This window comes from Pseudochaenichthys georgianus, chromosome 16 (assembly GCF_902827115.2).
Source record: "Pseudochaenichthys georgianus chromosome 16, fPseGeo1.2, whole genome shotgun sequence".
Lineage (NCBI taxonomy): Eukaryota > Metazoa > Chordata > Actinopteri > Perciformes > Channichthyidae > Pseudochaenichthys > Pseudochaenichthys georgianus.
The window spans coordinates 12,161,962-12,233,055 of NC_047518.2; the positions used below are offsets into that span (position 1 = coordinate 12,161,962).

The following is a 71,094-nucleotide window of genomic DNA, read 5'->3' on the forward strand; positions in this document are numbered from 1 at the left end:
TGCTGAGGAACAGGTTCAAGTTGAGATGATCCAGCAGCAGGTGGACGGACACATTCCTCTTCCTGCTGGCCTCCAGAAGATCACAGAGCAGCTCGACGTCACTGAAGGTGTCCATCACTATGGCCAGGGCCTGCTCACACACATTTCATTTAAGATTTCAATCACTATAACAAAAACCTGTGCAGACAGACACTGTGTCACAGCACTCAGGGCTACACATTTTATAATCCCTCACATGTACAGGCATGCATGATATGGCATGTTCTTATAATGTGCAGGCACACGAGGAAACACACTAAGTGCTCTCCTCATCTCCCACAGAAACACACCCACCATGGCAGCCTTCCTGATGAACCCTCGGACCAGGTCCTTCATGCTGCCTGCTGGGCTGCCAGACTGGAAGAAGAGCTCAGCGATTGGCTCGTCCAGCACAGAACCAGTCCGCCTCACACCTGGAAGAGACATGGACACGAGAGTTTACAAAAACATTTAACTTGGTGTTGTGATTTCACATTTTTATCTTAAAATGTACATGGGATGAAAGACACATTTTTGTAACCTTACATGTAAATTAAAACTCTAACATGTCAAAAGTCAATCTCAGACAAAATAAATCACGTGATGCTTTGATTTTATACGTGAAACCAAATTTAACATTCAAATAATTATGTTATCTTAAAATGCAGGTGATAAAGGACCTGTTTGAAGCTTTGCAAGTCAATCACATTTGAACTACTTTATGATTGCTGACTTTTGTATATGAAAATAAACATGCCCTATGTGAAGTGACACATTCAGGTCGTTTTGTTTTCACAAATAAAGAATATTACCATGTTATTAGAGATTACACTGTAAATGTAGAAACAGCAGAAAGATTGTATTAAATTCCTTATTTCAGAGTAGTTTCTTTTGTGCACGAACTAGTGTTTTATTTGTTGTCTCTTCACTTTTGCTGTAACAATGTACATTTCCCCTATGTGGGATGAATAAAGGTATTCAGATGTTATGTTATAAGTCTTGTCCCACCTTTGGGGCTCAGGTCCAAACCGACCACAGTAGAATCCTCAGAGGAACATGTTGTGGTAGACTGGGAGCCAGCAGACAGGGTCTCCACCTCGTCTCCATCATCACAGGCACCAGGATCAGCTACAAAAAGAAACAAACCAGGAATCATTATCTTTTTTTAAATCCAATTAATGAATCTATTGGTTACCGATGTGTTCAAACCTCAGGCAGCAAAGAGCAAGCTAAAAACAAACACTAACCATCTCTGCCATTCTCCAGGATGTAACTCTTCTCCAGCTCGGAGAGAAAGTCCACTTCTTCCTCTGCACTCAGCATCTCTCGGTACCCCTCCAGACCCCGGCTGAGCAGGCAGTCCACCGCCAGCCGGGCGCTCTCGTTGTGGCTCAGGTCCAACGCAGGTCTGCTGGCCAAGTCACTGCAAGAGGAAGGGATGCGGAGGTCCTGAACCCGCCGCCTCACCTTCCCCAGGGGCTTCGACCTCCTGTACCACAGCACTGACACGCTGCTGGCATCCATGGATAATGTTGTTCAGTTTGTTAAGAGGTAAAATATTCTCATCAGACAATTATTTGATCAAAAGCGGGCGGTGCATGATCCTCAAGAGCCTGGGTGATCTGCATTTCTCTGACATTACATAAATGAAAGAACTACTGGTTGAACCATAGAAGTAAGGAGAACATCCTAGACCCGCCCCTGCTGAGGCAATATGGTTACACGTGAGGAAAGGTGAGAGCAACAGTTATGCAATAAGGTGTTAAAAAAGGCAGATAATTCACAAGAAAACATGTAATACAAATCTATCCATATATGTTTATTTGTGAAATATGACATTTCTGCTTTTTCCTACAATGTGTGAATTTCTGGTTAAACATGAACATAAATGAAGAACTTTGTTTAACTGTTTTTGCTTCAAGGGCCTGAGAGTGATTAGAGCAGGTGAGGGCTGATACATGATGGGTGCAGGGAGAGAAAGGGCTGAGTGACAGGAATGGGGATGGCTGTCGTTACGGCTCATGTCAAACAGCACCTGATGTTTATGGGAGTAAAAGAAAAGACAGAGAGTTCCAGACACACCCAGGGAGGAGAGAAACACTCGGGCTCTCAGCTGTTTGACAGTGAGAACACTCTGCTGGTCGGAGCACAGTCCAGCCTGATCGGCAGCTGCTTTGTGAAGAGACAGATTGATTTTGATTGTCAAAAGCACATGAACCATGAACACAAAACAACTCAACAAACATCCCTCATTTATAGTGATGTCTAAAGTAGGAACTGGATTAGCATTTTGCATGTTGTCTCTTTAATACACTATCTGTTAGAGGTGTAAATGTTTGGGTATTTCACTAATGGATTAAAAAATAATACAGATTCAGTACTTAGAGGTGCTTTTTTTGTTAGGATCTTCTCCAATCAGTTTTGCGATTGATAAATGCGATGTGGCAGTTCTCTCTTGATATGAGCGGGATGCAGCACTGGTGTATTTCATGTACAAGGCCATTCTAGGCTAGTTACTCAAGTACGTAGAGGAATCTCTGAATTCCCTTCTTTGCATGACCTGCAGGATGGACTCAAAAGCCACAACACATTACAACCTGTCATGTCTGTTGTCTGTTTGAATGACGCACTTACAAATCTTTATTGATGCGTGACCATTTGTTTTAACGTCATATCATTTTATTGTACGCAAGTACGTAATTTGCAGGAAGAAGACGAATTACTTTGTTGGCTTCTTGGCAAGATTGCTGTTGTAAAATGTTGGTTATATTTGGTTAAATAAATAAAGTTATATCAGCTGATGGTATTTGTGTAAACACACAGGGCAAACCTAAGTAAAAATACTGGTCCTTGCTACTGCATAAATCTCTTTTTAATAATAACCTTTTAGTATTTGTCAATTCTGTGACTTCAAGACCAAGTTCAACTTATGTAAAAATAACCTGTTATTTGGAAACATAATGCTAGCTGCTTTTAGAAACTAGCCATTTCCAAAATGCATTTTACACAGACTAACGTGAAAACTGGTATTTTTTTGTGAATTTTTAATAAGTAACGCAATACCGTCCATATAGTAGCATTAAAGGTGGGGTAGGTACGTTTCAGAAACCGGCTCGAGTGCACTAAAATTTGAAAGTACACAGCCGAAAAGAATCCGCCCCTTCCTTCAGACTTCCTTAGAGCACCTCCTCCAACACACATGAACGCGCACATGACGTCAGCAGACTGGTGAAAGTGGCCGCCTGTTGCTGGCGAGTCATTACGGCCCGTCTACACTACAGCGTCGACAGCGTCGAAAGCTCCAATCTGCCCATTCACTTTCAATGGGGTGACGTCACGTAGCCGCGCTTTTTCGCCGAACTGAATTGTGGGTAGCAGAGCGAGGCGTCTCAGGTGACAGAAGTTGAACAATGTTCAACTTCTGTCGCCTGAGACGCCGGAGTAGCCAGCGCCAGCCAATCAAATCCCGTTTCCCAAAATCTGACAGCTCAAGCCGTAGCCAATCAAACCGCGTCTAAGCTGGGAGAGATATCCCGCCGTTCATTTCTATATTTCAAAAAAAGTCAGAGGAGAAACTAACTATCGCCGTAACGAATCACCCGGTTTTGTATGACCAGACCCTCTTCACCTACCGGGATACAAACCGGAGGAACCAGGCATGGAGGGAGGTGGCAGAGACAGTGGGGGAAACTGGTAGGTTTTCGCCTGTTTGGGGAGTTTATATATATATTGCTCCCATAAAATCCCCGGGGGTTTTTGCTTTGTATGTCGGGGGCGGGAGATTCATGTGATTGGTTGTTGGTCGTGTTGCTTGAATAAAATCCCCAAGCTCCAGACACGCCCAGCTCCAAGCTATTTTTGGAGCTGTAGTGTGGACGCTCCGTGAGACGCCTCGCTCTGCTACCCACAATTCAGTTCGGCGAAAAAGCGCGGCTACGTGACGTCACCCCATTGAAAGTGAATGGGCAGACTGGAGCAGATTGGAGCTTTCGACGCTGTCGACGCTGTAGTGTAGACGGGCCGTAAGTCGGACAGCTCGGACTCGGAGTCGGCTTGATTGGCTGGGTTTGCAATGGCGGAAATTCCATTTTACCCACTGTAGACAAAGGTGATCTCCATTGCTTTATATAGGTTTGTTAATTCAGTCATGATGATGAACCACACCAGTGACTGGGTTCCATAATTAGAAATGCTCCTCCCTCTTAATGTTTACAAAACTGATAGGTGGACGGGCTACAAATGATCAGTCCCTTCAGATCCACACACATGAAGCTTAATGAGCATGAATTGAACAAACCTGCTGCTGTGTTAATTCTTTAGCTGCCACTTTAAGCTTTATGTGTACAACATGGATGTAATTTGATTTAATCTTGCCATTTTAAATGATGTATTCAATAAATAAGGTTAAACCAAATCATTACATTACAATAGATTTTATTTTAATGATTTGGTTTAACTTAAAGAGAAACTTTATTGTTATTGCACATATTACAGGTACTGAGATAACGAAATGCAGTTTAGCTTCTAACCAGGTGCAACAAGCAGTGAAGTGGAAAGTAATGTACACAATCTACAGAATAACATATAATGAATTGAATGATGAATAAACAGTGGGGTATGAATACACTAGATATCAGCCTGTGAGCGGTATGAATAGTGTGTATGAATACACTAGATATCAGCCTGTGAGCAGTATGAACAGTGTGTATGAATATGCTAAGATATATAAAGTATGAAAACGGTAAGCAGTATAGTATAAAATATATAGATATTAATTTCATGATGATAAACATTGTGGAACAACGATGAAAAATGGGAATGGATGTGGCGACGTAAAACGGACACAAAACAACAAACTTTTGCCAGCCAATTGGAGAGTTTCATCAGCAGCACGTGGTAAAAACCACCAATGAGCGCTCAGCCCGAGATACCAGCGAGCCGTTTCCCATCAAGCATTTCGCTTCCGCAGCTCGTGGAGAGCAACTGCGCCAACTCGCCTCGCCTCGCTCTCAAGGCTGCGGGCGTCTTTGTCCCGCGAGATTTCAAAGTCTCATGTGGGCGAGCCTCCAGAGCAAGTCGGACAAAATGACTAACCATCATGCAACGCACTAGCAAGACGTTGATCGCAACTGCGCAGGTCTTGCTGGTCTCAAACAAGCCTACTGAAGTACTGTGACTGTGTAGTACTGCTGCAATGCACGCCCAAATGAGGGCACGAGATACATTTGTGCGTGCACGAGATGGAAGGCTGACATACAAGGCCGTTGCTTGGCGGCAAAGTACATAGACATTTTGACAGCAGAGATTTAGTTTTGCAGGTATTCAACATATTTTACCAGTCATAGTCCGGTAATTATTTACACTAAGAAGAGTCCTACACAACAGACATGGCGTCAAAAAGGAGTAATGTGTGGAAATATTTCGACCAGGTTAGTGAGTGCGGTGTAGAGGTCAAACTATGCCAAATTAAACTTATATACATACTATACCTTGCTATACCCGCAACCTCCGTTCCAGCTGAGAGGGTCTTCTCTACAGCTGGCTGATTGTGATTCGCCTCCGCACATGAAAGCTGTAGGCCTATAGCTGTCAAACTGTGATCACCAGTGCAATACATTTGACAAATTAGACTTGGTTTCTACACTTATTTGAACATGTATTTATTTATTCCCAAAAGTTATTGAAAAAAAAAAATGTAGAATTTTTTTTATAAGATAATTTCGGTTAACCGTTTTTTTTGTGGGTCGAATATACATATGCTTTCAAATTCCCATCCCATCCTTTATTCCCCAACCCCTACTTTCTTTAAATTATTTAAAAGCAAAATGAAAGAGAAGGTGGAATTAGGTTTAAAAAAAACATTTTATCCAAACCAGATCATAAATAATAAAATTACAGAAAATGCATTGAAATAAAAATGCTAAATGGGGCACCAGCAAGAATACTTAAATAATCTACAACTATGAATATAAAGTGTACAAATGAACATTACATTGGAATGATACAATAACACATTTGGAGGTAAAATAGTTACAAAGATGTTCCACTGCTCTGTAAACAAACTAACAGATGTCTATCGTATACAAAGTATTGTGTGTTGCATCACTTTGTGACACAGGGTAGTGTTCAGCGGCTACAGACAGTGAGGATGATACAGCTTCTGGCTTTTGTTTGTCCAGAGCCACAGATAGAACGGAGTTGAAAAGGAATGGTACTGTAGCTGCTAGTGGGGATTTTACCAGAGAACTCAGCAGATGATGGAGCCAGGGAACCAGTCAGAGGACTGAATGCACACAGAACGAGAACAAGTGGTTTTTAGAGGATGCTTTAGGAACACTATGACAGTCAGCAGCCAGGATGCTCCTCAGTCTGTTTCTGTAGTCTGAGATAGGAATATGTTTCTGTGATGAAGACAGAGATGAGTCTGTCACTGGGAGACACAGGACAGAGTGTGTCACTGGGAGACAGAGTGTGTCACTGCGAGACAGAGTCTGTCACTGGGAGACGGAGGACAGAGTGAGGACAGACGGGGAGGAGCCGCCCTCTCTGGCTCTGGCAGCCAGCTTCTGTCTCAACTCTCTGATCTCCTTCATCAGATTTCTCTCGCTGCTGTCCAGCTGGGCCCGACCTCTGTCCAAGGAAACTGTCAGGAGTCAAAGAAAGACAAACACATAGAAACATTATTCATACTCAAACTGAAGAGAAGGCTGGCCATATTATTTAGAGCTTCAATGGATGAAACAGTTAAATGATTGAATGATGACCAAAAAGGTATGTATGAGAGTAATTGCCCATTCGACCCACCGCTCTTGAGAGCAATTTAACATCATCTCTGGCTCTTTTACTAAGCGAACAACTAATGGATTGCTTGTGAAAAATAACAGCTAATTTATTGATCAAATATTTAGCATCTTCTTTATAAAAATATTTGTAATGCCCCTTCTACGAAAAAGTAGGTTTAGTGCTTCATAAGGTCTTAACCTTTTGTTACCCAATTGCAAGAACCATTGTTCAGCAAGATGAGAAACAAGAAAGTACACACACACACAATTTTCTTACAAAGAAAAACTAAAATAATATTAAAACATTTGGGGGGATTTATGGCCAAACAAAGTCAGTCAAAATTGGTGAAGTGAAAAAAAGAGAGCGTCTTTTAAAACAAAAGATAATTAAAAACTGAAAAGTGGTGTGTGCACCCCCTTTGCTATTTAGCCCAAACAAGTCACACAATCATTTAAATAAAGTTCACCTGTGTTAAATAAAGTGCCTCATTATCTCTGTATATATACACCTGTTGTAGAAGGCCTCAGTCCTCCATACCTCAGCAAGTGGCCTTTCTAAGCGAGAAAACGACACCATGAAGACGAAGGAGCTGTCCAAACGGGTCAGGGACAAAGTATGACAAAGGGTTGGGTTATACAAAAATCTCACAGACTTTGTACATCCCACGAAGATCCATTAGATCCATTATTTTAAAATGGAAAACATATGCCACGACAACAAACCTGCCAAGAGAGGGCCGCCCACCAAAACTCTCACACCGTGCAAGGAGAGCATCGATCAGAGAGGCAACAAAGAGGCCGAGGATAACCCTGAAGGAGCTGGTAAGCTCCACAGCAGAGAGAGGACAATCTGTACATAGGACCACAGTAAGCCGTACACTCCACAGAGCTGGGCTTTATGGAAGAGTCGTCAGAAAGAAGCCATTGCTTAAGGCAAAAAATAAGAAAACACGTTTGGAGTTTGCCAAAAGGCATGTGGAAGATTCCCCAAACACGTGGAAGAAGGTCCTGTGGTCGGATGAGACTAAAATGGAACTTTTTGGCCATCAAGGTAAACGTCTGGCCCAAACCCAACCCCTCTGATCCCCCTCAGAACACCACGCCCACAGTGAAGCAAGGTGGAGGCAGCATCATGTTGTGGGGATGGGCAGGGACTGGAAGCTGGGCAAAACAGAAGGAGTGATGGATGGAGCTAAATACAGGGAAATAGTTGAGGAAAGGTGTTTCAGTCTGCCAGAGATTTGAGGCTTGGGCGGAGGTTCACCTTCCAGCAGGACACCCAAAGCATTCTGCTAAAGCGACGCCAGAGTGGTTTAAGGGGAAACGTTTTGGAGTGGCCAAGTGAAAGCCCTTAATCCAATGGAAAATCTGTGGTATGACCTGAAGGCTGAACACGAGCGGGACCCACCTAACCTAAAGGAGCTGGAGCAGTGTTGCCAAGAAGCATGTAAACAAATCCCAGTGGAAAGATGTGCGTATAGACACAAGCCCCAAGAGACTTGCAGCTGTTATTGCTGCGAAAGGTGGCTCCAAAGTATTGACTTTGGGGGGGGGTGAATAGTTATGCACGCTCATGTTTTCTCTTTTTCATTATAATTTCTATTTTGTGTCACAATAAAAAATATGTGTTGCATCTTCAAAGTTGTAGGCATGTTGTGGATATCAAATAATACAAATTCTCCAAAAATCTAATTAAATTAAACGTTTTAATGCAATACAACAAGAAAAATGCCAAGGGGGGTGAATACTTTTGCAAGGCATTGTACATCTTGTGATGTCTGCAATTGATCACTTTGTTTGATGGTGGGCAACACAGACATGTCACCAAACACAAGTCTGCTGCTGCTGTGCGGCTTTGCATTCGTGGCTCTTCATCAGAGAGCCATTTGAGCTGAAGCAGTCTGTATCGACGCCGTATGAAAGCAACACGCCTGTTGGTATACCTTAAGAAAACAGGAGAATGTCTACAGTGACTTACAGACGGTGGAGGTGCTCTCTGAAGGCGATTGGCTGTTCAGACACACCATGTTGGTTTGTGCCTGCTTCAGGGGGGGGGCAGGGCCGGGCCTGACGTCTGGACCTGCACTGACAGAAGGGGCGGGTATGGGTCGATGAGGAGGCGATACTACCCTCACCTGTCTTCGGACGTCTGAGACAAAGCACACACTGGTACGTCAGGTGTGTGTGTGTGTGTGTGTGTGTGTGTGTGTGTGTGTGTGTGTGTGTGTGTGTGGAGTCATACCCGTTTCAGCTGAAGACAGAGGCTGCTCCTGTAACTGAGCTCTGGAATTCATTACCTCATCCCACTGCAATTAAACAAGTACCTTTATGAATAACAATAAGCAAAACATTTCATTTTCCAGACCCCACATTGCGTCTTCCGTGATGTTTCAGTTGGTAATTCATGGGTTGAAGGTGGGATATTATGCGTGTCGATCACAAAGATCAATTTCTTGAGAGCCATTTGTTTATATTTATTTAAAGATGATAGAAACGCCCATGCTGTTAGTTATAGTAGTTGTACATTAGGAATACTTAAATGGTTGTCTTGGCAAACACTCGTGTTGTTCTCACCTTCCTCCCGGCAACATCCCTCATGGTGTGCTCCAGCCTCTCCTCCTCTGCCAGTCTCCCCCTGTTGCTCTGCTGCTGGGCGTGGACCTGCTGCAGGCGCCCCCCCACCTCCCTCTGCCAGTCCGACTCCAGGCCCAGCTGGCACGCCTCCGCCAGCGCCTGCGTGTGTGAGAGAGAGTTAACAGATACAGAGTTTGCGTGCCAGCGAGGCTTTGATAGTTTCTCGTGAAGTCAGAGGAACTCACAAGTGTCTGAAATGCTGACATATGCTGTTATTATCACACTGGCTGCGTATTGGAAAGTCCTTCTCACCTGAATGTTGGTCTCTGTGTGGTGCAACAGCTCTGTGTAGTTCTCCTGCTCTCTTTCTGCCTTCCTCATCTTCATCTCCACCTCCTGCTCAACCTCCCGTCCCACGCGCTCCTGCTCCTTAAACAGGTGCTGAGGGAAACAACAAACAAACACTTCAGATGCACAATTATTACAAACATGTGATCAGCTCAACATGTTGCTTTACCTTAGTGTTTGGCTACATCACTGGGAAGTCTAGCATTAGGTACAACCTATACTCTAAACCATTTTTTCAAACTTAAAGGCTGACCTGGGACTGGTGTCAAACGTGTGCTCTATTAAATGTCCCATGAGAAAGCACAACATATGCTTTTAGTATCTTCAACTGCAACATGTTTACGAGCTTTAGATGAGACATCACTGGGGGATAAATGCTCACACGGATAGAGGAAGGAGGGAGGGAGAAGTTAATCAAAAGACAAGGCGTAAGACGAGTAAAAGGAAGTTTCATTTCAAGTCTTTTGAATCTCGGTCACCTGTTCGAGTCGTTTCCGCTGGGCCTCCAGCTCCATCTGTCGGACTTCCAGATCCTGGACTGCTGTAGCCGTTTCTCGCTCCCGGAGATCCATCTGTAGCACAACATGTGGGTTGTGCTTGGGTCAGTCAGTGCTCAAAATGACGTTTCCTTTGAATACATACAGACAACCCCACCAGCTGGATGAACTGTGATCAGCAGAGCTTGTGTTTCTAACATGGGCTCCTTTATATGAAATACCGCCTTGAATGCATCTCCCCAGGTTACCTTTGTACTGATCTCCTGGTCCAGCCTTTGGACCTGCGAGGCTCTGAGCTCCTGTTGGTGTTTGAGGAAACGTCTTTTGGTCGCATCCAGCAGCTGCAGCTCCTTCACCTTCAGCTCCCTTTTCATGGCTGCCAACCTGCAGAGAACAGAGCCGTGTCAGAAGCCTATTCTGCTAAATCACATCACTCTTTTCTCTTTGTCCTACTTGGTCCTCTGCTGAGCTAGTTTTTCCTCTTCTTGTGCCAGGATGTTTCTGCGCTGTTCCTCTGCATTCTGCAACAGCTCCTATGTTCATATGAAGAAATAATGTATTTAGCGCACAACATTTTCATACTACGAACTATACGAGGAAGACAAGAATTTCATCATAACATAATATGTGCTTAACATGGATTTATGATAAACAATATCTACCTGTTGTGCATAATAGGCATCCTCTTCAGCCTGGCGCCGCACGCAATCCGTGTGCAGCGCTGACACCTCCTGCCTGGCGTGATGAAACATCTGTTACAGCTTGAAATGTATCTTCTTAAAACGGTCAATACTCCAGCTATACGCTCACCTCTCGCGGAGATACTCCATCTCTTGCAGTCGTATCTTCTCCCTCTCCCGGCTCTGGTATTGCACTATGAATTCTGGGTAGTGGTTGAACACGGGGTACTGGCCTTTGGTCAGTGGAGTAAAGTCAGAGAGCAAAGTCCTGGGATGGATGTCAGCCGGTGTGCTGCCCATGAGCCGGTAAGCCTCCTTTATCATGGCTCCCAGATCCAGGTTGTTACGATGGTGGAAGAAATACTGAGAGGAAAAGAAACGGGACAATGGAGGATGATTAGATGGGGAGGACATCCAGTTACTGCCTATGGGTCTGACTTGATCGATTTACCTCAAAGTCCTCTTTCTGGGAGCAGAGCAGCAGAGGCTCCCGGCAGCAGGTGATGTAAGCCACGCAGGCCAGGAGCAGGAAGGATGGATGGTTGGAGAAGATGTTGTCGAAGAGCCTGAGCCACTCCTCACGAGTAAGAACTTCTGAGAACAAGGTCTCCAGCAGCGGCCACACGTAGAGCTGGGACAGGTATAGAGATGCATAGTAAGTGTTAGCATCACAGGGGTGTTTCACGTCAGCCTGTTTGTCCTGCAGTTACCTGGGAGGTGATGCCACAGTCCACCAGGTGCTGCAGCAGCTCCTTGTCATGATGAGCCAGGACGTTCTCCGCCATGCTCAGGATGTTCAGAGGGGGGTTGGGAAAGTATTCGAACCAGTGCTGACCCCAATTCACTGTGCAACCAAACATCCGAGTCATCAACAGACTGATAAACTGAGCCGAAATACATTGAAATTCCTGATTAACCAGGTGTGAAAGAACCTTAAAATAAGTTCCGAAATATCAACAGTCCAACAATCTTTAGTCGCATTATTAGCAGTGATTTTTGGTTTTAGGCTTATGAATGCAGCAGTGCTACCTTCTACACATAAAAAGGCCACAATACTTTCAAATATGTGTCGATGTCATTTCATATTTTTTCATAATGTTGTGCCTACTACTTCATAAATACAAACATTCAGTACCTATGACAGTCGCCACCACCTCAAAACAGAGCATTGGGTTGTTCTGGAAGAGTTTGACGAAAGGGAAGGCTACCAGGGGGAGGTACTCCACCTCTCCAAAGATGGCTGCCCAGTGAGCTAAGGCAGACAGAGCCCTGAGGAGTGGAGGGGAGGACAGTTAGGGAACAGTAACAGGGTCAGGCATTCGGCTCAGAAAAGGGGAGAAGACCTTTATTTATTTTTTAAAACTAAAAAGTTCTAATGTTGAGAATTAAGATGAAATGTGGAGAATAAGTCGAACAGCAGAGAATAAAGTTGAAATGTCCAAAATGTAATACATTTCTAGAATAATGTAAGTACTAAGTCAAGGGGCGAGAATATGGTTGGATTTTAAGTATACATATTTTTGTCGACAATAAATCCAACTTTTAGTGGAAGCAAATACATTGAACGTTCTACATTATTCTTGAATTCAAAATAGAAACAATTAAATACTCCTATTTCTTCCCATTCAGGCCTGGCCTTAACACTCTTCTCTAAACAAAGGATAGAAACTAAATTACAAGTATCAGAAACAAGAAAGCACTGCAATGAGTGGCAATAGTGTGTGTGTGTGTGTGTGTGTGTGTGTGTGTGTGTGTGTGTGTGTGTGTGTGTGTGTGTGTGTGTGTGTGTGTGTGTGTGTGTGTATATGCAGCAATTACCTCTGCAGGCCCCTCTGTAATTTGTGACTTTTGATGGGGTATTTATCCTGCAGAGTGAGGTAGGCTGAGTGCAGGCCTTTGTCAGTCAGACTGCTGTACGCCGCATGGTTCTCTGGGAGACACAACAGAGACCGCCACACGAACATCCTGCAACACAGACATGCACATGTGTCATGTGAATCTGACACCAAGTGTAAAAAGGTTGGCATGAATCCTCTTCCTGTGGAAGTTATCTTCACCTGTATTTAGCCGGATACTCTCCAAAGCCTTTGAGCAGAGCGACCAACCTCTTCTTATTCAGACCAGCAGGCAGTTCATTCTGTTCAAAGAAGTATAACCGTAACATGAAAAACCACTCATTGTAGCAAGTGATACTTTGTGGCAGAACATTCCTATGATTTAAAAGAAATTAAGAACATGTAAAATATAACAGCATCGATGAGTGTTGATCCTACCTCTTTCTCCTCAGCTGTAAAGCAAGCAGGGGGTCTCAGTATCTTCACCTGTGTCTGCCTGTCTCTCTGAACGACCTCTGACCTGACCTTGACCTTTAAGTTGGACAAGTCCTGATCAGCTCCACCGCCAGAGACCACTGCCACCCTGGAGGGAGGAGGCTGGCCGAGGGGGGCGCACACACACACACACACACACACACACACACACACACACACACATAATGAACACACATACAGAACAACACCTTACATCACTTTTGAATCTTTGACATTGTTGATCTGATATCACAACTCACTGCCACCTTGTTTAATTCCTGAGTGAGACTCTGAACACTGTAGACATTGATGCTGCCATTATCCATGATGGCCACCACGTGTCTGCCGTTGGGGCTGACCGTCGCTGTGGTGATGGCGTCGTCGTGGGAACCCATGTGGAACAGCAGCTTGCAGGTGTGGATGTTGATAAAACGCATCACACCGTCCTGGCTCAATACACCTAGCGTCTACATAGACAGAAAGAAATGCTCCAACAAACCCGACATGTTTGCTGTGGAGAAAATAATCATAGGTTTAACATTTACCACACCTGGCTGGCTCCTCTGTCAAAGCTGTCCGGCAGGAAATCCAGCTGTCTGACGGTTCGGACCTGCGTGGGCATCTGAATCACCCTGATTAGCTGTTTGCTGTCCAGACACCACAGGTGCAGCAGGTTGGAACGCCCCCCAGCAGCAAGGCTCTTACCATCACTGCCGACACAGTGAGAGGGGGAAATATAAATCATGAAAAAGTACTTTGGAAGCTACATAATAACTGAGCTAGTTAGGTGTCGTGATGCGAAAGACCCACCGTGTGACAGCGAAGGCCTTGTAGGAGACTTTGGGTCCACAGTCGGGGACAGGGAGCTGGTATTTGCAGGACAGGGTGTCGCTCTCCCAAGCAAAGATGGAGTCATCGCTGAAGCAGCTGAGGATGGTGTTACTGAGAGGAAGGAAAAACACCTGCAACACAAACAGTGTGCAGTCCCCATAAACAATTGACAAAGAACACAAAATGTTTGCCTACCATACGTGTGCGAGACATATTGTATCAATAGCTTAGAATTAACCCAAAACTAGGGCTAGGACTACACATGGCAAAAGACTACAATATTTATATAATAATTATATTTTATTGGTGATTGTTTTGTTCAGTTTGATGTTCAATATGTTTAATTTAAGGAAGAAAATTGGTTATCACGATATTCAACAACGTTATATGGCATTATTTCCCCATATCGTGCAGCCCATTCGGAAAAAAAACGTAAACCCCCATTTCAAAAGATAAAACCCAGAATGCCCCATTAATGCTAAGCTTCACGTTGTGATCAAACTGCTACCTGTGAATGCTGCTTTTGTATTTATGTGTGGATGCTTACCCTCTGAATACCAACAGACTGTCGGATGTTGAGCTTCCTCTTCCTCTCGAAGGTGTCCATGTCCCAGAGCTGAGCCGTGTCTGAAGACGTGCTGATGGCGTAGCGACCGGAGCTGTGGACAGAGATCGAAGAAACTGATCCCTCGTGACCCCGCATCCAACTGACCAGCTGCTTTGTGTCTGAAATGAGGGGAATGAAAAGATAGGTGTCATCGAAAATGACTCGTGTAGAAAAAGTCTTTAAAACCAAAAAACATACATCTATGAAAATAACAATTTTCAAACTGAAGTGGGGATGTTTTCATATCCTACCTTTGTCAAAGCACTTGATGGTGTAGTCAGCCAAGGCCACCAGGAACTCTGTGGTCCTGCGGAGGCTGAAGGCCAGAGCAGTGCAGGCTTGCCCTGTCTTCTGCACCAGACGGAATCTGCACCGAAGAAAAGAAGCAATGGAAACCACAAGCTCAGATCAATGTGAAAGCATGCTGAGTCTAAGGAGTAAGGGCTGATCACTTTAAAAGTTCCCTATTATACTGTTTTTCATCAATATATTATAGGTCTCAGATATATACAAACATGTTTCAGAAGTGTTTGGCTCCAACAGATCATTGTAGCATCCCATAAACCCCTCTGTTTCTAAAGTGCCGATTCTCTGTCTGAGATAAAAAATAAGGAGCCCCTCCCCACGCCCCTCTGAGAGATATTTGGTTAAAAAGAACACAATGGTGCTCTAGGAGGAGATAAGGTATGGGGGGGGGTTTATATAAATGGATCAGGACAAAAAGTGAGCAAATCTTTTTTCCTGAAACTTTCAGAATCTCTTTTCACAAAGGGGACACATGTTGATGTATAAAAGACATGACAAAGGATTTTGCACAATAGGTGACCTTTAAGGCAACTGTGTTCTGTCTGTGCTCTAAATAAGAAAGGAAAATACATTTATGATAAAACATTATGTGCTTGGATATTAAAAAGAAAATTGGGACAAATAAAAAGTGTATTTACCACTCCAAATAGAATTGTCAGTATTACATTTCCATTACTAGCATTGATAAGGAAAGTGTGCACAGTAATTAAGACAGTAAGTGGCCCATTATATTTGTGAATGTCTTAAACACAATTATTGTTGGGCTTTTGAGCTCAGTCATTCACCTGTTTCTACTGATGTCAAAGACGTAGATGTTGCCATGGTGATCTCCAGCCAGGAAGGAGTCCCCTGTGGTGTCAAAGGTCACATGGAGAAAACGCACTATCTTGGCCTGCTGAGCAGTGCGGACCACCGTCACCAACACTCTGGAGAGGACAAACAACACACCTTTAAAAGATTCAACCAACTATTTACTATTTGTGGCTAGTGTGATATATCACTGGCTATTTTATATACCTCTAACTGTCAATTACACAAAAACATACACATTAGAAAGGAGAAATGTAAACTCAGCAACACTTTTTAGTGAACCATGGATGCACTCTAGTGGTTAAAAAACAAACTAAAAGAAGAGGCTGGAAAAAAACAACAGATCTAAAGACAGATCTCTTGGTATACAATATATGGCTATACCTTTAAACTTTATACATAGTGTTTTGTCATTCAAATGTTTACAGTTCATACTTGGTTGAATGTAACGTTATGAGGAGTGCAACACGTGTTACAGAACATAACTCCCTTACAATAAATAAGCAGTGTAAAAATACTCTGTTACAACAAGTAAATGTACTGCATTCATATTTGTAATTAAGTTGAAGTAAAAAAGTATAAGCATCAAAATATACTTTAAGTACCAAAAGTAAGTTAGCAAGTAGTTTTTAATTTTTTTTATTTTATTTAAAGTATTGGTGCATTTATTTGTTCATCGCTTCAGTGTTGTAGTAAAGGTTAATTTGAATTAGGCTACTTTATAAACTACTGGATAGCCTATAATAATGTATGAGTCCATTTATATTTTGTATTAACCTAAGCTGTAAAGATGTGTAAGGAATATAATTTTGAGTACAGTACTTAAATGTACTTAGTTACATTACACCACTAACCAGGTGCATCGTCTGGATATTTGAGACCTACCCTTTTCCTGGTGTTGGTTTTCGATGCCAGATTTTCCCCTCTTCTTTGTTTCCGATATCCGTCACCTCCATTTTAAAGACGTCTGTCTGGTCTCACAGCATACATATACAAAACAGAATGTCCTCTTTACCTTAATGTATGCTCTTGACGCATTTTTACGGTGACAAACATGGCTAGCTAACAGACTGGTCTCTCTTTAAAGGCGGATCAAACAGCGCGAAATTTGAATGCGCTTCATTTGATAACATTACACTTATCTACAGTTACGGCCATAGGAGGCGTAAAGCTCGGCACCATTTAGTGTAAATCAAAGTTCAACAGCCCCTAATCAGACTCTAAGCTTCCTAAGAGTTTGCTTCAACTTCAGCTACAGGAGAGGTTTTTGCTTGTTTTGAGAACAGTTTAGGCGCCCTAATATGACGTAAATAGGCGGAGCAATATGGGAGTTGTAGTTGAAAACTACACTAATGGACTACATAAATATGGTCTCACTGAGAGGGACCCTACAATAAGTGTGTAATATTCCTCTGTAAATAATTATATTTTGTGATTTGTATAGGCCTATTGTATTATTATTAGTGAAAAGGGAAACATTGAATAAATCATTCTCCATCATAACATTCAGTTTCCCAATTGTTCTATTTATAAGTTTTCTTTTTGTAAGCGTTATATTATATTTCTGATAATCTCCTACAACTAATTTCCTTAAATGTTGATTATGTATGCACCACCGTACACCAAAGCAAATACCTTGTATGTGTAAACTTACTTGGCATCCTTACTCAGTCAGTAGGCATACTGTATGTATCCCTCAGGCCTATTATATTGAATTAGCTGAACACAATTATTATCAAAACCCTGAAAACGTATACCTAACTTCAGAGTTATGAAGTAAAGTACAATCATGATAAAGGTTCATTAAAATTGATATTTATCATCAGTATTGATTCTTACTGGGCTTTATTTGTCGTCTTATTGACATGTTTCACATTCTCCGCTTCATTGGCTCGAGCCCTCCACAGGTGGTTGCTGTGGGGAAAGTAAACTGTCGCGTGGGCACGCCTCTTTCTGTTGCTTGTTGCCTTTTGATTGGTCCAGTGTGAGCTTTTGTGACTTTCACAGGAAGTGCTAGAATAAAGCAAAACAAACAAAGGTGTTGGTGTGAGATAATACAAGGACATCCGGTTGTAAAATGTGTCTTTCAAACTAAGTGCATGATACAAACCAGTCTTTGAAATGAATAATCGTGTAAATAACTTAATAATGATAAAAGATCATAAACTAACAACTTTAAATTATTTTGTTAAGAGAAGAAAAACGTATAAGACTTCATCAAAAGTACTTTTAATAATTGCCAAGTTAGTATGTCAACAACCCTCTGAACAATACAATGATTATTATCACTTATGTGAACCAATATGAACAAGGTAAGAAGACAGACAAAACTGTCAATTCATTCTAAGAAAAGTAAAGTTTACTGTGAGCAACTGTACTTAAATAAAACAATTGAGATACTTGTTATTGACTTAAGTATTTTCAAATTATATTCCTTTATACTTTTACTCCAATACATTTTGTTGGCAAATGTTGTACTTCTTACTCCACAATTTATTTAGTAACAAGTTTAATACAACAAAAATAAAAATTGACACATGCATTAGCATACATTAGTATAGGCTTAAAAAAAAACGTTTCTTCTTATGTTCCTAATAAATGGTGCAAGCCTTCAATTTCCTCTCACTAACATTATTTTTTCCCCAAGAATATCACTTCTTTGTCAAATAAATTGTTTTTGTATTGCTCTTATTTTTAGTGGTAGATGCACTTGTAGTAAAAGCTATGCCCAGTAGGGATAGATTTGACTTTGAAAAGCTGAACCGGATGTGTCTGCTAGAATCCAGAAAACTTTACCTATGTATAGCTAGCCTCCTGTGATTAGCCACGTCATGTAAAGTTAGCAGTGCAGCACTTCTGATTTAAAAGCAGCGAGGGGGTTACATTGTTTTAGGGGATATTTGTTAATTGTTCAAGAGGAGCTCCTGTTTCATGGTTATAACGCGGCAGTAATTATATGGGAAGATGTCAGACCTCGGGGACTGGTTCAGAAGCATCCCTTTCATCACCCGGTCCTGGTTTGCTGCCTCGATTGCTGTTCCCTTTATTGGGAAACTGGGATTGATTGATTTCAGGAATCTCATGCTGTTTCCAGAGCTGGTTATAAGCAAATTTCATGTAAGTGTATCTTGTTTGTGTTCACCTTTGTGTGTTGGAGTAGCTGATACGTGCCATGGTTGCTTTGTTTTCGATGTGAGCGATTAGTTAGCAGGTAGCTAGCTAGGCTAACTGAGCAGGCCGTGCTGTGTGACAGCCAATGAGAGGGCGATACGCAGAAGCTCATTACTTCCGGATACTGTCAAACTGCTACTTAATTTAGCAACACTGAAATAAGGGTTAAATATAACATTACAACACAAATATTAAGTTACCAACCAGAAGTTGTATTGTAGCCGGAGTGTTTTCGATGTTTGCTGAAATAAAACCAGTGTGTTCAGGTGCTGTAGCTTTGCATGCGGAGAAAGTATGTTGTTATCATCATTATGGGACTTTCCTACTCGGAAATGAGCCCTGCGGAAAGGCTTTTACTTTGATATCACTCCGCATCTTCACTGAATCCGGACAAACTTACCTAGAATATGATGCAATATGAATATACATTTGACTTCAAGTTGAACTATTCAATAACACATTAAATATAATATGTATAACATGTAACTGTTTTGCCACTTGGCAGCCGAATAAGACATTGACACTCAACCATATGATATAGCCTACTGTCGCTTAGTTATGATGTAACGTGATACATGTCATTCTAACTAAATGGTAGTTAAGTCAGAACAATGTTAAAAGTTCCTGAATATCCTTTATAGTCCCACTTCATACACTAATTATAATATGGAAACCTCTGCTATTTATCTTATGGTAAAAGATTGCTGAGACCTGTTCTGTTTAAAATGCACCTTAGTTTGTACGACTGTCACTATTATGCTGTCCCTTCAGAGGGGAGCTGTGGGATATTCAAGTCGGATTTTAAACTGACTATAGTTAGACGTTTTTTTTCTCCAAATTCAAATGCTATAAAGACCACGAACAATATCAGTGAATATAGAATAACAATGAATTCTCATTTATACGCTGTTATATTATATTATGGATATGGATGGACTGTTATTAACGATAAGTGAAATGATTGCTGCTGAATATGGTCAATATGTCTTTAAATGAAATTTAATAATTTAGTCTGTATGATGAAAAACGTATGCAAAAATGCCCATCACAATGTGTGGGAGTCCATGGGGACATCTTCAAATGTAACCCTTGACTTGCAAAAGTTTTTCAGAGATGGTTACGTTTGGCATTGACCTTTTAGATGGTTGAGGTAAGATTAGGGTGTCGGGCAACAGGTCTCACAAGAGTTTTAGCAAATCTAGTGCTTCCATGTAGTTACAGCCAACCTAAACTGATACACAACAACAACAACAATGCAGAAAATAAATACTTCCTCAGATTTGATAAACTAGAATCGTAGTAGGTTTGCCAATTTTTGGTTATTCAAGCACTGAAAAGATGAGTTGAATTTCAACAAATATTTTCAACTGAAAATTACACTAGATACCTTTTTTCTCTATCGAATATTGTAATGACATCCCTTGATTAAAAGTTATTTAACGCAGAAAAGGCTCAGCCCTTGGGCCACCAGTTACATTCCGATCTGATCGGCATCAAACAAAACCTTTGAATCTACCTGCGAGGTAACACTGTTCAGAGGAACTCCAGCTGGAGTCTGGTGCCACTTTTTCTCTGCTTAGAAGTTATCATCTACAATCCACATGAGATGTCATTTGTCTTACAAGAAAAACCCTTTAAAGTCTGGATCCTTGCACGCGCGCGCGCGTGTGTGTGTATGTCTGACCACATTATACTTATGTCTCTTCTGTTTATTTCAGCTCTGGAGACCACTGACTGCTACCTTGTATTTCCCAATAACCCCTAATACTGGGTTCCTGTACCTGGTCAACCTCTATTTCCTCTACCACTATTCTAGTCGGCTAGAGACAGGTAAGCCTGGCCCCGGTGCTTACACACATGTGTGCAGTCACACACACACAAACTGTCTTGCTAAACCTTTTTTCTGTTTTCTTTTCCAGGGGCTTTTGATGGCAGACCTGCAGACTACATCTTCATGCTCCTCTTCAACTGGATCTGCATTGTTGTATCCTTTTGAAACTGGTTCCACAAAGCACCATAACTGTTTTTGTCACACTTATCAATTCATCATTTAAAAACGGGAGGTTTTTAAATGATGAATTGATAAGTGTGACAAAAACAGTTATGGTGCTTTGTGGAATTGATAAGTGTGTTTTTGTCACACTTATCAATTCATCATTTAAAAACCTCTTAGGTTTTGTCCTCACCATCGATCCTAGCACTCTACTGCCTTATTAGCCCCGCTGCATTTCTATCTCATCGGTGTCCTGCCCCCCCCCCCATTTCTCTCTGCAGCACTGTGCCATGTCAGGGTGGCTCTGTGCCACTGGCCCAGAGTCAGTCTACCCCTGCAGAGCAGAGAAACCTAATCTAGGTCACACTCGGCACAACCCAGCCCACATCTCAACGCTGTCTTTGTGTTTAGCTTCCATTGTCAGCTTTCCCCGCCTAGATACAGAAATTGTATGCGGCAAATTTGGTCAAGATCCTGTTTTCCTTCAATCTAAACCAAGTGTTCATCTTGTATTGAGACTGGCAAATTGTGGGAAAAGGTGGGGGGGGGGGAAATCAGTTGTGGGAGGTAGAGAGGCCGAATTGGAGGGTGACCGCCGGCCGATGTTGGGATTGGACCTGGCAACCCTCAAGTCCTCAGCTGTTCTAATCTGAAGGCTCCAGGGGGGTATACTACGAAGCAGGATTTTCACTTAGCCGGCTAAATTCAGGGGAAACTCCGGCTTTCCGGTCCTACGAAGCTGGTTCTCTTTTTAGCAGGCTAGATCTCCATGGTAACTTATGCTTAGCGGCTAACCTGGTCGGGACCAGGTTAGGTTGCAGGCTAAGAGCTCAACTCAGTGAAAGCACTGCCTGCTGACCAATCAGAGCTCAGTGTGCGGAGTTTAAAGCGATCAAGTCATATTACAGGAGAAAGGAAATACAGAAAAACTGCCGTCGCAGGAAAGACGGCCGGCAAAAATCACCGACTGTGTGAACGTGAACATTAATAGAATATCACCTCCCATCTTCAGAGCAATCTGACTATTATAACATTAGCGTTAAGAAAGCTTACTTACATATCTGCCACAACATAAGTAACCGGATCAGAGTACATTAAGTACAGTCCGCGGCATATCACTTCATAATGTATCATATATCTCCTTATCTGAGTCAGCTGAGCCGTATCTGGCCGTGCAACACTCACAGTGTCACATACTGTATGCAGAAGTATTATTTTAAGCAACACATTAAGTTGACGAAACACTCGAGACAAATGTAATTAAAGTCAGATCGTGTTTTAGACGGGGCAGTGATATCATAAACCTGTTAATGTACGCATTCAAACACTTGTTCTGTTCCAGCTGTATTCACCTTGCAGGTGCAGCTCTGAGGCTTTGATCCTGGATAAAGTGTTTAAGTCATGGATGCTTAAAGTTTAACTTCTTCATTTTTGACTAGTATTAACGTTCACTTTTCATTCAGGAAGTATGACGCTGCGCTGTCAGTGCGCTTCTCCATGTCTGTGATTGGTCGAATGCTCCAGATACCACCCCTTTCATGTGAACGCGCACCTAACTAGATAGGACACGGCTGGCTTGAGCGATCCACTTGATAACCAGCGTCGTAGGACCGTTTAGCGAGAGCGCGTATGTTTTGGATTAGGCCAACCGGCTAACTCAAACATATCCAGGTTAGGTTGAACCAGCTTCGTAGTACAGGCCCCAGCTGTATTGTATTGTGTTGACCTTGACTCTTACTATAGATAACCGGGATGCTGATGAACATGCGGGTGAGAATTCTCCTCTCTGTATTTATACCACAACATCAAATTATGACCAATATACTGTATATAAAACATAAAAATAGTCTGCACTTATCACTTGAGTCTCACATAATAAAGAGGGACAGTTAAACTGAAGGTTTAACTAAAACTTAAAGTTTAGTTTGCACCACAAAGTAACACATTAACATGAGCTTCACTTATTGCACACATCAAATCAATCCAATTAATTTTAAGTAAACACACAGTATTCCTGCCAACATTTGCTCTTTTTAAATGCATTGCAATAAAAGTAAGCTAAGAAACACCTCTCGCAAATGTTAGAAGTCATAATGCGTCGTAGATGTCATTTTTACTTCACAAAGAGTGTTTATATCACTCGACTTTATCTGATCATATTAGTGTAAGCATTATGAAACGCATTAATCAGGTTGTCAGGCTTCTCACAATAAGCCCTTCATTTTCAATGCCACTTTTCATAAACCACCCATAACGTTTTTGATTACACAGCTGTGTTGTTGATGCTGTTTGTATTAACATATTGTTTGTTTATGTTTCCAGCTGCTGATGATCCCCCTGATCATGTCAGTGCTCTACGTCTGGGCTCAGTTCAACAAAGACACCATCGTGTCCTTCTGGTTCGGAACACGGTTCAAGGTGCGTGGTCAGCATTATTCCGCACAATATTTACTACCTGAAAGTGAGGCTTATTCTAATAATCATATACATTATATTTCCTGTAGGCACATTATCTACCATGGGTCATCTTGGCCTTCAACTTCATTATCGGAGGCTCGTAAGTAACATTTAAAAAAATTAGTAATCTGTAGTACAAACATAAATGTATTGTCTTTTAATGAATACAGAATGGTCCTTGTTCCTGTTGTCCAAAGTAGGGAATAGCCTGTTAAGCCACATTAGACATGTTGTAACTAAATGTTATTTCTGAGGTTTGCTAAACCTTTCCTGTATTGTGCAGGTTTGTAAATGAACTGACAGGGAACCTGGTGGGTCACCTGTACTTCTTCCTCATGTTCAAATACCCCATGGACCTGGGGGGACGCGCCCTGCTCTCCACACCGCAATTCTTGTAAGTGTTTTGCAACTGTTGAATGAACAAAGTAGCTAATCGTTGCCAATGTAAGATAGATGGAAAAATGTTCAACTTGAACCATCTGTGCTTTGAAAATAAATGTGAGAAGTGATTTCATTAGATGGAGAAACGTAGGTCAGCCCCCCCCCCCCCCTGCCCTGTAACACTACACATAACAAACAGAACTGTGTGAGATTACCCGCTTCCTCGATTTGAAACGTTCCAACGTCTCTCTCCTCCTCTCCCCAGGTATCGGTACTTCCCCACCAGGAGGGGAGGCGTGTCGGGCTTCGGAGTCCCCCCCAGCAGACCAGCTGTCCAGGAGCCACAGGGGGGAGGAGGAGGAGGCGGGGGAGGAGGAGGAGGAGGAGGAGGAGGAGGAGGAGGAGTATTAAGAGGACGTTACAACTGGGGCGAAGGCTTCCGCCTGGGGGGGGAATGAGAGACCACCCTTACCCCTTTTTACTCCCAGTAACAAAGCTATGGGGTTAAAGTGCTTTTTCTCATTCTGCCGCTTGAGGGAAAACCTTGACTTAAAATTCATTTACATTCATGTTTAGTTTTGAGGGAATTTGAAAAGGCACACACTTTATACCCAAGACGGCAGGACTCAGACTGTGGCCTTAAGCCCAATTCACCACAAACAGCCAGCCAGCTCTACTCTTACTGAGGATGTGTCCATGTGAAGCAGATAGAAGGCAATATGAATAAATCGTTTTTTTTAATGTGATGATTCTTGATCTCCACTCCCCCTTTTCTGTCTGTCCTCCTCCTTCCACCCTGAAATTGGACAGTGGAGATGTTGCAGCTGTACTCAGCACGCTGTTGATTTTGTGTTCCTCACCCTCTCTCCTTCCCTCCCCCCCTCTGTGATGCAGTATCAGATTACATTGTAATTACCAACGCACTGCGAGGCTGAACATGGGCAGAGCTATTTAGAGAGCACTGTTTCTAGGTCTGATTGTTCACGGGTGTAAAAGGTTTTTTTAAGCCTCTGTCTTAAGATTTGATCTCAACCAAAATACGGTGAAGATGGGATTTTTTTTGTAAATATAACAGTTGTTTATTGAAATGACAATCGAGTCTGAGTTTGATTATCATAATATGCATGTTCCCTGAATGCAACACTGGGATTTTCAGGTATGTGCCAGTTCTGCTGGTTGAAAATCACTTTGCCTTCATGTACAATATATTAATCATTATCAAATATTGTTCTATAAATGGCCTAAAAGACCGTTTTGTCCAAAAGCAGTTCAACAACCAGAAAACAAAAGGAACTCACATTTAAACTGCTTGAATCTATAATCAAACTAGGTGATTAATCAACTCATTGTATACTCTATTGACTAATAGTTCCAGCTTGAAATACTAAATATAGCTTTATTGGACATTATGCTAATGTGTGATGCTAATTAGCTCCATTGGTTGAATGTGTTGATTTGCATTCAAACCAAGTGCACATATATAATATATATGGAATAATGCCCAGAAGATACATGGAAAGGCCTCAACAATCCTAGGTAGAGAAGGGTGTTATGTTGGATGAATTGCATTTGATTAAAACAAATCAGGATTTGAAGATGCAAAAATACCTTTGCACAAACCCAGATATCAGTGACAAGCCATTATTGAAAAGATGCCAAATCTATACTTTCTCAGGGTTTCTGTATAACTTTAATTGCACAAAGATAATTTCGGTCAGTTTTCCTGTACCTTGTTCAAATCCAACGTTTTTGATGCAATCAATTTAAGCCGGAACACAAAGGCGGTTTTGCAGTCGGTTGTGTATTTATTGAGTTACAGCAGACTTAAAGTAGAAAATGAAAAATGCAAGCAGTTCCCATTAGCCAACAAGATGTACAGTATCTCAGAAACAGCAGCAGACATTCAGCCAGCACAGCCATACACCTGCTGTTCAAACCAGGTTCAAATGACAGTTCAACTTTTTTTGCTGCACATATTGCAAGCGCTTGAAATTTGACCCAATAATCACAGATATCCCTTTTACATTTCTGAAAATGAATTGTTAAAAATGAAAATTATTGAAGCACGTGCAAGAAGTTCATAACAGTTGTGATATTCCAATGCATGTTTTCTTGAGAACAGCACAGATCATTTCTCTTTGTTAATGTGGAGATTCATGAACCACCATGTCAGGTGTTCTGAAGCGACTGTACAGAAATCAACTTAACCCAATCCATATTTGAACACAAGGGCTGTTCTAAAGCCATAAAAACAAGAGCCAAAGCCAAGGGGTGTTCACAGATCACTGGAGCTTAAGTTGCTTTATCATGCGCTTAAGACTTTCATTCAAGAATATTTCAAGTTTTTATAGAAAAAAGAAGTGATAAGCTGAAATAATCTTCACCAGTTCTCTCTGAGGCAGAAAGCAAATGTCAGATAAGAGCAGAAAAAGGCAGCATGGTGCGATAACACAGACACTCAATGTGATTTATCATTTCTGTATTGTGTTACGATTGCCCGAAACTCGAGGACTCCGAGCGTCCCTCGAGCACGTCTGACTGAGTTTCACCTCGTCAGCGTAATTCTATGAGCGAGTCAGGGTGACGCTGCAGGAGAAGCGGAAATGTCTCCCAACAGTTTGAGATGAAGAGGCATAGCATGTACATATCTATCACTAACACAGGGATATATGCAAGTGCTATCAAATACTACTCCGTGAGTAGTCCGCAGGTGCATGATTTTCAAAAAATAGGACTGATTTTCAACAAATAACACACTATCATACACTTTGATCTTAAAACAACAACAAAAAGGTTTGGGGGAACCAGTCTTTGAATTTTTCTTTTAAAAATTTAACAAAACTTGCCCTCCCAGTAAAACTGTACAAACTGTTTTTGTAATACAGAAAAATATTTACAAGGGTCCTTCTTTAAAAAAAAAAGAAAAAGTGTAGTCATAAGAACAATGCATCAAGTCCAGCTTTGGCACTCCTCTTAATGTCAGCATCTGCCCACACATCTGTCAGTGCTTTAACAGTGGAACTACAAAGTCCCAGGCGCTTTGTGATCACATCACAGGCAGACATCACTGGTTCCTTCCACACTCGATTGGACTGGACCTGGAATAGAACCAGACTGGAATCAATACATGGGCTGAATAAATATCACTGTACTGCTACCTATTATCAAATCAAATACAGTTTAGTTACAAATTTAAACAAATGTGTGGGATGGTCGCTGTGAAATTCATAAAAAAAACGAAATGGCTAAATATTGGTTTTGTATGAAATCACCAGAAGGGGCTTTTAAAATCATAATGAAAACTTGAAATGTTTTTGTACCATATTCCTCAAAAAAGTCTTCCATGTGGATGCATTATTCGAGTAGAAATAAAAATGAGATTAGCCAATTAGCATTTTGAAATACTCGTTTTGGCACTGTGTGTGTGTGTGTGTGTGTGTGTGTCTAAATGTTTAATGCTAATGATGGTGTGGGTCCAAATATCATCCTGCCATCCCAGCATGCCATCTTTTTTGAAGGGCCAATCGGAGGTAATTACCACCCAATAACTTCCTGGGTAGTTGGAGGCTGCAGCTGTGGCATTTTAAAGGAACAGTTCACCATTTATTTTTCAATTTTCTCAAGCCAAGACACACAAAAGCAAAATCCATCCAAAGCAATATTAACGCCTGGTGCTTTTAGAAATGTTTCACCAAATCAAATATTCGCTTTTTTTCAACCTACTCTCAACCAGTGACCCTCCCAGGCTGCTCCATGCTCAGGACTTCAGTGTCTGTTGCCAGCATCGGTCTCTCCACTGCTGCATCGCTCTCCTCCCCCACTGCCACGGTCACCTTTACCCACCTGACAAGGGAACAGACGCAAAGTTTAAACACAACCAGAAAGACTTTTATAAACACATTAAATGCTTCTGTGAAGGCTGTATACACCATACTTAAATATTAAGTTCAACAAATAACACATGCCAAGAGTGTATCCATAACTTACCCATATGGTGCTGTATTGATAGACTGTTTTTGATAAACTGTTTTCACACAAAAAAAAAGTAACTCCTGTGATATCCATTTAAAAAAGAAAAAATCTAAAATTGGCAGTGAGCTGATATTTTTTGTCTGTATAACATTACACTAGAAAAAGAAGTGTCGGGTAAGCGATGGCTTTCTCTCTCTCTACCCACCTTCCATTGTCAGCAGGGCTGGAGCTGGTCTGGTCCGGTCTGGTCCGGCTCTGGTCCGTCACACTGTGGGCTAATCTGTCTGTCAACCACTGCACTTTATCTTGGTCGGACAGCTTGGAGCGCTCCGGTGCAGCTGCTGCGCTCTCACAGGCCTCCTCCACTGCACCGACTGTTGTAGAAGAGAAAATATGCACACCCGAAAAACACAAAAGTGAAACGTGGGTATAAAACACTGCACGCAAAATAAATAATTATTCTACCCCCAGCCAAACACTCACCTTTCACAGCCTTGACTTCCAAGGAATCCCTCTTCTCAGAACTCTGGCCGTTTTGTTCCTGGGCTGATTCCTGCGTCTCTGCCAGCGTTTGGTTCTGGAAACTTTCCATCCATTCCAGAGTTTCACCGTTCTTCAACGCAGATCGATGGTCCTTGAACCAGCGGACGATGTCGGTGCGTCCGAGGCTCATTTGGACCTCCAGCTGGCTGTACTGCTCAGGAGACGGCCACTGGGTCCGACAGAACACCTGCGGAGACACATTATCTCATCAGTTGTTTTTAAAAAGGAAATGTTATGCTCATTTTCAGGTTCATATTGTGTGCTTCTCATTCTGCCTGTGCTGCAGCACTCAAACCTAAATAACAAACTACAGGTAAGAGAAAACCTTAAAACGCGTAATAGGGCCTCTTTAAGCAAAGCACCTTTAACGACACAGGGAGACCCCTGAATGTTACCTGCTTTTTAAACGTTGAAAAATAACAAGCGAAATGTATTCGAGAGATATTAGAAATATATTAAAATATCTGCCCCACCCTCACTTAGCTGCAATCAGCAGATACATAGCCTAATATATATTGGCAGATTCTGAGATTCTGATTACTGTATTCAGAATATTATTCAATTTGTCATGGAATATATTCCTTTAACTGTTTAACAAAGTCAATGCGTTAATACAAGCTATTGGGAATACAGATATCCCCATATCTGCTGGATGAACAGCGAGAATACAGAAATTCAGCATCATCAGAAGATTTATTGCATTTCTTTAGAATCTTATTTAAAATCACCTGGTGGTAGGAGAAATAATGCATTAATATGTATTACAAAGTACTTCATATTCTACCAGTTGTAGAAATGCATGCATGTATTAACACATTGCAGCTAGGCAGTCTGTGTTTCAGAGCATAAAACAAGTGCTGCTTCTTCAAGAGACTTCTCATGGATATACGTTCCATGTATAGGTGTTGTAATCCTATGGGATACTGCACTTCTAAAACCACAACATTTTTCCTGAGTTTGTCAAATATGACCTTGTCATCACGTTACTGCGATATCTCACTTCTCACATCCAAGTACCAGCACATCTCATTTACTGTTGTGATGCCCCTGTGGGTTCATCTGGAGAGGGTGTGGCTGTGCTGCATCCAGCCTCCTTGAATGCAGTACCTCAGGGCACCTGGGTCTGGGGCCCTGAGTTATGTAAAGCCTCTGCTCCTCTGTCTTCCCTCGGCTTCTCCCTGCAGGCACCCCGGTTTTGTTGAGTATGCTATGAGTTTCTTCAGTTGCTTCACTTTGTGCACTTCAACACATGTCCATACAATCCTCACCCTGCATTTACACTACTGATACCACTGACATCCACACCTCATATTTGACTTGTTTTGCACTTAATTAAATTTGGTTGATTTGAATGTTTTGCTTAAATAAACATATTTTGTTAAACGTGGATACGGTGTGTCCCCTCTTTGTTGTGGCCTTTTGAGCCAGGTCATAACACTGTCAATCACACAGATTGTTCTCGGGCACCAGCACTATATGTTCTCATGTTTAATTACTTTTACACATCTTCTCACGCACAAAAGGTGCCATGTCCTGTTCATTTATCTCTTTAAAAGTGACAACTCGTTAATGTACCGATACCATTGGCAGCCCATCTGCACTCGTAAAGGATTCAAGCTCATAAAAACACACTTCATCCCAAGATCTAAAAGGCACATTTCCCTTTTCCCTGAAGCGCCCTCTGTAGATGTAGATTGCTGTTGGGTGAATTGCAGAGTTTTTGAGAAATCAGCCATAGCAATGTCTGCCTTTTCTCAGTATAATGGATCCAGAAGGAGCTGCTTGTGGTTGTCAAGGCGTCCAAGAAATACATTTGAAAAACTCAACAACAATATCTCTTTCCATAAATCATGACCTGAGTATTAAAGATAATCGGCAGACCTTGTTGTGAGCAGTTTCATGAAGGAACCCATTGTAAAGGGCTCCTACTTTGTTGATACATTGCAATACATCTAAACAGGAACAAATATGTATTTTTGATTTTTCATGGTCCTTTCAAAGTTTTAATTTGTGTCAGATATTAATACATTTTCTTCTAATAAGTGCTGATGTAGACATGTCTGCGTCTGCTGTTCTCACCTCTCTTAATAGGCCGAGGGAGAAGCTGGTTATTGGAGCCGGGCTGGTGGAGGCAGACAGGATTGGGGGATGGGGAGAAGAGGAGGAGGAAGATGAAGTGAGGATGGGAGGGGATGCTGATGAGGAGAGGGTGGGTGGGTGAGGGGAGGAGGCTGTGAGTACAGGAGGGGAGGAGGACAACGACGAGGAGGAGGAGGAGGAAGGGGAGAGGACAGGTGGATGGGGGGAGGAGCGAGGAGGCTTCCAGCCGTGCGACGCCCCGTTCAGCAGCGCAGCCGGCCGCTCCTCCGTGCTCTTGGCAGACATGGAGAGCAGAGCCTTCTCCATGTTGTCCCTCAGTGCCCGGCGCTCTGAGAACCAGCAGTCCACCTCCGTGTGGGACAGCCGGGTCTCCTGGGCCAGCAGGGCTACAACAGCACAGAGTTCAGAGGATCAGATGTCACACCGAGTGGAAGGCTACCTCAGAAAATGGGAATTCATTCTCTCTCAGGGAGACTTAAACATGGGCTCATTAAAAACATTTCTGCTATTCCTGTCTGCAGGAACCCACCAGAGCCCCGCAGCTCCTCTGAGCTGAAAGAAAATTAAGTCACATGCTGTGAACTTGTATGAATAGAAGAAACACTACTGGCATTTTCAATTCCAAGTTATGAAGTGAGGGTCCAACACTTTACAAGAACACAACCCACTGCTTTTCTAACTACCTGGTTTCCACCCAATTTATTCAGACAGGAAGTCTTTAGTAGCTTCTTTAAATCTTCCGTTATATTTATTCTCAGGAAATGTAAATTCTAAATGGATTTTGAAAACATATCTGGCTTCATTAGCTACTAACTTGCAGGAAGGCTATCTTCTCAAACCCAAAGTCTGATTCTAATGCCGGGACAATCGGGAAATAAAGAAAATAATAAGTTACGTAATTACAATTAACGGCGCTGCTAGACCCCAAGGTTAATACAGGTGTGCACCTCCTTAATACTCGCCGAGCAACAGTTTTGATGAACATTTAGTTTTTGAAATGCTTAAATAAATAAAATATTGGCTGTAGCATTATATTGTTTTACGTAAATACAGGTTGTGAATTTTTGAAAAGATGACATTTATTTTCTCAGTAATTTGGACTTTTGGATTTACCACGCTCTGTTATTGGAAATGTTTTGATCACTGCAGTTGAAAACAACCCAACTCACCTAAACCAATCCATATGCTATTCAAAGTAATAATATAATATGTTATTCTCTCTTTCTTGCCACTCTTGTGATATATTGGAGCCGGGCTGGTGAACATGGTTCACTGAGAACTATACCTGCACACACTAGTCTGTGTTGAGTATGGCGTGAGTGTTACATGTTGTGATCATGGATGTGCTCTATGTGATACAGATACTGTATGTAGTTACGTGTGATGGTTATTGTTCTCTTTTATCCTTACGCCTGTATCTACTTGTCTTTCATCCTTTTTATTTTATATTTTTACAACTAATGCTGTAGATATATTATGATTTGAAGGGTGTCTGTTACCATCTGGCCGGGGACAACAGCTGGAAATTAGCCATGTCGGCTAAAGCTGCTCCATTTACTGTTTTTGTGACAGTTCATCGATGGGGACGACACGATAAATAAATAAACTAAACTAAATATCCTACAAACCAAAGTAAGAATGAGCTTACACCAATTCCTTGACTCTTTCCATCCCAACACTGTTATATGATTTACACTCATTGCCTTGTGTTCAGTCTTTACCTAGCTCCGCCTCTGTCGGCGTGCTGCTTCTCTGAAAGCTCTCCTCCAGCGCCTTCAGCTGTTCTGAAGACTTCCCCTTCACCCTCTCCAGCAGGGGGAAGTGGCTGGGCACCGCCTTCTTCACAGCACCGTCTTTAGGTGCTGGGGTCACCTCTGCTTTCACCAGCACCGGAGGGGGAGGAACGCCTGTAGAGATGGAGAGAGAGACTGAAGAACCAAAATATGGAAGGGCCAAAACGGGTCATTTATTTTGCTAAATGAAACGGCACTTAAAAATACATTATCAACAGACTACTGACCACGATTAGGAAACTTTGCTTTCCTGTACATTTGTTTCTAACAATACAACCCTTCCTCTGAGAACCAAAATAAGATTGTTTCTGACAAAAAGAACGATGGCAGATTCTTTATACAGGCAGGGTATTTTATCATTTCAGATTGGTGACACTGATGATATCACATACCTTTGAGATTAAGGAGCCTCTGTTCACTGAACCACTTCTTTATCTCTCCTCTGGACAGCCCGGTGGTCTCTATCAGCCTGTAGATCTTTAACATGAGCAACAAAAATGAAATATAAAGTGTGGGGGTTTAACAGTGATGTGTTTTAGAAAAAGAAAAAGCACTACATTCGAATTAAAAGCAGCTACAAAAATATGAGTACCAAAAATCACTCAAATATATTTTTATCTTCTAACGCATTGCAAGAAATGTCCTTTCACTCACTTATTCTTACCTCATCTTCCTCAGGGAAAGGACACTGTGTGTAGCTGGCCCTTAGCACTGAGAGCTGCTCAGCTGTTTTGTTGGGGTCCAAGGTGAAGCTCAGCACTTTGGGCGACGCCAGCTTGGATGTTGCCATGGGCACGGAGATGGTCTGAATGATGGAGGGTCGTTTACTGTCCATGGTGATCCCAGGGGAGGAAAGGGGTCTTTTGAGCGACTGTGCCACCTGCGGTAATTATAAAGGAAGGTGTTCAAGTCAATGCAATAAAATACAGACAGTCGGATAGATGCGATACAACACCCATGTTTCTACTCTTACACAGCCCTGTCCCTTGTATAGTTTTAATAATCAAATAAAAGCAATTCTATCAACGCTTACATGTACATATAGATAAATTCAATCTAACAAAAAAGATAACAAAAAAATACAATTAATGAAAAGGAAAAAAAGATTAAAATAACCAAATAATATATATTTTTTCGGTTTTAAAAGCTACAATAGGTCAAATATACATTATTAAAGAAAAATATATATAAATATGGGGCGTCCATTTTTTGCCAACTAATGTTTAGGGTCTTTACTGCACAGATTAAGGGTTGATGGATATTTTCCTTCAATTTAAGTAGTGTTTATACTGCTTGATTATAATTAAATTAAATTAAAAATACACGACCAACGAATGCAGAGGTAGCAAATGGTTTTATGCATAGTGCAAACATATCTAATAAGATGATAGAATGACTGCAAAAAAAAGTTTGGATCAACACGAGACATACATTTAGCTAGCGTTAATGTTGAGGAAACTTCTGAGCAGAAACTTCTGACTATTCCAAAACATTAACATTTCTGGGTTTTGTACCTGGTTAGCCACGGTGAGGGCCAGCGGAGCGCAGGTGACCGTGGAGCCGTTGGCCACAGGGGTCAGCACCAGGCTGGTCTGTCCCAGCAGCTGGCAGGGCAGAGACTGCAGGACGGAGGCTGCCGCCTGCATGGCTTTAGAGGCTGCAGACATGTTAGAGCTGAACTGAGGAGCTACCACGGTAAAGGTCTGAGGCAGAGAGGAGATGGTACCGTTGAACATCTTCTTCCTGGATTCTTCCACCTGAGATAAAGAGAAAGCACTTGTTATAAATTGTATTTAATAATCTTATCCATATTTATGGCTGCTAGTCATTATCTGCAGTAACCTGTATTCTCTTCAACTTATCCTAAATCAAGCAGTTTGTAATGCTTTAGAAAATGTTAGTATTTGGTAGACCAGATGATACCTAGAACTGGTAAAATACAATAAACCTCACTTGAGGCTTAACAATTAAATTGCCTCTAATGTTCATCCTTTCTCTAATTCCTACCTCCTCAGGAGACCAGCTAATGCCCTGCTTGAGCCTCTGTGTGGTGAACCAGACTTTGATTTGCTCCTCTGGATGTTTGGAGGCGGCGGTGAGCCAGGAGAGCTCCGCCTGCGTGGGGTAGGGGAACTTGTTGAAGGAAGAGATGAGCGTCAGGTTGTCGTCCAGCGAAGGGTTGTATTTGGTTGTGTTGAGGGGCACTGCGATCTTCGGAACCTGAAAGAATACAAGGTCAATGGTGACTAAATGGCTTTTCCACATTAAAAACAATAATAAAGAAGAACTGTGGTCACAAAGAATGAAAGAATGTAGCATTGTGCATATAAAAAAGAAAGAAAACAATGCTAACATTTTTATTTGAGGAGTCTCTAATGTAATCTCCTAATAATGTTTTCATACCAAATTAAAATGTCCTCTTAAAACGAATAATTTGGTTAATTTATTCTCTATAATTGTTAGATTTTATGCTTCTCTTGTGACATTTTTCGGCTGACCTGCTTTGTTCTGAATAAAAGAATTTGGAATTAATAAATTGAGGTGCACAAACTGAACACCGTTTTATTTCTCTTTATAATTAGCACTAAATTACTTTATTGTAGTCAGGAAAATTCCTTAAAATAATTAGGAAATAAGAGACCCATAAAATAAAGCATTACCAGCGAAACAATAAAAAGGTGGATTTGACGAAAAACCATTCTACTATTAAAAGCTGCCTCAGAATATAAAGGGATGGTAAGTCAGAGGAAATGATGCTTCCTGTCCTACCTGAGAGTAGCTGAGAGGCCGCTGTAGGGAAGGCATGATGTGTGAAAGGCCTTCTGCTTTGAGCAGAGTCGACTCTGGGATGATGAGCGGCACGTTCACGGCGAACGCTGTGATCGGTTTCTTCGCCAGATCTGTTCGTTTATTATCCGACGACATTTTTGGTTTACCGATCTTCACTGAGGTGGGCTTGCCAAGCGGCAGAGCGCTGAGGTCGTCCCCTTTGCCAGAAAATGTGTTGTAGATGACCGCACTGTTGCTGAAACCTTCTATTGTCTGTTCAAGGATTGTCTGATTGTTCATTTTGATGCGTTTGAATTTAAATTTGCTCTCCCCCGGGTGACACCTCTCGTTGTGTTCCGTCAGGGTGTCAAACTTCTTTGTGTTAAAGTTACAAACAGCGCACAGGTACAGGGGGTTGAGGATGACGTTTGGGTGGTTGGCGTCCACGTGTTCTTTGAAAGTGTTCAGGTTCTGTGTGGAGAAGGGGCAGTATTTACACTCGTAGCCCCCCTGCTGTCTGCGCTGAGGCTTGGAAAGGTCGGGGGGCTCAGCTTGGGGTTTGTCTGGAGGCAGGGGAGGGTCGGGGGCCGAGCCCGTCAGGTCTAATTCCACAGAGGGCTCCGTCTCTGCTGAGAGATCTGTCTCCATAGGCCTCTCCTCAGAATGGTTCTCCGTTGTTGTCTGGAAAGAAGGCAGTTTACAGATGTAATGGATATATACAAAAAAAGACTTCCCAATTCATGTCATGGATTTTCTTGAAAAAGTATTTATATAATTCATGGATTCTTTCGTAATGAACATCTCAAAAACCCTTTCCAATATGCATTCATGAAGAGAGTTGATACATTTTGTGGAGAAATCTAATTAAGAGTATTTGTTTTATTGATATTTTCAACAGTTTTCTTTCCCAGCAACCACAATTTTATTCGGTGTATATTTAATATAGTTTCATCACATTAAGTTGCATTGAAAATTAAGAGCCACTATTCTTCCTCAAGTAAGCTTTTGAGTTGAAAACCATACCTAATTAAATATTTGTTTTAGTAATAATAATAGATTTATTTTGTAAGCGCTTTTACAGGTGCTCAAAGTCGCTTTACAGAGATAGTGAAACATTTAAAATAAAATAAAAGAACAAATAAATATAGTTAAAGTCACATTAAAATCAAGCAATACAACAACAATTACACATTAAAAGCCAGATTGAAGAGGTAAGTTTTTGTAAGTTTTTTTGAAGGTGGTGAGGTCAGTGCAGTCTCTGATGGGTTGTGGGAGTGAGTTCCAGAGGGAGGGGGCAGCGACGGAGAAGGCTCTGTCCCCCCAGGTTCGCATAGCTTTTTTTTTTTTTTACATTTGTTATATTATTTTATCATTCATTTCTCATAATGTTATAATACAATTACTACTAGAAATGAAAGGTTATCCATATATGTGTGTTATCTACATAGCATATAAACTTTGTATTAGTAATATATCAAGCTTATAAAAACAAGCTCTGAATCAAATATTCAAAAATATTACACATTAATTTAATTTATTTAGTTGCTCCTATAAGCAAAGTTAAAGTATACCTCCATGTCATCGTCTGTGTCGTCATCCAGCTCCACCATGGTCTGCTCTGGGCGGATCATCAGGGGGGTGGAGGCCTTCCGTCGGCTGGACATGATGATGGATCCTGGGTTGGTCTGGGTGGACCGCTGCCAGTGAGGGGAATGCTATCACAGGAGGGTGGGAAAAGGTCTGCAGACCAGCCAGGAGGCCTGACCTGTACTGGGACCCAGAGACAGGCGAGGGCTCTCCTTGATATTCAGAGAGGAAGTGAAAACAAGACAGTGTCTGGGACGGGGGGAGCAGCCAGTCTTAGTGGCTGGAGCGAGAGGGGGGCAGTGGAAGGTGGGGGTCTGGTACGGATGGTCCTGGTGTCGTGTCGGGCTCACTGACAGTGTCAGCTCCAGTGCTGGACCACCTCCAGGAACTTCATGACAGGATGCTACCTGGGTGGAAGAAAGAAGGGAAGAAGCAGGGGAAAACTGATTATCAAACACCTTTTCAAAACCGAAATTCAAGCACTTTTCAAGCTTTTTCCGAACCTTGAAGCTGAGGTAAATTACAAAGCACATACTGTTACAATGGTTTACCAGATGCTCCAATCCCTTATTAATATGATGCAAGTGTGCTTTAAACAACTAAAATGTGTGTTTCTGGCCAGCACTCTGCAGAAGGTCGATGAAATAGGTACAAAACATTTAGCTTTGTTATATTTTCCTTTGTCGTAGAGGTAGATCTAGCATTCCATTCACCCTTGCTGAGCCAATATTAAACAATAATCAGTAAACAAATAACATTTGAATAAAGTCTTAACTGAAAATGTGAAAAATAAGTGAACATTGGACCTTTTAGACTGGCAGTGATTAACCTCATTTAAGCTTTTTCAACTAAATGTAGCATTAAGAAAATACGGTGCAAATCAAAACAATTCAGCTTTCAAACTTTTCCAGCAACTTAAAGCTTAGGTCAATACATTTTTTTTTTGTATCCTCTTATTTTACCTTCACACCAACCCCAAAAAACCGCATCAAGCAGTTAAACGCTCCAGGATTCCATTCAACCGTACCAAACAAGCCTGGTGTGAACGCGACCTTAGATACCCTTTTTGTGTGCCTTTGGTAAGTATTGCAGCAGGAACCAAACAAGCTGATTTGAGCGTGTCAAGAAAAGACAACGGGCTGGTTTATAGCTCAGCGGGGTCCCATGTGGGTCTGCAGCGTGCCACCATCCAAAAGGAGGTGGTAGAGTAAACACTTTGCCAAGGCCAAAAATGAGGAAGGTCAGAGGAAGCAAACAAACAAACATTGCAGAGCAGATGGTCTACAGGTGGTCGACTGACATACAGCACAATAACACTGGCACTGAAAATAAAACGAAATCCTACACCAGGCACAAGAAACCCTGCCATGCTTAATGAGCGTTTGTTTGTTCAGGCTGATGGAGAGGAGCAGGGTGTGAAGTGTCGAACTCAAATTCATTTTCCATCTGCTTTAGGTTTAGGGGAACACAAATCTGGAATAGATTTTCATTCCTTACAAAATACTGGAACTCGGTTTAGCCTAGATAAATGCCTGAAAAACTATTCAACCACTGTTTTATGTGCGATTTAAAAAAAGGTTGCCATCATTATTGAATTCAAGCTATTGATCATATATTGATCTTTTGTTTTTTTAACACTCTTGAGGTGGAGGTGCCGAACAAAGCCCACTGGGTTCTTTGCCTCTTCCTGCACTGTTTCTGATTTCTTAGCTGTTATTTGTGTGTTTTTATATTGTGCAAAACAATCAAATACAAAACCGGAATGCATGCAAAACCACAAATTAAATTGTAGTCAAACAAAATAAAAGGAGTTATTTCAGGGTGGTAGAGAATGCACCAGACAGCATCCAAGACCTGCACAAATCTAAATTTTCTAGGGGGAGGCCCCCCCAAACCCTTCGTGCGTCATTTCGTAGCGCATTTTTAAGGGAAATCTCTATTGGGCTCAGGGCCATCTGTAAATTAGCTTAGATGGCCCACAGGGCCATCTCCCAACATCCTTAATGTCATGCACTGTTGGCACATTTTTTGTTGCCAATACATTCAAAGCGGTAGAAGAACTGTCAGGTCAACACCATGAGCAACACGCATTTACACTATAATATGAACTTTGGCCACTTATACTTACAACTAGGGATGCACGATAATTATCGGCCCGATATTAGGAATTATGACGTCATCCCGATAAACCCGATAACAGTATTAATAGCCCCGATAATATACAATATATTTTTTGGGTAAAAAAAAAAAATACTGCGGTGTGGGTGGATTGGGATGAGGGGCGCTTGTTTTCACTCGGCTCCTCCCGTTTTGCCAGTACTGTGGTATTAGTGGTTTAGGAAGAGGGGAGTTCTTCACAAATCCAGCACTCCCTAATACTTCGAACCTGATCAGTCACCTGAAACATCGCCATCGCTACGATGGTGTGTTAAAAGCGTACGAAGACAACAATACAATACAAAGTGTGTGTGTGTGTGTGTCTGCGCACGTGCGTCGGAGCTATGTGCAACTCAAGGCATATGCTCGAACCGGAGCTGCCTGTACGCTGCAATCATGTTGCTGAGTGTGCTGACTTTTCGTACAATGTCCCGCTGTCTGGCTTCCTGCATTAAGTCAAGTGCTCGGCGCAGTTGTGGCGAAATGTCGCTCCTCTGTTTTCATTTAAACAGCTCCTTATATCCGTTAGCGCAGCTAGCTAGCACCAGATGCTAACAACAACAATGCACGTAAGGTCTCTCTCTCGCTCGCTCGGACCACACATACACACACCCTCCCGGTCCTCCCGATGGCCAGTCGGTGCCTGCCGGTGAGCGTGGAAGTGTGGTCTGCCACAAGCGGGCGGCAGGAGCGGGGCTGTCAGCATCAGCTTGTAGATGGTATTTTAAACTCGATGCGCTCTGAAACTAAGGGGCGGTAAACCAAGGTAAACAAATACACATGCGTTAAAATAATTAGTGGCGTAATTTTTTTTTTTAGTATCGGTCTTGAGAAGCAGGAATTTATCGGTATCGGTTTCAAAAAACCAATATCGTGCATCCCTACTTACAACCTGCTATAATAACAGCTTATTAGTGAAACTGGCTGAGACCAGAAGAGTTCAAGTGACGGCAGTCATTTCACCGGGACAGGAAATAAAAACAACCTCGCTTTATGGACAGGGTTTGACAAGTTTTACAGAAGGATTTTATAGTGTCTATGTATGTAGCGTAAAATCATTTATCATCACACTTTAATATCAGTGGTTTTATACGGTATGCAAATGTGTGCAGCTGTCGGTGGGACAAGTTGTCCCGAGAAATATTGACTTATCATAAATCTGATTGTGCTGCAGTGTGAACAAAGTGAGAAATCAGAGACAAAGCGGCTTCAGAGAGATCTCTCAACAAAAAAAAACAGAGCTGATTTTATTTAGCTTCGGTTGAAATGACACCTCCGTGAAGATTAAGCAGTTCAGAAAAGCTGACGTAGAGTGAGAATATGAAACTTTCCTAAGGCAATATTATAATAAGAGTAGCGAGAGAGGAGCTTATCTGGCTGAAAAAAAGTCTATTGATATTCTAGTGCCCTCATGCAGAAGCTTTATATTCACATGAGTGAGAATCAAATGAATCGGAGTAGCATCAGCGCTCTTATATCAAGATGTAATGAGGTTCCAAAAAAAAACAAGTTGGCACTGGTGAGGGAATGTTCTGTAACTAATTACAAATATCCTGTAAGGCTAGTTAAATATGTGATTCTGAGAAAATATGTTACACAAAACCAACAAACAATTGATCATTAAAGATAAGCCTGCAGTCACAGCGCGATATGGCGGTGCAACTTGCAGAAAGTGTTTTATGACATCAGCAAGTCAGAATGATACTTTGTTGTCATGCCAAAGTGTCGTTAATCACATGGCACTTTATCCTTCAAAGCTACTCGTTTGCCAGTCATTGTCCCGAGATATCACGACTCCTCATACAACCCACTGAGGCATCATTCGAATGCAGACTCATTGCCATGGTGTCTCTATGGCAACCACGGACGTAGAGCTGTAGTGAAGTAGCTCCTACATCCGTGTCACTGACAGTGTGTGTATAGGGGTGACCACAACACCTGGGTTTGGTGTTTTTAGAAACGACTGAAAAAGCTCAGAAAGACAGAAATAGCCGACAGGCCTCGTGACTTAAAAGTCAGGACTATCCGATTCCTGCAGAATTTCAGAGTGGGGCGCTGCGTTCGGGAGGTTTTCTCAGCTTCACTCACAGAAAGTCGATAGGGAAGGTCAAGGCAAAGTCACAAGAAGAAGTCAAACGTATTTTTCTGGAATAATCAGAGCAAGTTGTGAACAGAACATAGAAAGTATTTCTCAGGTAGCAGGAATGTTACAGGCTTTCCGATTACCCCACGTTTTTGGTGATATAAAAGATTAAGACTGTTTTAAGATGGGGATACACCATACCATTTTAGAATTGTTGTTTGAGTTCAAACTCGTACTGTACAAGTAAATGGTCAACCATGTTAAGTCACAGCTCATGATTTATGTTTCACACTGGTGATGGTCCAATCATCAAGTGTTCCAGTGTGCGAGTTCAAAATAGAACCGAAGATCTGCCCCAATTGATTGTTCTGGCTATTGAAGATTGTCTGCGAATATGCTTCAAGGACGTTTTTTTGAAAGCGGAGGTCTGTAACATAACAGCACGTTCCCAATCGTGCCATCATGTACCCTGATCATCTGTATGCGAAACTTAAAAACAATGTTTTTAAAGCTAGCCTATATTGACAGCTAGGTGGTAAGGAAGACATGTACAGTAGGGCCTGCTGAGAGAATGAGAAGTTAGCTTACTAAGTTATACTGTACAGACAGTACATTGTTATACGGGGGAATAGTGGGACATTCTTGTGTGGCTCTGCAGTGTGAGATCCTGATTTCTAACATGTTAGAAATCCATCTGATCAATCAAGAGCAGTTGATTGTTCCTTGCCCCCTCAGGTACACTGAATGTCAAACAGTGCTCCAAGCTGAAAATGAAATACAACAAAAAAATGGCTCAAAGAAAAAAGGGAATCCTCAATAAGAAACCTCACTTTGAATCAAGAGATTCATCTGATTGAATCAGTAGTTCTTGTTTTATTAATTCAACTTTATTTTATGAATATAACTTAGTGGTTTTGGAGTTTATGCTCTTGAGTTATTTGAAATGGATGAATCACAAGAGTCAGAGACAATCCTATGCAGCCACCACTGCAGACAATTCTACAAAAAGTATATTATTAATATTAGTGGAGTCTAATATGTGCAACTGCACAGATAAACAGGGTAAGAGAAAAATGATACACACCACAGTGCATTTACCTAATAACCCACTCACTGTGAAAGTCTGCCAAAATCTAGCAATGAAGCCAACAACTGGTGAGAGAGAGCATCGGTCAGCTGCATTTGAAGTTTAAAGGTGACATGTCATGCTTTTCCGGTTATTACCCGTCCCCTTGTGTGTTATGAAGGTTTTTATGCATGTAAACGGTGTGCAGAGTCAAACCCCTCAAAGTACACCATGTAGGGAGTAAAACTCTAACACAGAAAATACCTCCCCAAAACGCCTCATTGGAGATACGTCACTGTCCATTTGATTCTTCCGGGTACATCATGATGTCATGTCGTCCCCGGAACGAAATGGACCAATCCGTGGAGCCGTTACGTTCGCGGAGCCGTTACGTTAAGCCCCCGCTGATTGGTCCAAATTGACCAATCCACGGACTTCCTCACACACTCAGTGCAGGCAGCTCTGCTGATCTCTCCTCCCTGGCTGCAGGCTGATAACAGACAGTTGGGATCGCGGCGAAATGCTCTCTGCAGACCCATTCTCACAGCGTTTATCAACCTTTTTCTTACTCAATATCAAGCCACACTTATTGTTTTTACTTCGGCTGTGACTTTGTGTGTGCTCAGGGTGAGTTTGGCTGTGTATCGCTAAACAAGGAAACCACACCTCCACGGAGCTCAGCGCGATTCACAACGTCCCGACCAATCAGAGCACACTGGGCTCACAGGGAGGGGGGGGGGGGCAAGAGCTGCAACGAGCCGTTTAGTGGAGAGAGTGAATACACATACTTTACAGAGATGCTGTATGCGAAACCAATGTGAGTTTGGAAAAATCCACAGTATAAATCTATTCTAGTAGACCTCAACAATGGAATCAGTGAAAATGGCCATGACATGGGACCTTTAAAAGACCTGCTGAACTTTTGCTGAAACAGCCCGCACACTTTCTGTGAGCTGATGGGCTGCATGAGGATCTGACTGTGAGCAGAACTCCGTAGCTGGACTGTTTTACCTCACAGTCAGAGGGAGAAAGGATGAGCAGATCGATTTTTGCATCAAAGAAGTATCCCAGAAAACACAACTGCATAATAACTAAACAATATCACTGTGTTTAACTCATAAAAGCTGCTAGTTGCTCTTCAAAAAGTGCCTATAGAGTCATTTTATAGAAAAAGTGTTCGCAACACGACAGATTTTGAACAGAGGCCGGCTCAGAAAGAGGAACATTATAGAACAACATTTAAACACAAACAACTCAGCAGTTGGAGATTTTGCAGTATAATTTAACTCGTGTTATCTGACTGTCTCAAACAAAGATTAAAGCCTATGCAAAGAGTGCTGAACACTGAGGATACACTGGCAGTGAAATCCTCTTCCTCTCTTTACTCAGCAGGAGTCTCCTGCTGCCGTCACTGGATACTTGGGAGTAGGGTTGCACAATTCCGGGAATTTTCAAAGTTGGAAACTTTCCACGGGAATAAACTGGGAATTTTCTAAATTGAAGGTTGGCTCTTCATAGGGAACTTAGATATAGTTGGGGAAAGCATATTTTAGCATAATCTTGACTAAAACAAACCGATGCCATTCAAGTACACTTGAATATCCATGCCATTCCTCAATCACATGCACACAGCACACTGCTTACTACATGGCTATTGAGACCACACCCCCTACAGCAGGGATGGGCAACTTGGATGGTGTTGGGGGCCACATCATTTATGTACTGGCCACCAGGGGGCCGTAGATTCACTTGGAACATACACACAAATTAGTAGTAGGGGCGGCTCAAGTTACTTACTTTCATTACAGCAACGGTCTGCAAACATACTAAACATTGTGGTTTACCCCTGAATTCAGTGAAAAGATATTCTTTCTCCCACTTTTCTTGGAAAACACAATTTTCCTCAGATACCTTTCTCTTGCTCATGCTGACATCCACAGAGGGCTGTGCTCATATGTTACCCGCTCTATCGAAATCAGTCGGAAGTCGCAATGGCTCATTTCAAAATAAAATGATACAATTTGATTACATTACCCTCAATTCCCAGTTAGTTCCCATGGAAAGTTTCCAATAAAATGGACATTTACTGGAAATGTTCCGCCCCTTTGCAATCATGGAAAAGATAATTGGCAGAGGATGTGATTATAAACCATGGCAGTGTACAACTGTATTAACCAGTCGCACAAACTTTATCATTTGGTGTCCCTGACGGATGAATTTTCTTCTGTGGGCTTTTTGTTTGTTTGGCTGTAAACATCTCTGCGGAGGAACTCATAGAAAAGTGCTTGAGGTAATGTTTCAGAGCTATTCAGATAATTATTTCCCACCAAAAAAGAATTGCGCTGAAACTCGGCTGCTTTCATAACCCGGGTCAAACAGTCAGCCTGGCGCCTTTTTTGTAGTGTGTCTAACCTAGTCAGCCAGTTAGCATCTGCGTGCAGAGTGAGCTGTGAGCCACACTCCATACTGTCTGGATGCTCATTAAACTTGTATGAATACCCTGCCTGGGAGCCCCTTTGCCTTCCCGTCTGTCTGTCTGTCTGATTGGTGCATTATACTAGTGGAGTGTTTCTGAAGGGGATACCTTTAATGCTGCCAGGTAGAACACACACTTATCATTCCCTGGCAGGATTCAGTTTTGGCTACACGCGGACATCCATACTGGAGAGAATACGCGTTTATAATATGGAGAATGTGTGTCTAATGCATGAAGACTGACATGGGATCTAAAACAGAGAAATGGTGTTGGTGCTATAGGAAGGAGCTCTATCCAAACAGCAGTGAGAACAGAGTGACACTGAACAAATGAGTCACAGCAGCACTCTGCACTCAGCTCCTATTTCTGTGCATCATTGATGTAATCTCAAAGTGTAGTAGGGGGAAAATATGACTCCGACTGTACTCTCAGAAACTGGAATTTTTGGAAAGGCAATGAGGTCTCTGATGCATATATCCTCTCTTAAAAACATGTCAGAACCGAATAACCCCCCCTGTGCCACCTGTCCCTGGCTCAATGTGTCATGATTGTACATTTCCCAGCAGTGGGATGATTGATGGATTACTTATTCTGATTGGTGGTTAGAGTGATGGTGTTATAGGGGAACTTCTTTTTTCTATGGATCACCGCAACTGTGGTTCTTGTGGCTGAGACATTAAACAGATACTTCCGATGTTTGGAGTGGAGTTGTATGATGCACTTATTCAGAGTATTCTCTACAGTAGAAGGCGGTCGAGTCGACACGCCCCCAGTTTGGAGTATAAGCAGTTAGGGCTGTGCAATTAATCGTATTTTAATCGCGATTACGATTATGGCTTGCGACGATTATGAAAACAGCATAATTGACAAAATACGACTCAATACGATTTTGCTGGGTGCGCTTTCGCCCCTCCCTAAAAGCCCACTCAGCCACGTGGGAGTGACATGTGTTGTGAGTGTTCAGCGCGAGCGAAGATGTCAGAACAAGAGCAGCAACTCGTTAAAAAGAAGGGTAAAACTATTTCCACTATTTGCAAGTACTTTGCCATTACATTTCACATCGCTAAAGATATGTGCCCAGTTAGCACTGTTAGCAACCAGGGCTTTAAGCAACTTGTCAACACGTTGGACAAGCGTTACGCGATGCCGTCTCGGTATTATTTCAGCAGGTCTGCGCTGCCTGCACTATATGACAAATGCCGTGGGGAAGTTGAGAGAGATGTGGCTTCAGCTGACTACTTTTCTACCACAACAGACCTATGGTCTAGCCGAGGGGTGCTCAACCAGTCGATCGCGAGATGTGTCTAAAAATAGAACAACGATATTTTGTTTTATTGTTAATGTCCTGTAACATAATTTTCCTGTGCCAGAATAATGCACTTGAACGCATCAAAGCTTTGTGATTGGCCGGCGTCACCCCATGTGTCGGGGCGTGGCTGAGGGTCTTCAGTACAGGTGGCTTGTCACCTGCCTGCACTCATCTCTGAAACCAGACCATGTCAACAGGCTGGTGTTTCTTGCAAAAAATCTTTAAGAGATCACATGAGCAGCCCTACCAGCATTTGCCATGGTGGCCTAAACATTTTTATTTGGTCTTAAATTGTAGTTCAACATTTATTTCCTGTTACTTCTGGACCATGACGGTTGGCCAGCCTTCAACGTTTAACTGAGTGGAATATGTTGAATATGTTTTACCAAAATGTTGGCTATATGTTAAGGAGTTTTCAGTAGGTTGTGACAGTGCACTGCAACATATTTGATTTAATTTAGTCTAATTTATTTGTATTTATCATATTAAATAATATATGTTTAGTATGGTTTTGGAAGTGCGCTCCAACATATTTGTTGATCTTGTTTATTGGTAAAATATTATTTGTTTTAAAGTTCAATAAATGGTCAATGAATAATCGTCAAAATAATCGTGATATCAATTATTGACCCAAATAATCGTGATTATGATTTTTGCCATAATCGCACAGCCCTATTCTCTACAGTAGAAGGCGGTCGAGTCGACACGCCCCCAGTTTGGAGTATAAGCAGTTGTGCAGCTTGACTACTAAAGAAATTACCACTTAAAAATAAATATCAGTTTACCCTGCCAGACAGCCTTTTCTGACAAGAACTGAAGCAGTTATCTGTGATCTTGTGAAAGCCACCAGACGCCTTTGACAAAAACAGTAATTTTACCTCACACAACACCAGAGTATATAGACAACCGCTCTGATCCGTCAGTGTGTTGGTGTTATTGTGGGATTCTGAATCAGCCATTTAAAAACACCCAAGTCAAACAATGAAACAAACATGCTGACCAACATTTCTTTTAAGTTGCTAAAATAAGTACAAATACGTATTTAGCCATTCCCCTTTACCATTATTATTTATTGTATAACTGTTAAGCTTGTACTCCTGTCTTTTCATTAGTAGTAGTAGTAACATGCCAACCACCATCTAGTGTTAGCAATACAATGACTAAGTATGTCAAACTACCTCACCTCAAAACATCCTAAGTATCCCTTAAAAAGGTTGCAGCTCCATTTTCAGTGGCACGTTAAGAAAGGAAAGCAAGAGATTAAAAGGCATTCATGCTTTATACAGAAAAATAAGGCAGAGAACACATGGCGGATATGATATATAGTACACAGGAAATTATATAACGCAGCCAGACTGAAGGCCTTGCATGCACTCCCTGAAATGTGGAGACAGTTAACTGAGTTTTCAGGCAGGCTGTAATAACAAACACAAAAAGGTATAAGGATGGCAAACTGTCTCGCACTTGAAGCCATGCATGAAGTACACACCAGCCAGGAACACTTTAAATAACGAGCCCAAAGCATGAAAGCCGCGCAAAAACCACAAGCTGTAGAAATACTGACTGCAACTGTCACTTTTAGATAAACAAAGTCGTTGAGGCTCCATCACACACTTTATATCCAAAGTAAGTAACAAAAACATATTGCACAAAGAGAGTACACACACACTGCTTTCTGTTGGCAGTGCTGTATGGGGTGTGTTCTCCCTCCTGACTGCTTGGTCCACCAGTCAGCCACTGCAGTGAAGAGGATGTGTGTGTGTGTGTGTGTGTGTGTGTGTGTGTGTGTGTGTGTGTGTGTGTGTGTGTGTGTGTGTGTGTGTGTGTGTGTGTGTGTGTGTGTGTGTGTGTGTGTGTGTGTGTGTGTGTGTGTGTGTGTGTGTGTGTGTGTGTGTGTGTGTGTTTGTGTGGTGTGTGTCTGCATGTTGTGGGTAAGGAGAAGCACCACAGCCAAACATGTCCCAGGCAGCAGGGGTGGAGGAGGCAGAATTTCGGACCGTCGCAGAATTGATTTAAATCTCATCACGCGGCTCCTCTAGAGCAGAGCGCTGCTGCACTGTGCTGATGTGCTTGGATTGTTCTGCATAGCAACAGAGCAGCACTACTTTAGCTGGGCTGGGATAAAGACTTCACGAGGATAAATGATAGAAAGGGTTGCTTTTTCACTCGGGTCCAACCCATTTTGGATTTCGGAGGCAGATGCTGATAAAGTAAAACAATAAAAAATAGGTTCAGTATATGTAAGAGTTTAAGACATCTTTCTTTTTCCTTCACATAAAAGCCACTCAACCATTTCCCTAAAAATGATTCAATACTTTTGTTTGTACGGAAACTTCATTTGATATGATGCTGGTATCAGAGTGACAAAGCAGGATCGCTCTTTAGATAAAAACAGCGTTTAGTCACATCACCAAATATTCCTTTAAAATTGTGCATTGTGCAAATTACAATTTTTTTGGATCAGCACTTTCTTCTCTATACTGTTTTATTCAATCTACTAAAAAGGTATAGGAAGTAATTTTTGTCTCCAATTTAACACATCAGCTTCTGACAAGTTGCCAAGCTTTTATCTTAAAAGATGCCCTAGTATGCTTTTTGGGGTTTCCCTTTTTCTGTCGTGTGTTATTTGGTTTTTGTGCATGTAAATGGTCTGCAAAGGCTAAGATCCCAAAGTCTGAAACGCCTCCATTGGACTCCTTTGATTACCTCAGTAACATAGCGACATCGCTTCTATTGGCTAGCGCTCCAGCACATTGTACGTGATAGGGTATATCTCCGATTGGTTGACCAATCACAACAGAGCTGGCCAGATAACTAATCAGAGCTCACTGGGTTCTGGTCTCAGACAGAGGGTGAAAAGAGGTGCTGCAGCACAGGCAGGATGAGAAAAATAAAGAGCTTTTTGAACATTAAAGCATGTAAACATGTCACAGTAGAGGAACAAAATACAAATATTAACCTGGAAGTTAACATAATGGGGCCCCTTTCAAGTAACACAGTTATGGCACGTTTCCACTGCAGGCCTCGCTCGGTTTGGTTAGGCCTTATTAGGCCCGGCTCACTTTAATGCTGCGCTTCCATTACAGTTTAGGAACTGGGGTAGTTACTATAGTAACGCAGTGTAGGCGGAGCCGTGACGTCATCTTCAATGAGAGCCCCAGAAAAACAACACAGCCGTTAGCTCTTAGCACTCAGAGCTCACAGCTCTTCATATCTGTTCAGAAACTAGATAAAAGTTAAACAAGTACAAACCACAGACTGCCTGTGTCATGGCGAATACAGTCGCTGGTTTATTTATGTCTGTGTAGGCCGTTGTTGTGAGTGTGGACGGTCGGAGCATATATAACGTTAGCTTAGCCGATCTCCATTCAGAAAACACGCATTTTAAAAAGGGTTTTTCGCCTGCCGTCTGTCTGCAGACTTGTCAAAGCATTAATTCATGGTTTTTACTAACCGGTATCAGTATGTTGTTACTTCGGCATCATTTTAGAACGTGTATTACAAATAAATCACGGTCAAATATGTTCATCTTGTTGTAGTTGTAGCCCCCTTGCCAGCGATTCTCTCTCTAGTTTAGCATACTCAGCCGGACTCAGCCTGGTTGTTCCTGGCCCTAGAACCACGATTTTATGGGGCCAGAAAAACTGTGAATTAGGACCCGCTAGCCGGTACTAGGCCAAGTGGAAACGCAACCAAAAACGGGCCCTGCGCGGCTCGGCACGCTTAAAGCGAGCTACCCACTGCAGTGGAAACGCGCCATGAGACTGGACATCATTGCTGTGACCTTATTTGATCCACAAACACTGGAAGAGACACAGTGGCCTACATACAGTACAGTATGATGATATCAGTCACACAGACTACACTGCAGTAATACAAAATTCCAATCTTCTGGTTATTCTGGCTCCCACTTAACAGGGAACACTAGTGTCACATTGCCAGACCTGTCTCCTCACTGAACACGCACAGGCACACACACAAAGGGCAAGCTATAAAAATATCCAAGTGTCACCCACTCTGCTGCTGATGGTTGTGTTTCCATGGTAACACTGTAACCAACAGAAAGTTTGTGTGCTCGAATCCAGGAGCTGAAACCCAGCAGAGGTCAATCAGTGTCACGACAGCAGCGGTGTTAAAAAGCCGGCTCACTTTTTACTGCGTAAAGGTAAGGTTTATACAACTAATTCTATAACATTGTACCCTCTTAGCATACCAGGATGGCATTCAGATGTTACAAACCTTGTATAAGCTAGTGTATACATAAACAAATTATGCACTGAATAGTTCTGAATATAGTAAAAGCAATCAGCAATATTATAGGAATATACTCAAAAAAGGAATTTTATACAATTTGAACCAAAGATGTGTCAAACAATAATGGGCTTAGATTTTGCGTTGCATGCTGGAACCAATGTGTTGTTGACGCATGTTCTCTCATGGAAAATGTAATGCCGTTTCAATTCAGTTTGTTGCTGTAGCCCCATATAAACTCACAAAGTGACCCCAATGACGAAGGCCAACACGTCAGAGAGCATTCACTTGATCCCGAGGATACGAGTGAGAATGAAAAGCAGATGGGGAGCGGGGCAGTTTCACTACAGCGAATGGATTAATAAAAGGGGTTAACAATCCCTCTTGAACATTTTTATTTAGGTGTCGTGGAAATGGCCCTCCTTGACTGGATTTTGCTGTTGTATCTGCGCTCCGCCTGTCTACCTTGGTGCTCCTCTCTTTCACTCTCCCTAATGGCCTTCTGCACGGACAGCTATACTCTCCCACAGAAACGTTGCATCTACCACGTCGACTTGTAAGAGCTTTAAACTCTGCCTAAAATTATCTTGAATTTTGTTTTTATTTGGGCAGAATCAAATGTGTTTTAGTTACAGTAAACGCACTGTAGAACAAGTAGTAAAGTAGGGCAAGGGTCACCCAACCAGCAGCCTCGAAATTAGGTCAACAATGACAAAAGACTTAGGAGGGGTTCTGCAAAACGTCAGTCTATAGGTTGCTTCGTTAGCACTGCAAATGCAACATGATATTTAGGTTGAATATTATGTTTGCACACAGTATATCCTGTACATGTATATGCATGCATGAGAGGGAGAGAGGGATTACTTCCAAACGAGGACACCTGGAAGTCTTTTACTTGATGTTTGTTAGCTTATCAGTGTCTATTTAGTCCTCCTGTTGGGCCAGATTTCCAACTTGTCAATCTGTGCCTTCCCTGCAGTGGGTGTGGCTTGTGAAATGGTCTCAAGCCTCTTCTCATTGGTCTCACGCTGGCAGGAGGGGGTGTGTCTCTGCCGTGGCAGCGGCTTACGTGGTGCAGTGCAGAAGGCCTTTTTGTAAACTCCCTTTCCTTTTTTTTTTTACTTGAAATTTGGACGACACATTGGGATGGGAGAATGGAAGCTACTCCACACATTTATGCACAACTTACATGGCATACATTGTGTGCATGGGTTTGAGAGTAACTTTTCCGACCGCGGCGCATAGTGGGTGCATGTTTAGAATTTCACCAGAGGATCTAGTTTGTCAACTGCAGGAACACTTCCAAGTTATTGCGGTGGAAACCTATAATTAGCCCCAAGTTTAATACAAGCGTAAACTTGCATAAGCACATGGCAATTTGCACCAATAGACCAAAATACATATTGTACTATCTAAGGATGGATCAGTGTATCCTAAGCTAACAAATATATTAAAAGGAAAACTGGATTGTTAAACATCTCTTAAGAGGATCTAATATTGTTTACATTGCAGGCTGTCACAAGCACAAGATTTTTGGATAAATTGTCCTTTATATAAAATCAATGCAGCACTAATTCACGAGTGTTTAAACTGCAGATACTAATAGTTTTGTTGGATTTCAGACCCATTAATATCCCCATAAATGTCCCTAAAGTCAACATATTCTAATGCAGTTCTCCAAAGATGTCCATAGGCACAAACTGGCAACAGCAACTGTAGTACAACACCAGAAATGGGTCAAATAACGCCATCATTTGCTAGAGCGTTGTGACCTTTGTGTGCTTTACCTGGAAATATTGCTGCGCTTGAAGATTTTGAGGATTCCAACTAGTTCCTGAGCTTGCAAATTGTAGCCTAATGCACCAAAAAACTGACATGACACAAATTTGGTCAATTTCTCTTGGATGATAAGGTACTCGTTTAGACTACATTGGGCTCTCACTTCTGTCTTCCTCTCTCATGCAGCTTCACTTCCTATCCTTCCTATCACTCTGTCTCTCTCGGACATCACACATACTCTCCTGAACAGTGTGGATGTCATGCTCCCTCTCTTTCTGTCCCTATATAACCCTTCAGCTCTGCCTCTGTAATGGTCTCCTTCCCACCATCACGCTCTTCCTCTCAGCCCCTCCTACAGTTGATGAGCTCATCCCTGTGGTTGCCGTAGTCACCTAACAACACGTCTGAGAAGTCAGTGGAGGCACAGCTGGGGAAGGACCTGAACAGAAAACACAGGAACAAACAAAGCACGGCGTAGATCTTGATGATGTCATCACAGAGCCAGTCTGAGCACGAAGGGCCATGTTGACAACAACCTCCGTCCTCCAGCCCGCGATGACTCATTCCAGCGCTTTACCAGAAGAACGGACGGACGTTATATAAAGCTCGGCATCAGGTTTTAAAGTGTGGTGTGCAGGCGGGAAATGCTGGATTTTCGTGATGAATATGAACAACTAACACTTTTTGAAACCTAACATAGATGAACTGGCCCTATACTCTAGAAATAACAGCGCCTTAACATGGGATAAAGCGCTTTGAGCTCAAAACTATCATAACATATAGGATTGATACATATTTTCTCATATGCAGTATTGGTCAGGAAAAACCTTAACATGTAGTGAGGTTAAAAGAAGAAACCTGGGTATTATGATTTGCTGTAATACTCCAAAGCCAGGATTTTAGAAACCATCACATTTATAACTCGTTTAAAACGCAAAATATCCCAACAGTAGCAAATTATCTCTGTTCGATTGTCCCCATAAAAGTGAACAGCAGGTTCATGCAGTTAGGATGATTTTAAACATTTATTTTGAGAGTAGGCATCATTGTGAAATGTACTGATGGCTGCTATCTGGTAAAGCTGAAGTTGGGCCTGCAACCAATCATTATTTTCATTGGCAATTAATCTACCGGGAATTTTCTGGCAAATTGTTCAGTGTATAAATGGCAAATAATGTTGAGAAAATGTCATTACGTAACATTAGCTCAGCAGTTAAAAAGGAGAGACAGAGCTGTCAACAGAAACCATTTAGATGATATCTGATTCCTTCAGCTTTAAATCGTTATATAAGATTAACATCAGCGTGTCATCATTACCATTAGTGGAGAACTACATCACTTTTTTTAATACGGGGACATCCTTCAAATGTAATTTAGCTACCAACACAAATCTATATCAAAATATGTACAACGTATTTTCACAGCTTTACTTTGCCGTCAGATATTGGTTTCCAACAACCAACTAAAACCACCATTTACTCTCTTCAAAGCCACAAGACTCCTTTGACAAAACAGTCCGTTGACCTCGCAGGAGAAGGAAACACGTTTTTCCAGAGGGCCTACATCTATTGTAGGTTCACTGACGATGGATAATTACTAGGGATGCACGATATTGGTTTTTTGAAACCGATACCGATAACTTCCTGCTTCTCAAGACCGATACCGATAATAATATAATATATATATATTAAATGTACCTGTAGTTTTTGCACACCTGGTGGTAAAAAAAAAGACTAGGAGTGAGCAAATGACATGAGCATTACTACTATGAACAAAACAAAGCCAAGAACAGTTTTGACTCTTCAAAGTGACCATATTTATTTTCCCAAAAAAAGTTCTTGCCTTTTTCAAAAGCCTCGTCGATAGGTAATGGCGATGTTTCAGGTGACTAATCAGGTTGGAAGTATTATAGCTCGTGGCCTTTTTCCCTCCTCGTGGAACTTCTGAATGGGAGTAGATTTATTTTTGATGCCAATACTTCAAATAAAAATAGCTCTCAAATTCCTTACTGTAAAAATGAGTGTAGGCTGTTTACTTCTCCTCACTGAAATGCTCTCACTTTACTGTTTACCCAGTGAAGTGATGATGGAACTAGAGATGTCCCGATCCAATCACGTGATCGGGGATCGGAGCCGATCACGTGATTTTCAAAAGATCGGAAGAAAAAAAATCAGGGATCGGGATTTAAAAAAAAAAATATAATATATATTTGTAATTATTTTTATTTCATGTTACAACACAAAAATGACCACGTTGATGTCTTAAAGTCATCCTGAGGCCTTAGTTTTGGTTAAAAATTACACAACATCATGTATGTGTTGCTTCTTTTGGGCTTGTTTTCATAGACCTGGTTGCTTATTTCTCTCAAAGAGTGGGCGCAGTGTCTAATAGTAGCAGTAAGCTAACGAGAGGCTACGTTCAGCTGGTGACTCGGGAGTCGGGACAGAGAAAATGTCAGCAGTTTGGAAGTATTATAAAATGTAAAGCGAAGGCAGTGTAACAGCCAGATGCAATGTTTGCAAGGCAGAGGTTCCGCGTGGTGGAAAGAACAGAGCTACGTTCAACACGACCAATCTAACACGCCACCTGAGAAACAAACACCAACAACAACACAACGAGTACACAGCGGCCACTCAGGTATCGGCACTGAAACAACCGACACTTTCAAAAGGAAAGAGAAACTGCCCCAGAACAGTGAAAAGGCCAAAAAACAGCCAAGATAGCTGAATTCATCGCATTGGATGACCAGCCGTTATCTGTTACCTTTTTTTTCTCTTAATGCATTGCATAAAGATCGAAAAAAATCGGTATCGGCAGATTGTCAAAATCAAATGATCGGAATCGGATCGGGAGCAAAAAAAGGTGATCGGGACATCCCTAGATGGAACAGTCACTGATTTTAGAAACAAGGTAGGATGGCGACATCTGTGCATTTCTCTAATCCCCTTGTGCAATACTGAGAATAACAATGTCCCCAAAACATTTAAACAGACTTAATCTTGCATCTGTCAAACTGTAAAAAACATTGAGTAATGTCCTATATGCCTAACAGTGAACCAAGGGAATATTACATTTTGACCACTTCTTGGTAACATTCAAGTATTTCGGGTCACGAGAAACAAACAGTTTGAATTTATTTGGTTGGTTTATTGCGTGTCTTTTTTTCAAATAACCTATTTTTTCCATGCAATAAATGTCTACATCATTTGCCAAGCAACTGTGTGTGATTTTGAAATGTGACGGTTTGCTTTTATCAACAGAAACGCTTTGATTGTTCAGCACCAATGAGTCAGTTGTCGTTATAAATTATATAACATTATCCATGATTTGGCAGATCACATGCGAAAAGAACAAACATGAGCCACATTTCAACTGAAATGGAAAGAGCAGGAGTGCGTGCCTTAGCGAGCAAAGCCAAGTCTATACCCAGAGGAATTGTTGGTAACGGGTTTGACAGGAGGGTTAACATCGCTGTGATCAAAATCACTTCCATCTTTAACGGATTGGGCTCCGTTGGGCTGCTGATCAAGGTATGTTTAGAAGTAAAACATAGCAGGTCATCCCAGTATAATGGGGATGTCGTTAAATAATATTTCTTAAGGCACCCAGAAGAAAGTGAATACAGACTAGGTGACAGCTTTACAAAGAAAAAAAGCTATCTGCAACATACACTAAATACTTTTCGAACAATTGGCCCACACGGAGTGTGAAGACCTATGACTGTACTGGTGAACATGTGCAATAAATTACAGCAAATGAACAATCTGGCAATATGCAAGACATGAAATGATACTTTAAACTCAACATACATGCTGTTATAGGATCTCTGTTTGTAGAATAATCAAAGTAAAGTGTTCTTTTTCCTTGAATAACCTTACCTCATTGATGTCATCTCCACTAATTTTTAGGGATACACCCATTTGCTCTTCACATACCTTAAATGTAGGGCTAATATATTACCAGTACATTTTTTTAATTGATATATCTCACTGCACGGAACTCATTGGAATAATGTTCCTGTAAGGTAACCTGAGGACACGGATTGCTGCGTTACCGCAAACTGTGTCCTGAATGACTGACTGGAAGAATATAATTAATTAAGGATATCAACAATCATTTTAGAATAACATTGACACATAAACTGTGTGTTATGTGGATTGGTCAAGTCCTGGTGAAAACCCAATCCATTAATCTAGACTGTGTAAGCACCAGTACCAATCAAATGTATAAGACAATAGTATTGTGCAGTGTGCACTATACACAACATAGGTCTTGTGTTAATTCTCCATAACGCAATACGATACATTATTTAGGGCTTACATATAAGGCACTCCGGTCTGATGGGGACATGCAAGTACAACATCATGGATATATAACCGTGATTTAGAATTTTTTTATTGTATTATCCCAATAATAAATATAGGCTACACGATATATGCCTATCACTGTGTATGAAATGACTGTAAGATGACACATTGATGGAATAAGCTAGAAACAAGGAAGTACGAGCGGGAATGTCCCTGTGTGAACTATTTCACTGGGGTGGTTGACTGTTTATGGGTTTGGAATTATGGATATGTTTTATCCTGATCCTGACCTGTATGCATCATTCTTCTCATGCAGTGCAGGACAACATTAAGGTTTCAACACAGTGAAATAGAATAACCACTATCTCTTCAAAGCTCTTACAGGGTGCACTGAGGACACATTTACGTGTGAGACCCACTGCCTGCAGTCCGAGACGCTGGGTCCGAATAAGTTGATGTTCTGCATAAAAACAACCACGCCTGACTTTTTACAGCAGTTACAGGCCTGCTGCACAGACAGGATACACGTCCATGCTACAGCAGTGTGTCCGTCTGCCGTGGTCTCGGAGGGGAGGGGGCATCACCAGAGGTAACGTTCCGCCTACATCACAGAGTCGCACAAATCAAAGTCTATAAACAACGTCGGACTCCAAAAGTTGCTGTGAAACGTCAGTGGCGCTGAATGTGAGCAGGTACACCAGGGCGGTGCGCAGTTTACCGGCCGTTTCCCCCGGCCTGCCCGAAATGTGACAGTGGGGCGCAGAAAAACACTCTCCCCAAATGTTCCCCCTCTCGCCACCGACGTAACAACATGTCGGCAAAGGACGGCCATGTTTTGCTGGTTATGTCGACACGGGGAGGAGGAAAAGTAGACACGATGTTTCTCTTCTCTGCCTTCTCGCGCGGCGGCTACAACGTATCAAAGTGAAACTTAAACACGGGGGAGAAAACGTCCAATTAACAACTTGGCGGACACATTGTCTCAGCACGCAGGTGTAAACGACACAAGCAGGCAAAGTTCATGCGGCGAGACAAGTTACAGTATTTAGACAGAGGCGTGTGGGTGTTTGGGAGCCACGCAGGGGCAGCGCAAACCACGCGAGGGGCACAAAAACAACTACGTGCAGTGTTAACTTGAGGGACTTTTGAGGGTAAGGGGGGCGTAGGAAAACAGAGGAAGAGTTTATACATTTCTTACCTGCCCACCGTTTTGGCGCGATGCTCAGGTAGTGCGGTACAATCCCAAAGCGACTGCTATAGCGAGAAATAACCACAATCTGCTTTAAACTGTCTCACGGCTGTCCAATAACCGAGCAGACAACAGGCGACAGGAAAGAAAAAATTGGCGATCACAAGGAGGATCTACGCCAAAAGCCACATGATCGCCGACGTCAGAGTACGTATTTGCATGCCGTACCCGAGCGCCGGTGCCCGTCCACAGCGGGTCCATAGTGTTATTGCCGGGAAAAGTTCAGAAACAGGCGGAGGAAAGTAAAGCAACTCTCTGTCTAGAAGGCAGGAGGACAGCAGTGGCTTCTTAAAGCATGCATGCTGGTTTAAAAATGAATGAGCTGTGCCTTGTTGTCGTCAACTTGTCACTGTGCTGATGCCTGCCTGCCCCTTTGCTCGGAGCTAATTGAATATTAAAGTATCAGAGGGGGTGTGTCTTACAAGCCCCTCCCTCTCCCTTTTCACACCGCCCACCGTTTCTCTATATGTGCATGTGCAGTTGCTGCAGTGCTTTCCTCAGTGGAAGCTGGTCTGCAGTGGGGAAATTGCATGCTTCCCTGCCTTTCATCACACACAGAAAACACACTCACATCTGGATCCTCAAAGGTTAGTCTGAGGTCAGCTTGATACTCACAGTTTGCATTGCTGAGACAAAGTGCCCTGAGGTGACACTGACGGACTCAAACGCAACAGTGACCTCCACTGGATCCTCTCGAGAATTTCTCCTGACCTTGGTCCGTCACATTCTCTATGTAGCTGGAGCTTTATACAGTCTATGAGCTGGAGTCATGTAGAACATTTGTACTGCAGTGATGCCTCTATTCACCACTCTTTGTCGCATAAGAAGGAAACATATGAGATCACAATGCCAGTTTTAACAAAGTAAATCTGGACTTGAAAGGTATTTATTGTTTTGCTCAGGTACACTTCATGGGATAGCATTTGCTGACTTGGGCCTGATATTGCTGTCCTTGGTTTGCACAGTCTTTATTTAGCCCTTAGAAAATAAGCAGACGCATCAACACTGCTTTGCATAAACAGGTTTGAATAGAACAACTTAAAGGTACCAAATATATCACTCAGCTTCCGAGGTATTCTGGAGTTGCAGGGCACATCGTGTGAATTGTGTCATTTGGCCAAGCTCTTTGAATCAACCCCATCCAGCATCAAGACAAAAAACAATTGTTGGCACTGTAAAGCTTTTCAGTTTCTTTACATTCCCCTTTGTCTCCCTCCCACAAAGCCACACAGACAAGCAAGTTTAGTTAATTTGACCAAAAATAGACAAAAAGCACAATAATCAAAGTTAAAGATGAATTAGGCTGAAAGCATTGAATATTTATTTATCATTTTTTAACTTATTCATCTATTTATTTAATATTTGATGTCTCTTTTTTATTTATTTTTATTTCATTTTACAGTCTATACATATTCAAATACACACACATACAGTACCAGTCAAAAGTTTGGACACACCTTCTCATTCAATGGTTTTTGTAGATTAATACTGAAGACATCAAAACTATGAAAGAACACATATGGAATTATCTAGTAAACAAAAAAGTGTTAAAAAATCTAGAATATGATTTTTATTTTAGATTCTTCAAAGTAGCCCTCTTTTGCCTTGATGACAGCTTTGCACACTCTTGGCTTCTCTCAGTCAGCATCATGAGGTCATCACCTGGAATGGTTTTTAATTAACACGTGTGCCTTGTCAATTTGTGGGATTACTTGCCTTCTGAATGTGTTTGAGATCATCAGTTATGTTGTGCAGAGGTAGGGTTAGTGCACAGTGGATAGCTCTATTTGACTGCTGTTGTTATCCATATTATGGCAAAAACGCTCAACTCAATGAAGAGAAACGACCGTCCATCATCACTATAAGAAATGAAGGCCAGTTCTTCCGGAAAATGTCAAGAACTTTGAATGTATCCTCAAATGCAGTCGCAAAAAACATCGAATGCTATGATGAAACTGGCTCTCATGAGGACCCCCCCGGGAAAGGAAGAGCAAGAGTTAGCTCTGCTGCAGAGGATAAATACACACGAGTTACCAGCCTCAGAAACGATAGTTACGGCTGTAACTACGGTTCTATGAGTCCCGGATGACCGCCAGAGGCGGTGCTTTAGCACTGGATATGTCCATCGCGCGCATGCGCAGCTCGAGTACCAATAACAACAAAGTCACCTGTGACCCACGTGACACCGGCTATATCAGCCGGTATTGTCAGAGGATCTGTTCCCCGAATCTTCTCGCGAGCACACAAGAATTCTGAGTGACAGGGAACTCTGGCGGTCATCCGGGACTCATAGAACCGTAGTTACAGCCGTAACTATCGTTCTATTTCGTCCCTACTGACCGCCAGAGGCAGTGCTTTAGCACTGGATGACTTATACCAACAATATCATGAAGAATCCAAGCCCTTGCTCACCACTGGAAGCAGCGGAGCTCGGCAAAAGGACCACGCCCAAAGAATGGGGAGTGGCGACATTGACCTGATGACAACTGGAGAATGTGCCAGAAGACGCCCACGACGCCGCGGCGCAGATGGTCTCCAGGGGCACCCCTCTCAGGGCAGCCCAATATGTTGAGATGCTCCTTGTAGAGTGGCATCTCAGCCTGATGGCAGGGGGGGGCGGCCACTGGCCCCGTAAGCCTGTGAGATGGTATTGACAACCCAGTGGGGCAGCCACTGGTTAGAGGGCCTAACCTCCTTTAGTGCCGCCAGGGCAAACTCAAGAGTTGCTCCTCCTGCCGTATACAGGCAGTAGCCTTGATATATGCCCCTTTGGGCACCCCCAGGGCACAGCAACTTCGATGTGCCGTACTCCTGAATGTCAAAGCGTGCCAGCTGGGCAGGCTGATTGAAGTGGGTTTGTGGAAGGACCCCGGGCGGGAATGCCACATTTGCCCAAAGGGCAACGCCTGAGAGTCTCACCTCGGGCATGTATTGTTTATGGAGAGGACATGCAACTCCCCGACTCGCTTCCCTGAGGCTATGGCAAGCAGAAATGCTGCCTTCGTGGGCAGCCACCTAAGCCCCACCTGGGCCAGGGGCTCGAAGGGAGGAGATGATAGGGCATCCGGCAGCAAGGGCAGGTCCCGAGCCGGAGCCTTCGGGGTGCAAGGGGGACGCTGCCGTAAAGCCCCTCTCATAAAGAGGGACACCGACCTGTGGCACCCCGCCGTGGCGCCGTCGACCCGAACATGTCGGGCAGAATCGCAGCCACATAAATTCAGAGTGGAGTGAGAACGCCCACTATCTAGAAGGGACTGTTGTCTAAGCAACAATGTACATGCTGTCCCCAAGGAACACTCACATTCTTGCCCCCCAGTTGGGGTAGAAAGTGCGTGAGTGCAAGCTGCACGGCCCGAAGCTCTAGCATGTTGACCTGGCGCGCACTCTGCTGGGCAGACCGCTGACCCTGAACGGTCCTTCCCTGCCGCACTGCACCCACCCTGAGAGACATGCACCTATGGTGATGGTCTCCTGGCGGGATGGGATGGCGCCCATGGGCACGCCTACCAGAAGATAGGCCCTGCCCCTCCAGCGTGACGGAGAGTGGAGCAATGCTGCGACACCCTGACTTCACTGTGCCGTTGCCACTTGGCGTCCAAGTGAAGGCTGTTCAGCCACATCTGCATGGGGCGCAACGACAGCGGGCTTAAGGGCCCAGTGGCCGAGGCTGCAGTAGTCAGCATATAGAATGGCAGCACCTTCAGGAATCTGTTGATTCCTCTGAGGTCCAAGATCGGGCGAAATCCGCCGACTTTCTTGCTCACGAGAAAGTATGCCGAGTAGAATCCTCTGGCTAAGCACAAGGTCTTACTGGGTTGATTGCGTCCTTGGACAAAGGACGGACAACTCTTGGCCCAGAGATAGGGCCCCTGCCGGATCGCTGACGACTGTCAATTAGACCCAGCCGAAGGCTAGGGGCCGGAGCTGCGGTCCGTACCCCTGGGTTAAGGTGAAAACCACCCAAGGGACGGAAGTACAGACTGCCCAGAAACTGAGCTGCTGCTGGGAAAGCAGCCGCCGACCACCCCCGGGATTTCAGAGCCCAGCCCCCGGACCCTGGAGCCTCTTGGGGGGTTCTGGTAAGGCTCTGGGGCACGAGGCCGCCTGGAAGGCGGGCGACATGGGGCACGAAAGTCATTGGGAGGCGGTTGAGTGGGCCGCTAAGACCTCTGCAGACCACCCCTGTAATCCGGCGGCTGAGTGCGGCTGCTAGAGCGGCCCCTGGGCCTGCTGGGAGTGGGCACAGGTCTGCGAGGACCCGAGTGCTGCTGCCTGGTCTGCCCTGAAGGGCCAAGAGGCGACTTCATCATGCCCCTATCGGCAGCTAGCCGATCCACTTTAGAGGACAGCCTGTTTCTAGTCCTTCTATTGGGGGAGCACACATAGCCATCGCTCCCTCAAGTTGCCGGGAACGGCCGAATTGATCTGGAGGAGGACGTGACAAGGAGAGGTGTCTGTTGGCTGCTACCAGACGTTCCACCTCAGTGATTCTAGCCACTCTGAGCACCCAAGGCCTGCAGCTACAGCTCATGCAGGCGTTTACCGTGAGAACCTCCCTCACATGCTCGAATTCCGTCCCCACTGACCGCCAGAAGCGGCCGAGGCAGGAGGGGCAGCGGTCGTGGCCGTCCTCGGGCTCAAGAGAAGCCATACAGGCGCTACATGAATGAACCATTCTGTAGGTAGCCAGATGCAGCGTAGCCGGGAGTGGGTGCGGGAACACAGCCTTCACCAGCTACCTGCTTAATGGAAAGAGTAGAGCGTTGCTGCTACTCGCCGAACAGAAAGAGGGATGTAATTACACCCACGTTACCGGCAGTGGGAGCGGGAGCGAGAGCACTGCCTTCACCTGGCTGGATTAATAAACACGGCAGTTCAGCGTCTACCAGGAGCGGGGGCGAGAACACTGCCGGCTGAGTTAGAGACGAATGCCAGATGCAGCATAACCGGGAGCAGGTGCGGGAACACAGCCTTCACCAGCTTAACAGAAAGAGTAGAGCCGCGCCGCTACTCGCCCAACAGAAATAGGGATGTAATTACACCCACGTTACCGGCAGAGGGAGCGGGAGCGAGATCACTGCCTTCACCTAGCTGGATTAGTAAATAAGGCAGTTTACCAAGAGCGGGGGCGAGAACACTGCCTTCACTGGCTGAGCTAGAGGCGAGTGCCAGATGCAGCGTAACCGGGAGCGGGTGCGGGAACACAGCCTTCACCAGCTACCTGCTTAATAGAAAAAAAAACAGGCAGTTTAGCGTCTACCAGGAGCGGGGGCGAGAACACTGCCTTCACTGGTTAAATTAAAGACGAATGCCAGATGCAGCGTAACCGGGAGCGGGTGCGGGAACACAGCCTTCACCAGCTACCTGCTTAACGGAATAAACAAGGCAGTTTAGTGTCTACCAGGAGCGGGGGCGAGAACACTGCCTTCACTGGTTAAATTAAAGACGAATGCCAGATGCAGCGTAACCGGGAGCGGGTGCGGGAACACAGCCTTCACCAGCTACCTGCTTAACGGAGAAACAAGGCAGTTCCGCGTCTACCAGGAGCGGGGGCGAGAACACTGCCTTCACTGGTCGAGTTAGAGACGAATGCCAGATGCAGCGTAACCGGGAGCGGGTGCGGGAACACAGCCTTCACCAGCTACCTGCTTAACAGAAAAACAAGGCAGTTTGGCGTCTACCAGGAGCGGGGGCGAGAACTGCCTTCACTGGTTGAGTTAGAGACGAATGCCAGATGCAGCGTAATCGGGAGCGGGTGCGGGAACACAGCCTTCACCGGCTACCTGCTTAACGGAAAAACGAGGCCGTTTGGCGTCTACCAGGAGTGGGGGCGAGAACTGCCTTCACTGGTTAAGTTAGAGACGAACGCCAGATGCAGCGTAACCGGGAGCGGGTGCGGGAACACAGCCTTCACCAGCTACCTGCTGAACGGGAAGAGTAGAGCGGTGCTACTACTCGCCGAACAGAAAAAGGGATGTAGCTACATCCGCATTACAGGTAGAGGGAGCGGGAGCGAGAGCACTGCCTTCACCTAGCTGGGTAAAATAAAGAAGCTTAACAGTATACGCAAGACGTTAGCCGAGCGGCTGCTGCTAACGATCAAGCGAGATCAAGTCAAATAACACACATGTTTAAGACCATATAACTAGCTTCTAAAGAAGAGAATAGCACAGAGCCGTAGTTACAGCAGTAACCATGGCCAGGGCTCACACGGCATCTAACCGTAGTTACAGTAGTAACTATGGCCAGTACTTACACGGCATAGAGCCGTAGTTACGGTATTGCCTATGGCCAGTACGTGCACGGCTTGGAACCGTAGTTACAGTAGTAACTATGGCCAGTACTTACGGCTTAACCCCGTAGTTACAGTATTAACTGTCTATGGCCAGTACTTACACAGCTTGGAACCGTAGTTACAGTAGTAATTATGGCCAGTACTTACGGCTTAGAACCTTAGTTACAATAGTAACTGTGGCCGGTGCCTAAAAGTGTCAGCCAACGGCTGCCCACTAGACAATATAATATTGGGAGGATGAAATCCTCCTTAATGGCCATACATGCAGAGCACACAGCACACACAGTGAAGATTGTCCTCTGCATATCGTCCTAGTGCTAGGAGTCTAGTACTAGGAGCAGTAAATACAACGATATAGCGCTACTGCAACCATACCATGCGTTTACCGGGAGCGGGAGCGAGAGCACTGCCCTCACCGGCTGAGTTAAATAATTAAGCTTAACCGTACATGCAAGGTGTTAGCCAAGCGGCTGCTGCTAACAATCAAGCAACCAAGTCAGAACACAATGTTAAGACCAGATAATTAAGCTTCTAAGAAAGAGAACAGCCCGCATAGAACCGTGCCTGGTTACAGTAGTAACCACACATGCCGAGCACACAGCACCCACCGTGAAGATGTTCTCTGCATATCATCCTAGTGCTAGGAGTCTAGTACTAGGAGCAGTAATACAACGATCTAGCGCTACTGCAATCAAACCCTATGCTACAGGGAGCGGGAGCACTGCCCTGAGTTAATAGTTAAGCTCAACAGCAAGGTGTTAGCCAAGCGGCTGCTGCTAACAATCAAGCGACCAAGTAAGAACACAAATGTTAAGACCAGATAATAGCTTCTAAGAAATAGAAAGTACTTACCTTACTTTCTGCATCTAAACGAAAAACGGGTTTAAAGTATGACCCTCTGGGCTTCCATACTAAATTGAATGAGGGACGCAGCCAAAGCTGGGACTCAAATGCTAATGGTAGCTCGGGCACAACGCCACAAGCAGAACTTTCAAAAGAGCATAAGGGCAACTTTATGGGAGAGGAAGCGGGAACACTGTCGTCACCAGAAAGTCTAAGCCACAAACAATAAGACGGTAATCAGGACAACTTGGCTGGGAGCGGGTGCGGAAACACAGCCATCACCAGCAACAAGCTGACACAAACCTGTCTGTCGAGGCTCTGCACAGCGCACAGCCGGCCGCAGCTCCTGGAGGACGCGTTTAACGACCCGTAGCTCCGACTGTCAGTCGCGAAGCTGTACGCGGCCAGCTGTTTGCAGAGAAATTCCTCAGATCAAACGTTCAAACCTGAATGCTGTAGGCTACAAAAACGTAGCCACGGTACCCTCGCGCAGCGAGAAGATGAAAGGGAACAGATGCTCTGACAATACCGGCTGATATAGCCGGTGTCACGTGGGTCACAGGTGACTTTGTTGTTATTGGTACTCGAGCTGCGCATGCGCGCGATGGACATATCCAGTGCAACCTGATCTCACCAGAATGCGTGACTCCACCACGACTCCTTAACACCACAATGCGTGGTGGAGTCACGAACTTTGTTACATTTGCGTGTCGGCACCACGCAAACAACCCCAATGTAAAGTGAATGAGGCTCCTTTGTCGTGGTGCACACACGCATTTCTACAACGTCCCGCAGTGAGCTTTTATTCTATACAACGTTTTTAAATCTACTTTATAGCTTGTAGTAACTCACGGGAGGCTTCTTTTATTTTATTTGTATTCATAATTATTTTTATTTTTCGTCAGAATGTAAAAATACATTAGTTACGAATTTGTGTTCTCAAAAAACAGTGCATTGTGTGTAATGCAACTGTTAATTTTATTAAATTAGTTTGTTTTTAAGGAAGGCCAGAGCTTCAGCTGTGTCAAATAGATTGTTCCCTTTAGTTAACGTTATTTAAAAGATAATGATCATGTCTTGTATTACGAGCGTCCATTCCCATTGGATAACAGAGAATTTTACACCCGGAAGTAAGTAGCCTATTCTCCTTACTGTCGATTGATTTTACAGTGATATCTGCACTACTCATCGACTAAAAAACACCAAATTGTCCTTTACACAACATTGATTGGTTTGAATTGTGTACAATGCTTTTGTATTTTCCCCCTTCGATTCGGAGAAAAAAATATTTTTTCTGAGTTTTTGGACGGCGGAAGACACTACACTACCCAGAATCCTCAGCTATCGTTTGGGACTACACCATGAACCCCGTGATCAGCCCTGAAGCTCTTTGATTGGTTGACCTCCAACTGCATTCCATATGAAAAAAACCTTTCGTAAAAGAGAAAATCATACTTTATTCAGCAGTGCTTGCTTTACTCTTTGATAGTCATCACATGAATGCATTGTAATAAATGGTTTGGCTGCATTAAATATTACACATCTGTCTTAGTTCTTTATTTATCTACAGAGATCGGGCATCAGAATAGACCAGAAACTATTCTTTTACCGTTCTGTTTTAATTTCACAATAAAGTTAGTAGTAATATTTTGTTTTGATATTATTGTTTTTTTATTAACTACTAGATGACTGGGTCATGTTAATACCATCTTTTTTTGGTTGCTATGGGTTTTTCCCATCGCTTTTGTGTTACAAATATCAAAACAATAACAAAATAATATTCGTCGTAAACTAAACCGGAAACAGCAGTATATTTTATTTTGTTAACACTGTAAACTTGAGAGCCTTTTAACCCAAACCACCTACTGGTTAAAGCACGTTATTACACGTTTAGAGTAATTGCAATGCAGGAAGATTGTGTTTTAATGACTGTTTAAAATGCCTTTTTCTTAATGTCTTTCATTTTGTAACGCACTTTTGAATGTGTTATATTTTATGAAAACATTCAAATATTAATAGTACATATAAAATAGTGGGAAAGTAGAAGGTCAATGATATAAATATAGAATAGAAAATATCAAGAAGATACTCAAATGATATCTAGAGTAAAACAGTTTCGTGCCTGATAGGAGGATGTGCTAACTAATAAGGCTTTATTTAAAGACATGTGCAGAATACAACAGTGTAATGGTGGAAGTATACACACATTGATAGATGTCTTGTATGCACTGTTGATGAACCTGTGACCCAAGTTTTTCATTCATTGCATAACTACACTGTTGTGTATATGATAAATAAACCTTAGAAAATCTTGAAAGGGATGTGCAAAATAGCAATTATATACAGTCTTTAATGAACTATTAGAGAATAACGAGTAATGAATATGCTTTAAACGGATCTGCAGATAAATATTTAGTCTTCTCAAGCACCAACTATCAAATATCTCTCCTGATTGTTGGCACTTGACAATCACCTTCACTGAATTTCATTCAGGTGTAACTAAAGTCTGATTTAAGGGTTGTTTATATTTCACATCATTAATCCAAATCTGTAAAGTAACTAAAATAAATGTAGTGGAGTAAAAATACCAGGTTAACCTTAAAGAAAGCCCTCAGGATTATAAAAGACCCCATCACCCCAGCCACAAACTGTTCTGTCTGCTGCCGTCTGGCAGGCGGTACCGCAGCATCCGGACTAAAACCACCAGACACAGAGACAGCTTCATCCCACAGGCTATACGATTATTAAACACCTGAACTTAGAAACAACATCCATAACATTGGATAGCACTGTTGGAGGAGCCTGTGACCTAAGGGGGGGAAGGGTAGGACACGTTCGATTCCTGTTTTGAATAGTGTGCCGTCGATGGGTTTCATTCCATTTCAAAGTCCTTTTGGACGCTCTGTGTAAACTTCGCGCATCCAATCACAGAGGTTGAGGACTGATCACGGGGTTTGTCAAGCTAAGCACATGGTGTAGTCCCAAACGATAGATGAGGATTATGGGTAGTGTAGTGTCTTTGGCCATCCTAAAACTCCGAAAAAATATTTGTTTCTCCGAATCGAAGGGGGAAAATACAAAAGCATTGCACACAATTCAAACCAATCAATGTTGTGTAATTAACAAGGACAATTTGGTGTTTTTTAGTCGATGAGTAGTGCAGATATCACTGTAAAATCAATCGACAGTAAGGAGAATAGGCTACTTACTTCCGGGTGTAAAATTCTCCGTTATCCAATGGGAATGGACGCTCGTAATACAATACAGAGGACATGATCATTATCTTTTAAATAACGTTAACTAAAGGGAACAATCTATTGGACACAGCTGAAGCTCTGGCCTTCCTTAAAAACTAACTAATTTAATAAAAATCAAAGTTGCATTACACACAATGCACTGTTTTTTGAGAACACAAATTCGTAACTAATGTAATTTTTACATTCTGACGAAAAATAAAATAATTATGAATACAAATAAAATAAAAGAAGCCTCCCGTGAGTTACTACAAGCTATAAAGTAGATTTAAAAACCGTTTTATAGAATAAAAGCTCACTGCGGGACGTTGTAGAAATGCGCGTGTGCACCACGACAAAGGAGCCTCATTCACTTTACATTGGGGTTGTTTGCGTGGTGCAGACACGCAAATGTAACAAAGTTCGTGACTCCACCACGCATTGTGGTGTTAAGGAGTCGTGGTGGAGTCACGCATTCTGGTCAGATCAGGTTGATCCAGTGCTAAAGCACCGCCTCTGGCGGTCAGTAGGGACGAAATAGAACCGCAAGTTAAAGCATCTCAGATTAGAGCCCACATCAACTATCACAGGGCTCAAGTAGCAGACACATCTCAGCATCCACTGTTCAGAGGAGACTGCGTGAATCAGGCCTTCATGGTCCAATTGCTGCAAAGATCCACTACTGAGGATGAATAACAACAAGAAGATAATTGTTTGGGCCAATAAACACAAGGAAGGGACCTTAGACAGTGTGACGAAGGTAACTTCGTCACTATGGACTGACGGCTTCAGGCCGGGTAATATGGCACTTTATTAGTGTGATTGCACAGTATATGTTGTCTGTGGCTGATGATTGTGTGCACCTGGTGTCCTGTGTTGTCTCCTCCCCCCTCACCTGTGTCTTGTTGTGATGATTGGAGTGTGGGTATTTAGGCTCTGTTTACCTGTCTGTTGAGAGGGCTGTGTGTGTGTGTGTGTGTGTGAGATCCTTGTGGCTGCAGGATGGGTGAAAGGAGAACAGCAGGATTGAGGCTGTGAACCTTGTGCCCATGTTTTTAATAAATGCCCACGTCGGGTTATATTGTTGGATGTTCTGCCTCCGCCTCCTTGCTTGGTCTGGGCCGCTCAACGGTCAGCTTCACATTTGGTGTCAGAAGTGGGATTCGACCAAGTAAGGAGGTGAACATTACGAGAGGGAAGAAGAGGGACCAAAGAGACCGGGGCCGCTCAACGGTCAGCTTCACAGACAGTGAAAACTGTACTTTGGTCTGATAAGTCCAAATGAGAGATTTTTGTTTCCAACCTCTGTGTCTTTGTGAGACACAGAGAAGGTGAGTGGATGGTTTCTGCATGTGTGGTTCCCACCGTGAAGCATGGAGGAGGAAGTGTCATGGTGCGGGGCGGCTTTGCTGGTGACACTGTTGTTGATTTATTCAGAATTCAAGACACACTTACCCAGCATGGCTACCACAGCATTCTGCAGTAGCCAGCAAAATACAAATCATATTCTGTACTTTTTAACACTTTTTTGTTTACTAGTTAATTCCATATGTGTTATTTTATACTTTTGATGTCTTCAGTATACATTTACAATGTAGCAAAAATTAAAATAAATAAAAAACTTCGAATGAGAATGTGTCTCCAAACGTTTGACTGGTAGTGTATGGTATAATACAGAGTCTGCACAGATTGTCAGAATATCACCTAAGCCTTAACATAATAAAGATAATTGAGATTGCACACATGCAAAAGGTAAGGCAGATTTCATTTATACATGTGTTCCCTACCATCAGTACGTGAAAATAATATTTAAGTGTTTTTTGTGCAAGAGCAACATCTTGTCTTTATATAATATCAGTCATGACTTATTTAGTGGCTTGTTCCGTTTCTGATTAATCCAATGTAATGAAACTGTCCCTGATGCCATAAGTCAAACTGTGTTGTTGATATTCTGCCTGAGTTTAATGATCTGCTCTCAGACCTGAACATTGAGACAAATTCCCACGGCTAGATGAAAACAAGCATAAATGGAAGGCTGATAAAGTGCCTGTCTCTAACAATACCACAGAGGGGAACTGCTGCATTGGAGCACAGTAAAGATCAAGAGCAGTTTATTTCTCCAGCCTCATGAAAGGCTGCTTTACCTCAAGATGGTTTTACACATCCAGTATTGAGCTCTGGAAAGACAAAGATATGAAAGAATAAAGAAATTCGGCCCCCTTTCACATTGGCTTTATTGTTAATCCTAACACTTTAAAGGAAGAAAGTGCATCTGCTTTAGTCAAAAAGACATGTATTGATTGGAGTTACGATGTCTACGTTTCTTCCTTTTTTCTTTTACAGCACTCTAAAGTATGTATTGATGCAGACGACCCTTCATATTCTTTAAGGCAATGTGAAATGACATGGCATTTGGTGAACTTCCAAGGTTTAAATAGGCTAAACAGGTTAAGATATGAGCAAAAAGTCAACGATACAAGCTTATTAAAATAACATAGGAGAGAAGTGAGCTATGACTCCCAATGTGCAGTTTGCCAACATCACTGAGCTGTTTTGTGCACAACGTTTACAGTCAGGCAAAGCTTGTGATTCGAACTTTATGCTTTGTGGAGGCCAGATTATAAATTCAGCACCATAATCAATAGATAATGGGTCAATTTGGGGGACAAAGATGGGTCACCATAGAGAAAATAACGTGTATTGTTCGATTAAGCACCAACCATAACATTTCAATATAAAATCTGCAATATACTGTATGTATATAATATAGAATAATACATCTACAATGGTGACACCTCTTTCCCTAAAATAAAAATCACATCCTAACTAGAAGTTGATAAAAGTAGATCCATCACAGATAAAGGGAAGGAAGAAGGACATTTATTAAGGTGCTCTACATAAGGCTACATTAATTTGTGTTACTGTACTGTTTCCCTCAATCCCATTTCAACTCATATTGTCCCAGAGCAGCAAAAGCACACTTTAATCTTATGGTCAAGTCTGTATATCTGTATCAATGTGATAAAACAACAGGTCACTAGATGGTGCCACATGGCTGTACAACCACTCCCGTGTGAAATCCCTCAACTTCCCATCTGTGGCTGAACAGGTCTGGCTTTATGCCTGTCTTATGTATTCAGGATGGAAGTGCTACCAACTTTCAGTATAACTAATAATAAATGAACCGACTTATAATGGGTGCCACTGAGGTTTTCATATAATTGACAGAATATCTTTACGAAACAATGTTTTAAGCATTTTGTTTGCTTTGGTGGAAGAAATAGCACTTTCTTTACTCACTTCTTACTTTACATAATTATTACTGAAGGGACTGGAAATCTAACTTAGGGTACAAGGCCTGGAAGTGAGGAGGGGAGGCGCGAGAGACAGAGATGAGGGGAGGTACATTGAATTGAAGAAAATATATTAAAGTACATTTATTAGAAATTGAAATAAATTAATTAGAGGAGAATGTGATAGTTCATTGGGAGTTCAGGAAGTTGAGTTGGCTCATGATG

At 42.7% G+C, this 71,094-nt stretch overlaps 4 protein-coding genes across 8 annotated transcripts in view; 1 reads left to right on the plus strand and 3 right to left on the minus strand.

The window, feature by feature from the left end:
• The window catches only part of LOC117460629 (protein FAM83A), a 4,087-nt gene extending 2,545 nt beyond the window's left edge, over positions 1 to 1,542 (minus strand). Inside the window, exons 1-4 of the mRNA XM_071206043.1 lie at positions 1,266 to 1,542; positions 1,027 to 1,146; positions 334 to 470; positions 1 to 130 (exon numbers count right to left, since the gene is read on the minus strand). The exon at positions 1 to 130 is cut by the window's left edge and continues 38 nt beyond it. Of these exons, the coding sequence (XP_071062144.1) occupies positions 1 to 130; positions 334 to 470; positions 1,027 to 1,146; positions 1,266 to 1,542 (664 nt within the window). The remainder of the gene's footprint in view (positions 131 to 333; positions 471 to 1,026; positions 1,147 to 1,265) is intronic.
• Positions 1,543 to 5,710: 4,168 nt separating this feature from the next.
• tbc1d31 (TBC1 domain family, member 31) lies at positions 5,711 to 17,034 on the minus strand. Of its 4 annotated transcripts, none has more exons than XM_034103450.2 (23): positions 16,648 to 17,034; positions 15,738 to 15,878; positions 14,898 to 15,013; positions 14,587 to 14,765; positions 14,019 to 14,170; positions 13,759 to 13,918; positions 13,475 to 13,675; positions 13,173 to 13,331; positions 12,957 to 13,036; positions 12,718 to 12,864; positions 12,035 to 12,168; positions 11,610 to 11,743; positions 11,351 to 11,530; positions 11,030 to 11,262; positions 10,882 to 10,954; positions 10,673 to 10,752; positions 10,468 to 10,603; positions 10,202 to 10,294; positions 9,687 to 9,815; positions 9,375 to 9,533; positions 9,043 to 9,106; positions 8,779 to 8,949; positions 5,711 to 6,661 (listed from the first exon to the last, which is right to left on the minus strand). In XM_034103450.2, exons 1-23 carry the CDS (start codon positions 16,716 to 16,718, stop codon positions 6,513 to 6,515), a joined length of 3,141 nt encoding a protein of 1,046 aa, XP_033959341.1. In that variant the 5' UTR covers positions 16,719 to 17,034; the 3' UTR covers positions 5,711 to 6,512. The 4 variants fall into 4 exon arrangements, with proteins under 4 accessions (XP_033959341.1, XP_033959342.1, XP_033959340.1 ...); XM_034103451.2 differs by having other exon boundaries at positions 8,779 to 8,880; positions 13,469 to 13,675; XM_034103449.2 differs by having other exon boundaries at positions 13,469 to 13,675.
• A 1,502-nt stretch (positions 17,035 to 18,536) lies between these two features.
• Positions 18,537 to 24,510, plus strand: derl1 (derlin 1). Its single transcript, XM_034101639.2, has 8 exons — positions 18,537 to 18,879; positions 20,652 to 20,763; positions 20,853 to 20,917; positions 22,670 to 22,696; positions 23,249 to 23,344; positions 23,431 to 23,483; positions 23,667 to 23,777; positions 24,030 to 24,510. The coding sequence occupies exons 1-8, from the start codon at positions 18,727 to 18,729 to the stop codon at positions 24,220 to 24,222; spliced, it is 810 nt and encodes a 269-aa protein (XP_033957530.1). The 5' UTR covers positions 18,537 to 18,726; the 3' UTR covers positions 24,223 to 24,510.
• A 1,036-nt stretch (positions 24,511 to 25,546) lies between these two features.
• Positions 25,547 to 57,563, minus strand: zhx2a (zinc fingers and homeoboxes 2a). 2 transcript variants are annotated; one of them, XM_034101638.2, is made up of 13 exons: positions 57,155 to 57,563; positions 36,513 to 36,931; positions 34,942 to 35,622; positions 34,180 to 34,392; positions 33,687 to 33,929; positions 32,837 to 33,052; positions 32,565 to 32,649; positions 32,101 to 32,286; positions 30,359 to 30,765; positions 28,220 to 28,466; positions 27,942 to 28,110; positions 27,488 to 27,607; positions 25,547 to 26,862 (listed from the first exon to the last, which is right to left on the minus strand). In XM_034101638.2, the coding sequence occupies exons 2-12, from the start codon at positions 36,603 to 36,605 to the stop codon at positions 27,490 to 27,492; spliced, it is 2,658 nt and encodes an 885-aa protein (XP_033957529.1). In that variant the 5' UTR covers positions 36,606 to 36,931; positions 57,155 to 57,563; the 3' UTR covers positions 25,547 to 26,862; positions 27,488 to 27,489. The 2 variants fall into 2 exon arrangements, with proteins under 2 accessions (XP_033957529.1, XP_033957528.1); XM_034101637.2 differs by having other exon boundaries at positions 36,513 to 36,935.
• Between the last annotated feature and the right edge of the window lie 13,531 nt (positions 57,564 to 71,094).

Excerpts from the sequence above, each read along its gene's own strand:
- tbc1d31 (XM_034103449.2), bottom strand. The coding sequence starts at position 16,718 with ATGGAGGTGACGGATATCGGAAACAAAGAAGAGGGGAAAATCTGGCAT. Across the intron at positions 15,879-16,647 it reads AAACCAACACCAGGAAAAGG|AGTGTTGGTGACGGTGGTCC; the intron begins GTAGGTCTCAAA and ends TGTCCTCTCCAG. Across the intron at positions 10,955-11,029 it reads ATGGAGTATCTCCGCGAGAG|GCAGGAGGTGTCAGCGCTGC; the intron begins GTGAGCGTATAG and ends TCATCACGCCAG.
- derl1 (XM_034101639.2), top strand. The coding sequence starts at position 18,727 with ATGTCAGACCTCGGGGACTGGTTCAGAAGCATCCCTTTCATCACCCGG. Across the intron at positions 22,697-23,248 it reads GGATGCTGATGAACATGCGG|CTGCTGATGATCCCCCTGAT; the intron begins GTGAGAATTCTC and ends TTATGTTTCCAG. Across the intron at positions 23,778-24,029 it reads CTCTCCACACCGCAATTCTT|GTATCGGTACTTCCCCACCA; the intron begins GTAAGTGTTTTG and ends TCCTCTCCCCAG.
- zhx2a (XM_034101638.2), bottom strand. The coding sequence starts at position 36,605 with ATGTCCAGCCGACGGAAGGCCTCCACCCCCCTGATGATCCGCCCAGAG. Across the intron at positions 34,393-34,941 it reads GGCCTCTCAGCTACTCTCAG|GTTCCGAAGATCGCAGTGCC; the intron begins GTAGGACAGGAA and ends GTATTCTTTCAG. Across the intron at positions 32,287-32,564 it reads GAGGCTCCTTAATCTCAAAG|GCGTTCCTCCCCCTCCGGTG; the intron begins GTATGTGATATC and ends CCATCTCTACAG.